General features: G+C 43.5%; 1 protein-coding gene across 1 annotated transcript; it reads left to right on the top strand.

The window, feature by feature from the left end:
* Window positions 1-24,322: 24,322 nt before the first annotated feature.
* On the top strand, window positions 24,323-70,854 carry LOC112222672 (disks large-associated protein 4). The gene is made up of 10 exons (XM_042300360.1): window positions 24,323-25,712; window positions 28,026-28,249; window positions 34,804-34,966; window positions 38,911-39,175; window positions 59,563-60,005; window positions 60,793-60,887; window positions 62,244-62,758; window positions 64,197-64,288; window positions 66,987-67,151; window positions 68,415-70,854. The coding sequence occupies exons 1-10, from the start codon at window positions 24,390-24,392 to the stop codon at window positions 68,652-68,654; spliced, it is 3,525 nt and encodes a 1,174-aa protein (XP_042156294.1). The 5' UTR covers window positions 24,323-24,389; the 3' UTR covers window positions 68,655-70,854.
* Window positions 70,855-72,089: the final 1,235 nt, after the last annotated feature.

Genomic DNA, 72,089 nt, shown 5'->3' with positions numbered 1-72,089 from the left:
CTGAAAGCGAGGGTTCCACTGCTTTCACCAATCCAGTCATTACTGATCCCTTGATTACTTTCGTTAAATGAGCAAGGATGGGTGGGTGGATGGACGGATGCATATTCGTAGTAATTGAATGCGGCCTTAATATAAAAACAGCTCTGCAAATGAGGATGGAAGTGAGGAAGGGAGGATTGGAAAGAGAATGATGTGATTGATGTATTTGACTGTCCCCACTGTCGCAACTGGGGAAGTAGGCAATTTCCCTGAATCAGAGCGCAGAACTTCTCTTTCTTCCCCTTTCAATCGCTCCAAATTCTCCTCCCTCCCTCCCTCCTCTCGCTCTCTCGCCTCTTTTTCTTCATTATGGTATCATTCTTTCCATAAAAAACAACAACAAACAAACAACACATTTGTACCTCAACTGCCCTACATACATACACTGAGTAACATTAAGATGTTTGATATACTCAGTGTCCGTGTAGACAATGCTAACTAGCTCACACTGCAGGACATTTAGTCCATCGCCAAAACCAAACGTAAACCACAGCCTAGCTTAGCATAGCATCCTGAATGTCATCCATTTATGACAAAGCTTGAAGAACCTGCTCTTTCATAGACTGACATGGTGAAAGCTACAATCCCTTATTGATGTCACTTGTTAAATCCACTTCAATCAGTGTAGATGAAGGGGAGGAGACAGGTTAAAGAAGGATTTATTTAAGCCTTGAGACAATTGAAACTTGGATTGTGTATATACAGTTGAAGTCGGAAGTTTACATACACCTGAGCCAAATACATTTAAACTCAGTTTTTCACAATTCCTGACATTTAATCCTAGTAAATATTCCCTGTTTTAGGTCAGTTAGGATCACCACTTTATTTTAAGAATGTGAAATGTCAGAATAAAAGTAGAGAGAATTATTTATTTCACATTTTATTTTTTTCATCACATTCCCAGTGGGTCAGCAATTTACATACACTCAATTAGTACTTGGTAGCATTGCCTTTAAATTGTTTAACTTGGGTCAAACTTTTCGGGTAGCCTTCCACAAGCTTCCCACAATAAGTTGGGTGAATTTTGGCCCGTTTCTCCTGACAGAGCTGGTGTAACTGAGTTAGGTTTGTTGGCCTCCTTGCTCGCACACGCTTTTTCAGTTCTGCCCACAAATGTTCTATAGGATTGAGGTCAGGGCTTTGTGATGGCCACTCCAATACCTTGACTTTGTTGTCCTTAAGCCATTTTGCCACAACTTTGGAAGTATGCTTGGGGTCATTGTCCATTTGGAAGACCAATTTTCGACTAAGATTTAACTTCCTGACTGATGTCTTGAGATGTTGCTTCAATATATCCACATAATTTTGATTCCTCATGATGCCATCTATTTTGTGAAGTGCACCAGTCCCTCCTGCAGCAAAGCACCCACACAACATGATGCTGCCACTCCAGTGCTTCACGGTTGGGATGGTGTTCTTCGGCTTGCAAGCATCCCCCTTTTTCCTGCAAATATAACGATGGTAATTTTGGCCAAACAGTTCTATTTTTGTTTCATCAGACCAGAGGACATTTTCCAAAGTCTGGATTTTTTATGCCGGTTTTGGAGCAGTAGCTTCTTCCTTGCTGAGTGGCCTTTCAGGTTATTTCGATATAGGACTCGTTTTACTGTGGATATAGAGAATTTTGTACATGTTTCCTCCAGAATCTTCACACGGTCCTTTGCGGTTGTTCTGGGATTGATTTGCACTTTTCACATCAAAGTATGTTTATCTCTAGGAGACAGAACGTGTCTCCTTCCTGAGCGGTATGACGGCTGCGTCGTCCCATGGTGTTTATACTTGCGTACTATGGTTTTTTACTCCCAAGGATGAACCAGACTTGTGGAGGTCTACAATTCTTGGATGATTTATTTTGATTTTCCCATGATGTCTAGCAAAGAGGCGTTGAGTTTAAAGGTATACCTTGAAATATATACATTGGTACGCCTCCAATTGACTCAAATTATGTCAATTAGCATATCAGAAGCTCTGACCCACTGGAATTGTGATACAGTGAATAAGTGAAATAATCTGTCTATAAACAATTTTGGGAAAAATGACTTGTGTCATGAACAAAGTAGATGTCCTAACTGACTTGCCAAAACTATAGTTTGTTAACAAGAAATTTGTGGAGTGGTTGAAAAATGAGTTTTGATGACTCCAACCTAAGTGTATGTTAACTTCCGACTTCAACTGTATGCACTCAGTGTAGACACAGGCACTCAGTGTATATATACCTTCACCCCCCACTCGCTTGCTTGGCGGCAATTGCCGTCATTGCCATGGTAATGGCTCATCCCATCTGAAGTGTTGATAGGTTGACAGAAGATCATTAGGTTACTATGCTGCCCTACCAAGCAAAAAGGCAGTAACTGCTCATAGCGTGGAAATGAGAAAAATTGCCTTTATTTACCTTGGTTTCACAGTAACTTCATGCAGTTACTGCTAACATGACCCCCATTTTCTCCAAAACACAATACAATAGAGGCAGGATATTTGTCCACGTGATTAAGCATGTATTTAATATTGCAGCAGTTACATTAACTAATTTTTGACCAAATGAGCAGTTACTGCCTTTTTGCTTGGTAGGGCAGTCTGGTGATATCACAGGGGGATTGATACACTGACTAACCAAGTTCTCTGAGAGGACAGGGGACCCTGAACTTGTGTCCTCTGTTCACACTACTGTCACTGCTGTCACACTGCCAGCCCATTGAAATAGCACAAACAAGAAACACAGAACATGACCTCTGACCCGCCTGTCAAAACAGGACGTTCCTGTGGAAGGTCAAGGTTATGTGAACAGGTCAGAATGGCCACCATGACCCCTGGATGCTGTGGATTGGCTAAGCATTTGTGACCGGCTCAATTCGATCTTATGCAGCAAAATTTAAAATGGTGTTTTTTAATTGGATAAAAGTAGACACTCAGAGCTAGAAAATAGTATATCATACACTGCAGTTGAGGAACAATGGGAAAGTAATTCTTCTTTGATAGTTGATGAACTTGTAACCTCACTTTTGAGAAAATGGCCCTTGAATGTTTGGTACAACTACTGGAGAGCTCTTCTTTGTGTACACCCATTCAGCATCATTCACACCTTCTTAAGCTTTAGCCCTACCCATCTCTTTAAGGATTCACATGTGAGGCCATGTACTAAACAACCAAAGATTTCAAGGCTGATGGCTGGTTTATATTACAGGTGTGTTCGTAGTCTCAAGTGCTCGAGTGAGTCTGGGCGTTCGGAAATTCAGAGCGCTGTCAGATTGTCCGTTCGTATATTCAGAGCATCAAACTGGACGCTCTGGCCGATGAGTAGGGTTGATCCGAGCATTCTGACCTCACAAAAGGAGTCAAGCACCCAAGCTAACTGGCTAACATTGGCTAGCTTGCTAGCTAGTTCCAGACACAAATGTGAGAACAGCTCACTCTGACAATGTTACTCGCCCTAGTAGAGATGGTTAGGCTGTTTTTATTTTATCCAGAGCGTTGGTGACTGCAACTGTGCTGCTGGCAACAATTGAATTACATTGTTTCCCCAACGTTTTCTGACACCAGCCACATTCAACGAGTGTTGAGCGTTTGTACATTTTTGCGTTTTTCTCCACTCTGGCACACTCAGACGAGAATGCTCTGAAATCGGAGTAGATAACCAGAGCAAATTTACCAGCTACGCCAATCGACAGTTGTCGCAGTGATATCATGAACATGCTTCTCCCTCTCTGTCACGGATGCCATCATTGCCCTTAGTTTGAAGATGCAATCCAGGGACAGGTGTTTTATACAACAACCTTCTGTGTGTTCTCTTTTTGACTCCGTCTGCATATTAGCAATCAAACGGCAGGATTTTCTCCATCTCCTTAGCTATCATACTCTAATTCCACTGATTTCAAGACCCGGTCCTCCAGAAAGTGGAGAGCAACAAGTATGCAGTTCTACTACGTGATATCTTTCCAAAAATCTGCGTTACAAAGGATTAACTACAGATACTGACCAGTTCATGTTATCGACAGAAGCGTGTTACATGGCAGACCAATCCAAACTGGCAGACCAAGCCAGTTGATGGACAGAGAAACTGCTCTAGTGTGAGTGCTTAGTGTTGATTATTTGGATTGTTGGACTAGGTGTAATGGAATGGTCTTAATTTAATAATGTGCACAAGATGGGGGGTTATAGCATAGAGTGATGCTGTTTTATAATACAAGGGATGTTTTAGCCATCTGCCTGGGTCTTTCTGGTGTGTGTGTGTGTGCGTGTGCGTACAAGCATGTTTGCAAGTGCATGCATGTGTGTGTGTGTGTGTGTGTGTGTGCGTGCGTGCGTGTGTGTGTGTGTGCACACGTGCATGTGTCTCGCATCTCTGTATGTCAGTTTGTATTAGGGTTTCTTATCTGCCCTGGATCTAGAGATAGCAGACCCAGCTGTAGCCTAGAACACCCAGCTCTACTGCTCTGCTTTGTGCGCATGGTACTCTGGGATAGCTGCCCATGTCCGTTTTATTCCCTGCTATATAAATACCCACTGTGCAACATACACACACACACACACACACACACACACACACACACACACACACACAATCATGCTAAAAGTAAAGTAGTGCAAGACAACCTCATAACGTTTCTCCAAATTGTTTACTGCAACATACATCAGGGTAGCCTCATTTTCTAAAGGGAAGCTCTGTTGAAACACATTTAAAGAAATGTGGCGTGAGTTCCATTCTGACCGTTATGACTTTACCCTCCTGAATCTGAGTGGAATGGTTCGTTCTGGTGGAAGTGTCCTGATGATAGGATGATCCATCCTGTTGCTCTCACCTCTCCGATCCATCTCAGATCTACAAGGGGAAGTCAACAGGGGCATATGGGAAGGAATAGTGCATGTTTTCAGAGTGGAACCTAGCCCTGACATCTGTATCTTGTCACCGATGAAAAGGTAAACAAACGTGAAATTGAATGGCTAAATCGGCCCTGGGCTAACAATCCATTTAAAGCTAAGAGTTTAGCTAGAGCCTCTGTTGTGTCTAAAATCCTGCAATATCTCTGAAATTCAGAATAGGAGCTATAGACAGTGTTAGTTAAATACCATTTCTTTATAACTATGCAAAACGTGCTTATGTATATGCCGTGCCATGAGGCAAATGACTATCCACCACCAATGTACTTATGTTATACTACTTTCAAATGATCATTAATTCCATTGCTGTAAATTTCTCTACCTTCCGTTAATAATAGACCCAAATGAAAACAGAGGAATTCCATTTCGCACGGCCACGCTAACTACTGAAATTAGATCATTACTCAGTATCCGTGTTCGCCTCTTAACTTTTAAAATAACAACTTTTGAAGGGGACGGAACATACTCCAATCCGTCCCCGCCTTTGCTGGTGAAGTGTGTGTGTGTGTGTGTGTGTGTGTGTGTGTGTGTGTGTGTGTGTGTGTGTGTGTGTGTGTGTGTGTGTGTGTGTGTGTGTGTGTGTGTGTGTGTGTGTGTCATGGTCTTCAGAGATTGGCTGAAATGAGTGGGCCACCAAAACTGGTAAATTTATAGATGTGAAACTAGGCCAGAGCCCAGAACTGACGGCATACAGCCTAATGTAATTAGGAGCTACTGGTGCTTCACACATACACACACACACACATTTGATTAAATACACAATCTCAGGAACACATACACACAATCTTGTACAGCTAACTTTGTGGGGGAACACAATTCAGTTCCATTCGAAATCAAATTTAACCCTGAACCTAACCCTAGTTCCTTACCCTAACCCTTAACGTAATTCTAACCCTAACACTAACACTAATTCTAACCTTAACCTTAAACCCCCTAGCAATAACATTTGACCTTCATATTTCTGTTTGTTTGCTATTCTTATGGGGACTTCTGGTCCCCACAAGAATAGTTCATAGTTACTCCACCTATGTTTCTCTTATTTTATTTCTCATTCCTTCATTCCTTCTTACTCGTCATTGATTTCTCCCTTGTTCTCTATTTATTCCTCTTCCCTCTCACCATATCTCTCCATCTCTTCCTCCATATTTTCCTCCCTCCTCCTTTCTCGCTCACTGTATCTCTCCATCTCATCCTCCATATCTTCCTCCCTCTCTTCCTCTTCCTGCTCACCGTATCTCTCCATCTTATCCTCCATATCTTCCTCCCTCTCTTCCTTTCTCACTCATCGCATCTCTCCATCTCTTCCTCTATATCTTCCTCCCTCTCTCTCCCTTTCTCAACCCCTCTCATTTTAGATCACATTTTTCGCATTTCGCATTTCCCTTCAGATCGTTTTCATTCAACACAGCACCTCTTGTTTACTCCTCCCTCCCTCCCTTCTCTCTCTCTCTCTCTCTCCTCCCTCCCCTCTCTCTCACTCCTCTTCTCTATCCCTCCCTCACTCCCTTCTCTCTCTCTCTCTTCCTCCTCCCTCCCTCCCTTCTCTCTCTCTCCCTCATCCTTCTCCTCTCTCTCCCTCCTCCTCTCTCTCCCTCCTCCTTCTCCTCTCACTCCCTCCTCCCTCCCCTCTTTGTCACTCCTCCTTCCCTCTCTCTCTCCCTCACTCATATCTCCCTTCTCTCTCTCCTTGAACCCTCTCTCTCCCTCCACCTTCTCCTATCTCTTTCTCACTTCCCTTCTCTCTCCTTCCTCCTTCCCTCTCTCCCTCCCTCCTCCCTCCCTTCTCTCTCTCCCTCCTCCCTCCTCTCTCTGTCCTCCTTCTCCTCTCCCTCCTCCCCCTTCTCTCTCTCTCTCCTCCACTCTCTCTCCCTCCTCCCTCCTCCTTTTCCTCCCTCCCTCTCTCTCTCCCTCCCCCCCTCCCTCCCTCTCTCTCCCTCCTCCCCTCTCTTGCCCCCTACCTCTCTCTTTCTCCTCCCTCCTCCTCTCCCTCCTCCTTCACCTCTCTTGCCCCCTACCTTCTCTCTTTCTCTCTCTCTCCCTCCTCCTTCTCCTCTCTCTCTCCCCTCCTCCTTCTCCTCCCCCTTCTCCTGTCTCTCCCCCTGCCTTCTCTCTCTCTCCCCCCTCCTCCCCTGCCCTCTCTCTCCTGCCTCCTCTCTCTCTCCCTCCCTCCTTCCCCTCCTCCTCTCCCCTGCCTACCTCTCTCTCATTCTCCCTCCCTCCCTCTCTCTTCCACACACACACACACACACACACACACACACACACACACACACACACATCCCCCTCTCACACCCCTGTCCTCTAAGTCAGTGGAGCAGATGGGGCTCAGGGCTCCATGACTGAGATATGTTCTGACAAAGTACACATCTTCCACACAGCGCTTCTCAGATGTGGCTATACCTTCCCCGCTGTGAGGTAACCCGCCCTCAGGCTCCCATGCAGTCTGGATCTGGCAACCTGGAGGTTCCAACTTTGCTATTGGCTTTAGATGGCCAGCTTGGCTCAGGGTTTGAGTTTGGGATTTACCTGTTCGAGGACATACACTGAGTGTACAAAACATTAAGAACACCTTCCTAATATTGAGTTGCATCCCCTTTTGCTCTCAGAACAGCCTCAATTCATTGGGGAATTTACTCTGCAAGGTGTTGAAAGCATTCCACGGGGATTCTGGCCCATGTTGACTCCAATGCTTCCCACAGTTGTGTCAAGTTGGCTGGATGTCCTTTGGGTGGTGGACCATTCTTGATATACACAGGACACTGTTGAGTGTGAAAAATCCAGCAGCGTTGCAGTTCTTGACACATTCAAACCGGTGCACCTGGCACATACTACCAGACCCCATTCAAAGGCACTTAAATCTTTTGTCTTGATATCTCAATGTCTCAGTGTCAAATGTTATTTGTATAGAGCTTGTACGTTTAGCCTTCTGAGTGGGGACCTTGTTGATAGTAGTTGGTATGAAAGCATGTGGCTGGCCATATTCATGTTCAAACTCTAATTGGGTAATGACAAATCAATAACACAGGTTTTCTGACAGATATATGCTTCCATAATTGGAGATGTGGGTGTTATGTCTCCTGTGGGTCGTTATTTAGTCCTGAGACTAAATGAGACACCAATGCCAACCTTGAACAAAATGAATATTTCCCCACGAGGCTTATTAGATCCAATAGCTTTCACCTGAGAGACTCTTCGAGGTTTTTAACCTTGGAGTTTATCACCTCTTAAAACCAAGCAGTAAAACAACCAAGTCCAGATGGCCATTGTGAACAAAGCAGTCCCACAAGCAATAATGACGCATTTTACGCCGGTGTTATTGTATTAAAAAACTATATTGCCAGGCAACCGTTGTAAATAAGATTTTGCTCTTAATTGACTCGTCTGGATAAAGGTTAAATAAAAAAATCTAATGAATTGTATTGTATTCCACATATTAAAACTGTGTATTATGATTGGCCACCGGGTAGAAGTTGCCGTACAGTACAGATCTAGGATCAGCTTACCTGCGCCAAATCCTAACCTTATCCAATAGGAAGAAAAAACACACAAATGCTAAACCTGACCTTTCCAGTGGCAAATTCACCTTACTCATGAATACATGGAGTCAGTGTTTTTTGTATTGGATAATGGCACCCCCTAATGGTTAGAAGGGCACATTATTTATATGGTTGTGGATGGAAATGTGGTCAGGTCAGGGATTGGACACCATGCCAAACTCGCCCTTTCCATTGGACTATGAGCAGATGGCAGCTCCCCTGTGCACGAGGCAGGGAGAATCTCTTCCAATAAGCCGGTAGCAGCGCATGTCTTTGAAGCAGCTACCGGTAACTGCATAGTGATGTTTCCTGCTCTACCCCCCTTTTACCTGTTCTGTCCTCCTCTTGAAATCGCCTCTTCCTTCTCTCTCTCGTTAAAGATATGTTATGGCTATAATGGCAATGGGGTAATATCTATACCATGGTGCTGTGAACCAGGGTACTAAAACGTTTGCAGAAGTAGACTGGTCTAATGGGGTGTTATTTCCGACCACAAGTTTCTCCACAATGAAAAGTACCTTGACACCTCACATTGACCTGCCTGCTTTATGAATCACTACAGTGCGAAGCAGCTAGACCCCAACTCAATCCTTCCACTAAATGGAGAAATAGCTGAATGAAATGGTCTCCTACATCCGCCTCTGCTTTCATCTTTTCAACCACATGGGCTCATTCAATAATAGAACGTGATTTATTACAGTAACAGAAAACACTGCATGCAAAAAAAATATGTAAAAGGAGAGCGCAAGAAACTGTCGTCTCAGGCCGGGCCCTTCTCAAAAAGAGGGAAGAGTACATCCCCCTCGACACGCAGCGTGGCGTTAATCAATCAATCCCAACTTATTTGTGCCGCTTTTAAAAAATTAAAAAAATGTTTCACCTGGACTCGATCAGCCCAGCCTCTTCTGGCTTTCTGGGTTGTTCAGAGTATATCATCATCACCATCTAGGCCAATGCAAGGCAGAGCAATAAGCAAGGCAAATCCCTTAAAAAGACCTAACCCAAGTCTATTCCAAAAAGAGGGCTACTCAGAGTAGACTAACTAGGCCAATGACGCAGTATGTGAAGTTATATTGGAAGTGACCTAAATATAATTAAAAGGAGTCTTTCTGATCACGTACTGCATATTGACTCCATTAAATCTTCAGAAATGTGTGTGTGTGTGTGTGTGTGTGTGTGTGTGTGTGTGTGTGTGTGTGTGTGTGTGTGTGTGTGTGTATGTGTGTGTGTGTATCTTCACTGGCTGTCTGCACATTGACACTATTCGGGGCTTAATCAGTGGTGTAGAGGTTCCTGGAGAAGTGGGTAAATTCAAATTTTGCTAAAAACAAAAATCCCACACGGGACCCTGTGTGATTAATGACATGACAAACAGTGACATACACTCTGAACTAACTAAAAATGATTCATCTCATAATGGTTTTTTTCACAGTCAGGCCAATCCAAGCTTTACCGTGGCAGTATGCTAATAGTAGGCCTACTATTTAAATGAGGCTGTCAACTGAGTCAAAAATTCCCAGGTTTCAGATTTGATTTCTTTCTTTCAGGTGTTTGCCCTCAAAGTCACGCTTTTTTGTTAAATAGAAAAACACACACATCGGATGTTTATAAAGTCCACGACAGCGCTTTAAAACACATCAAGAGACTGCTCTTGAGGTTTGAGAAATGTTGACTACATTTCAACGTTTCGAGTGTAGTTACCCTTTTAATTAAACTGTGCAGGCACCTAGTACTGTTGTTTGGTTAGGGGTGTTTCTGGAGTGCACATGAGATGCCGGTTTGCAAAACAAATGGCCACTGCACTGATGTAATAATCGTGATGTCATTCTGCCAGGTAGGCATAGACTGATTTGTAGCTAGTTAACATTGAATTTGAAAGGGTGTTTGGGAAAGCCTTTCCCATTGACCAGAAGACGGTTGGCCCTTTCCTTAGCATCGCTATATTTGTTCTGTTCCTTAATTGTTTGAAACCTGGACATTTTACTTAATATTATGAGGTCTTACCCTACTTGAAAGTAGCCTATATCCAAAATCCCACCATAGAATCATTGAAGAAATTATTATTTATTTCTTCATTTAAAAAAAAAAAAAATTAACCTTTATTTTCTAGGGAGTCATACCGAGACCATGCTCATTTTTACAGATTAATTACATAAATTACAGTAAATATACACATCAAAATATGAATCCAAAATGAAAGCAGAATGAATAACACGGTCATAAAAAAACACATTCATCAGTAATATGGTCCTCAATCAGCTTCCTGAATTTAAACTAGAGGCACTAAAACATCAAATGTAAGAACGTGTTGACGGCTGTTCCAGAAATAAGGTGCAACAAAACTAAAAGCTGATTTACCTAACTCATTAGAGACCAAAGGACACAGTTGGCCATCTCTGTGACCGGGTGTGGAAACTCGTATGTCTAAAGTTTAGTAATGATGTTAGGTACAGTGTGACTTTTTGTAAAAGGGCTTTATAAATCAAAACATAGCAATGTATCAAAAGCTACGTGATATCAAAGAGGGCCAACCAACTGTCTGGGACAGAATGCAGTGATGAGTACTTCAATTCTTGCCTGTAATAAAGCGCAGTGCTCCATGATAAACTGCATCTACTGGCTTTAAGGAAATGGCAGCTGCTTTCATATAGATGCTGTCGCCATAGTCTAGGACCAATTGGAACGTCAACTGAATAATCGGCTTTCTATTATGTAGCGAGAGTGTCACGCCCTGACCGTAGTTATCTTTGTTTTCAATATTATTTGGTTTGGTCAGGGTGTGATAAGGGTGGTGTGTTTGGTTTTTGTGTTGTCTAGGGGGTTTTGTATGACTAGGGTTTTTTGTATGTCTAGGTTTTTTTTTGTATGTCTGGGGTTTTTGGAGGTCTAGGGTTTTTTTGTATGTCTAGGGGTTTTGTATGTCTAGGGGTTTTGTATGTCTAGGGGTTTATATGTGGTTGCCTAGATTGGTTCTCAGAGGCCGCTGTTTATCTTTGTCTCTGATTGGGAACCATATTTAGGTAGCCATATTCCTTGGTTTATCTGTGGGTTATTGTCTATGTGTTGTTGCCTGTGTCCGCACTCAGTTTATATAGCGTCACGTTCGTTTTGTTAGTTTGTTTAAGTGTTCTTCGTTTGAATTAAAAGTAAGAATGTATTCATCTCACGCTGCGCCTTGGTCTCATCGTTACAACGAACGTGACAGAGAGGCAGGACCTATTTCTATAGAAGAAGCCCATTTTTACTCGCAGCTTCTTAACTAACTCATCAATATGCTTTTTAATAGACAGATTTTCATCTATCCAGATGCCCAGATATGTGTAAGCATGGACACGATCAATAAGAACACCATCCAAAGTACATAGAGTGCCTTCATATTCAGCCCCCTTGATTTTTTTAACGTTAGCTTTATTTTAAAATTGCGCAAATAAAATATTATAAATTGCTCATCAACCTACACACAATACCCCATAATGACAAATCAAAAAACAGGTTTTAGAAATGTTTGCTAATTTAAATTTAAACAGGTTTTAGAAACGTTTGCAGCTCCTTCAGGGTTATCTTCGGCCCCAGAGTCTGAAACACCACTAATCAAGGGGCATCACCAAGCAAGTGACACTATGAAGACCAGGGAGCTCTCCAAACAAGTCAGGGACAAAGTTGTGGAGTGTCACATGATCTCAGTATATATACACACCTGTTCTGAAAGGCCCCAGAGTCTGAAACACCACTAATCAAGGGGCATCACCAAGCAAGTGACACTATGAAGACCAGGGAGCTCTCCAAACAAGTCAGGGACAAAGTTGTGTAGAAGTACAGACCAGGGTTGGGTTATAAAAAAATATCTGAAACTTTGAACATCCCACGGAGCACCATTAAATCCATTATTAAAAAATTGAAAGAATATGGCACCACAACAAACCTGCCAAGAGAGGGCCGCCCACCAAAACTCACGGACCAGGCAAGGAGGGCATTAATCAGAGAGGCAACAAAGAGACCGAAGATAACCCTGAAGGAGCTGCAAAGCTTCACAGTGGAGATTGGAGTATTTGTCCATAGGACCACTTTAAGCCGTACACTCCACAGAGCCGGGCTTTATGGAAGAGTGGCCAGAAAAAAAAGTAATTGCTTAAAGAAAAAAATAACCAAACACATTTGATGTTCCCAAAACATATGGAAGAAGGTACTCTGGTCAGATGAGACTAAAATTGAGCTTTTTGGCCAGGAAAACGCTATGTCTGGCGCAAACCCAACACCTCTCATCACCCCGAGAACAACATCATGTTTTTCATCAGCAGGGACTGGGAAACTGGTCAGAATTGAAGGAATGATGGATGGTGCTAAATACAGGGAAATTCTTGAGGGAAACCTGTCTCAGTCTTCCAGAGATTTGAGCCTGGGATGGAGATTCACCTTCCAGCAGGACAATGACCCTAAGCATACTGCTACAGAAACATTTGAGTGGTTTAAGGGGAAACATTTAAATGTATTGGAATGGCCTATTCAAAGCCCAGACCTCAATCCAATAGAGAATCTGTGACATGACTTAAAGAATGCTGTGCACCAGCGGAACCCATCCCACTTGAAGGAGCTGGAGCAGTTTTTCCTTGAAGAATGGGCAAAAATCCCAGAGGCTAGATCTGCCAAGCTTATAGAGATATACCTCAAGAGACTTGCAGTTGTAATTGCTGCAAAAGGTGGCTCTACAAAGTATTGACTTCGGGGGGATTAATTGTTATGCACTCTCAAGTTCTGTTTTTTTGTCTTATCGCTTGTTTGTTTCACAATAAAAAATATTTTGCGTCTTCAAAGTGGTAGGCATGTTGTGTAAATCAAATGATACAACAACCCCCCAAAAAAAAAAAAAAAATATATATATTTTAATTCCAGGTCATAAAGCAACAAAATGGGAAGAATGTCAAGGTGGGTTAATACTTTCGCAAGCCACTGTATACCGCTACAAGCTTGGCACACCTGTTTTAGGGGAGTTTCTCCCATTCTTCGCTGTAGACCCTCAAGCTCTGTCAGGTTGGATGGGGTTCAATTCCTGGCTCTGGCTGGACCACTCGAGGACATTCAGAGACTTGTCCCGAAGCCACTTCTGCGTTGTCTTGTGTCCTTAGGGTTGTTGTCCTGTTGTAAGGTGAACCTTCTCCCCAGTCTGATGTCCTGAGAGCTCTGGAGTAGGTTTTCATCAAGTATATCTCTGTACTTTGCTCCGCACATCTTTCCCTCGATCCTGACTAGTCTCCCAGTCCCTGCCGCTGAAAAATATCCCCACAGCATGATGCTGCCACCACCACGCTTGGCATTCATACACTTGGCATTATAAGGGAACAAGGCGAGACCCAAATGGAGACACAGGAGGCAGCTGGTTGAGCTCCGATATTTATTATAACAAAAGGGGTAGGCAAAAGGCAGGTCGGGGATGGGTGAGAGTTCATAAACCAGGTTAGAGTCCAAACAGTACCAGGCGATAGGCAGGCATGAGGTCAGAACAGGCAGAGTGGTCAGGCAGGCAGATACAGCGTCAGGACAGGCAAGGGTCAAAACTAGGAGGGCGAGATAGGAGAGATAGGAAACACAGGGATAAATACACTGGGGACTAATGGGGAAAACAGGTGACACCTGGAGGTGGGTGGAGACAATCACAATGACAGGTGAAACAGATAAAGGTGTGACAGGCATTCAGTTTCATCAGACCAGAGCATATTGTTTCTCAAGGTCTGAGAGTCTTTTTGATGCCTTTTGGCAAACTCCAAGTGGGCTGACATGTGCCTTTTTACTGAGGAGTGGCTTCCGTCTGGCCACTCTACCATAAAGGCCTGATTGGTGGAGTGCTGCAGAGATGGTTGTCCTTCTCGAAGGTTCTCCCATCTCCACATAGGAACTAGACCTCTGTCAGAGTGACCATCTGGTTCTTGGTCACCTCCCTGACCAAGGTCCTTCTCCCCCAATTGCTCAGTTTGGCCGGGCGGCCAGCTCTAGGAAGAGTCTTGATGGTTCCAAACTTCTTCTATTTATGAAAGATGGAGGCCACTGTGTTCTTGGGGACCTACTAAACTGCAGACATTTTTGGGTACCCTTCCCCAGATCTGTGCCTCAACACAATCCTGTCTCAGACTGCTACGGACATTGCTTTCGAACTTCATTGTCACGTTCTGACCTTTATTTCCTTTGTTTTGTCTTTATTTAGTATGGTCAGGGCGTGAGTTGGGGTGGGCAGTTTGTTTGTGTTTCTATGTTTGGTTTCTGTTTCGGCCTAGTATGGTTCTCAATCAGAGGCAGGTGTCATGTGTTCTCTATGATTGAGAATCATACTTAGGTAGCCTGGGTTTCGCTGTTGGTTTGTCGGTGTTTGTTTCCTGTGTCAGTGTTTGTGCCACACGGGACTGTTTCGTTTATATTCACTTTGTTATTTTGTATTCTGTCGTGTTCAGTTTATACTATTAAAACATGGACACTTACCACGCTGCGTTTTGGTCCGATCCCTGTTTCTCCTCTTCAGATGAAGAGGAAATCTGTCGTTACAGAAACACCCAGCATCAAAGGACCAAGTAGCGTGGTGAAGGGCAGCAGCAGCAGCGACAAAGAACACAAGACTCCTGGACATGGGAGGAGATTCTGGACAGCAAAGGACCCTGGGCACAGCCAGGGGAATATTGCCGCCCCAAAGCAGAGCTGGAGGCAGCGAAGGCAGAGAGGCGCTGGTATGAGGAGTCAGCACGGCAGCGCAGCTGGAAGCCCGAGAAGCAGCCCCAAAAATGTCTTGGGGGAGGCACACGGGAGTGTGGTTAAGTCAGGTAGGAGACCTGAGCCAATTCCCCGTGCTTACTGGCGAGCGAGAGGGACCGGGCAGGCACTGTTTTATGTGGTGGAGCGCACGGTGTCCCCCGTGCGTGTGCATAGCCCAGTGCGGTACATTCCAGCTCCTGGTATTGGCCGGGCTAGAGTGGGCATCGAGCCAGGTGCCATGAAGCCGGCTCTACGCATCTGGTCTCCAGTGCGTCTCCTCAGGCAGGCGTACATGGCACCAGCCTTACGCATGGTGTCCCCGGTTCGCCAGCACAGCCCAGTGCGGGCTATTACACCTCGCCGCACTGGCCTGGCTACTGGGAGCATTCAACCAGGTAAGGCTGGGCAGGCTCGGTGCTCAAGAGCTCCAGTGCGCCTGTACGGTCCGGTCTATCCGGTGCCACCTCCACGCACCAGCCCTCTGGTGGCCAGGCTGTCTCTCCGTCTCATCCCTACAGGTGCTCCCGCCTGTTCAGTGCTGCCAGAGCCTTCCTCCTGCCCAGCGCTGCCAGAGCCTTCCTCCTGCCCAGCGCTCCAGTCTGTCCTGAGCCGCTAGAGTCTCCCGTCTGTCCTGAGCCGCTAGATTCTCCCATCTGTCCTGAGCCGCCAGAGCTGCCAATCTGTCCTGAGCCGCCAGAGCCGCCAGTCTGTCCTGGGCTGCCAGAGCCGCCAGTCTGTCCTGGGCCGCCAGAGCCGCCAGTCAGCCAGGAGCCGCCAGAGCCGCCAGCCAGCCAGGAGCCGCCAGAGCCGCCAGCCAGCCAGGAGCCGCCAGAGCCGCCAGCCAGCCAGGAGCCGCCAGAGCCGCCAGCCAGCCAGGAGCCTCCAGAGCCACCAGCCAGCCAGGAGCCGCCAGAGCCGCCAGCCAGCCAGGAGCCTCCAGAGCCACCAGCCAGCCAGGAGCTGCCAGAGCCGCCAGCCAGCCAGGAGCTTCCAGAGCCGTCAGCCAGCCAGGAACTGCCAGAGCCGTCAGCCAGCCAGGAGCTGCCAGAGCTGTCAGCCAGCCAGGAGCTGCCAGAGCAGTCAGTCAGCCAGGCGATGCCAGAATCGCCCTTCACTCCGGAGCTGCCGGAGTCTACTGCCTGTCCGGCGCTGCCGGAGTCTCCCACCTATTCGGGACCCATTTCTAGGGTCCCCAGTCCAGGGTCGGTGGCGAGGGTCGCCGCTTTAAAGAGGCCACGGAGGCGGGCAAAGAGGCGCACTTGAACTATGGTGAAGTGGGGCCCACGTCCTGCGCCAGAACCGCCACCGCGGACAGACGCCCACCCAGACCCTCCCCTATAGGTTCAGGTTTTGCGTCCGGAGTCCGCACCTTTGGGAGGAGGGGGATAGTCACGTTCTGACCTTTATTTTTTTTTTTTTGTCTTTATTTAGTATGGTCAGGGCGTGAGTTGGGGTGGGCAGTTTGTTTGTGTTTCTATGTTTGGTTTCTGTTTCGGCCTAGTATGGTTCTCAATCAGAGGCAGGTGTCATGTGTTCTCTATGATTGAGAATCATACTTAGGTAGCCTGGGTTTCGCTGTTGGTTTGTCGGTGTTTGTTTCCTGTGTCAGTGTTTGTGCCACACGGGACTGTTTCGTTTATATTCACTTTGTTATTTTGTATTCTGTCGTGTTCAGTCTTATACTATTAAAACATGGACACTTACCACACTGCGTTTTGGTATGATCCCTGTTACTCCTCTTCAGACAAAGAGGAAATCTGTCGTTACATTCATGGCTTGGTTTTTGCTCTGACATGCACTGTCAACTCGGGGACCTTATATAGATAGGTATGTGCCGTTCCAAATAATGTCCAAATAAATTGAATTTACAACAGGTGGACTCCAATGAAGTTGTAGAAACATCTCAAGGATGATCAATGGAAACAGGATGCACCTGAGCTGAATTTCGAGTCTCATAGCGAAGGGTCTGAATACTTATGTATATAAGGCATTTCTGTTTTTTTATTTGCTTTGTCATTATGGGGTATTTTGTGCAGATTGCTGAAATGTTTTTTTAATCCATTTTAGAATAAGGCTGTATCGTAACAAAATGTGGAAAAGTCAAGGGGTCTGAATACTTTCCTAAAGGCACTGTATTCTATCATCAGAGTTAGTTTTATGTGGTCTAGAGAACAACATATATTTACCTGCATTCAATACTAATTTCAGGTCAAAAAAGTTTCTCTGTTACACAATGAAGGCAGACTGTAGTTGAGATGGGAGCCTGGTTGACCGTGGGTGCAATAGCATACACAACAGTATCATTAATATACAAGTGCAGGTTCCAATGTTTTACAGGTGTGTTGATATTGTATTGTATATGCGCTCACCTGTTCTATTGGTTTTCAAATCAACTTTATTTTGTTATCTAAGCCAAAGCCATTATCCTAGTCATGTTAGCAACCCATGATAGAATAGTTGCATCTTTAGATCTCCCCTCTTTCAAAATTTTTATCAGATATTTATATCTCTGTCCAAGAAACCACTCGTATGTACAGTGCAAGTTCTAGAAAAGTGTTTATCTGCAAATTGCATTTTGGAACATTTGTACTTACCGCCGTGTGCTCATTGTTGCACTTAAAATGTGAAAAATAATAGTTTATCAAAATTTTAAGCTAAACATTCTGGTCTTTTCTATCAGCCTTATTAAGTGATACAGCGTATACCTCCCCTACACTACCTCCCCATAACTGCCATGCAGAGGAAATATCAGCCCGTGCAGAGAAGCACAAGATTGATCTTCACTCAATTTTCTAGAGTTTTCCTCCTTAGTTAGCACTATCAACATTTCCCTTTACTGGGTGAATTGTGATCGAATCAACGCAATATTAGCCACTTTCAATACAACATATCAAACTATGTAACAACACAAAACAAACTATGCAAGACTTGGTATGCAAAAATAACTATGCAAGAGATTTTGTTGTAGGCAGAACGCATTGGAGTAGGATTCTATTACATTGACAGGCACAACTTAGCCCGTATTCTACACAGATCGGAGCTGCATAACCAATCAGAGCTGCAGTAGGCCTATATGCAAATAGACCATTGCCATATGGACCTGTGCAATTGGACTGGACTGTGTTTACAGCATGAGAAGTTGTGAGTAGATGCGCTTGTTTTGTGATCAAAGCGAGAGCTGCATGTAGCCAAGTGTGCACATTTGTTTATATCCTTTACTAGTTAGTGAGTTATTAGCCCAGTTATAGATCATATGTAGTCAGCAATGGGGGAGTGATATGTTCCTACAAGAGCACAACATGTGTACATTTCTAGACATATTTGAAAAGCAAGTCAGGTAAATGACTTTTTTGGTCTTAAAGGGGCAGTGTTGTATTTTGAGACAGGGTTGAATAAACTAGGCAGCCAATAGGCAGAGGTGAACATAATTTGTCTGATTCTCTGTAATAAAGGTATGGCAATAATAATACATTTTATTTTGTAAAGTAGGTTCTTGCATCAAACACAACAACATTTTCAGTCACCTCCTTATCTGAAGGACAAGTGGATAAACATGTTAATGTCAAGCCCAAAAGTATCATGGAATGTAGGCCTACATTGAACACCACACATTGGCTGCTGCTGTAGGCGAAATTATAGAACAGCTATTTCCATGTAAAAATGTTGATGGTAGGCCACTCTGGTAGTCCTACATAATGATCAAATAGCCACAGTAGCCTACTTGACCACTGTCTGAAACTGTAAAGCGGGTACATCCTCAGTGTTCACAATAAACATGTGCTAGAATTTGCACATCCTTTTTACAAAGTTCAAGTTTGTGCTCAGCAGACCTGAAATTTGCTCAGTGACCCCAAAAAATGTATTGAACATTGATTGTGGGGATTAAGAAGTGAGTACATGCAATGGCCACAAACATTAAAGGTAAATGGTGTATTCCTGCGTATACCCTCCTACTACACCACATGTTTTATGCTCATCACAGAGGACAACGCTGATTAGCATTCAGGAGGCTACGCTAAACCAAGCCAAGCAGTGTGGCAGGATGCGATATGAGACTGTCAGCTAAATGTGCTGTGAATTGATAGTGAGGAGTTGACCCTCTGGGCTATGTATCAGCAGAGAGATTGTATTTAAACAGTTCTCTGATTATCACGTTAAATGAGCATGAGTCTGTCGCATGCTAATTGCGGTGGGATAGAAGTGGCAGTCGGTTGTGTGGGGAGAGATGCGCTAAATCAATCGTTAGCGTACACGGATGAGTTAGACTACTCTCCGGGAGCTGGGTTATCCAGCGTGTGTGTGTGTGCATTCTTTCCTGTTTGTGAATGCGTCCATCTGCGCCTGTGTGTATGTGTGCGTGTATTCCAGCTGCACCTTCAGAATCATTCATCTCATTTGCCTGCTAGAAAATCACACTCCATTTACATGGGGCTGTAAATTAATTGAGATATAATGTGTGATTTATTTGTCCATTGCTATTATTTTCAGTCAGCGTGGTAGTACAATTATCATATTTTCGGCTTCGGAAGAAAATGTATACCTTATATTATTTCCACCCTAGTTACATTTAATAAATTACGCAATTTTGTCAGCCAAATTAGCTCTTTCTGCATGGGCATTTTGCTCTTGTCCTGTCCTCAGTCAGAAATCAATGCACTTTTATTAGTTGTTCAGAGCTATCAACTTGATACTTAATAACATTTTGATATAATAATATATACCATTTAACCTCTTGATGCTACCCATCCCGGATCCGGGATCGTGACTACGTCTCAAGCTCATTAGCATAACACAAAATGTGAAAAAATATTCTTAGACATATTTAACCTCCACACCTACACAAGTCCAATAGCTCAAATGAAAGATAAACACCTTGTTCATCTACCCAGCAAGTCAGATTTCTAAAATGTTTTTTGGCGAAAACATAGCACACATTTATATTAGACCACCACCGAAACAAAAGGCAAACGGCGGCCATTTTGTCCCAGAAAATATAAAATTTAAAAGTAGGATTAAAAAATAAATAATTCACTAACCTTTTGAAAATCTTCATCAGATGACAGTAATATTACATGTTACACAGTACATTTTTTTTTTTTTCAATAATATGCCATTAATATCCATAAATCTCTGTTTACAATGACGACATTTCAAAAATGCTACTCAAAATGTCCGGAGAAATTATGATAGCTCGGACAGATAACGTCAGATAACAAGCAATAAACATGACTAAATATACATGTTCTACATATAGTTACAAAGATACACTTCTTCTTAATACAACCGCTGTGTTACATTTATTTTTAACGTTACAGAATTCGTTCACTAGTCTATGCTATGAGTCGGCGCTCAGATATTAGCAGTGTCTCCTCTACGTTTGGAGTCCACAGAAACCCAAAATAACCACATAAATATTCCCTTACCTTTGATGTTCTTCGATCAGAAGACGTAGAAGGAGTCATACTTACCCAATACATCGTTTGGTTTCAAGTTGTGCGTCTTTGTATTAGCATATGCTAACAGCTTCAGCTGAAATGCACCCAAAATAACTTCTGCTCCTTCTGGTCCCGCACTCTTGCGCAATCAAACTTCAAAATTACATATTATATGTCGACTAAACTGGTCAAACTAAGTGCAGAATCGAGCAAAATGATGTTTTTATCATGTAAAACAATGATAATCGCAAACAAACGAACCGGCTTCAACTGGTGTCTATTGGAAAAGAACGTTCTCCAAATCGGCCGCGTATGTGAGAGTGAACCGGGCATTTTCGCCCGCCAAAGGATGAGGGAGCGCGAAATTCAAACAATGAACGTGCCAATTGAAAGCAGACATCGCGCTGAACAAATACATACTGTTCCCAGATCGGTAGCTGCCTGGGAAGGGTGGGGGCGATGACGTCAAAGTTGACCCAACTTTTCTCTTGACAAGAGAGAGTTTGGGAGAAAGGCTGCCCTGAGAGTTCTGCTTTACATACAGACATAATTTAAACGGTTTTAGAAACTTTAGAGTGTTTTCTATTCAATAATTATTATTATATGCAATATTAGCAATTTTGGAAAAAAATATTTTCAGTTTACTATGGGCACGCACTTCCTCCAACGGGGGCAGTATTGAGCCATAAGCTCAAGAGGTTAACAGACACTTTTATCCAAAGCAACTTAGTCATGCGTGTACACAATTTAAGGATGGGTGGTCCCGGGAATCAAGCCCATTGTCCTGGCATTGCAAGCACCATGCTCGCCCAACTGAGCTACAGAGGACAATACTATCAGACAATAAAAACAACATCCTGACAGTTTTTCAGAGTGTGTAGAGAGCCACAAGAGACAACAGACTAGAGTCAGTTCCACTTTTTATTTATTGATTTAACCATTCACCAAATAGATTAATCTGACCCTTTTTGCATCCAAGAAATCATTGAGAAATCAGATACTCATTATTGACCACATACATATGTAAAACACAAAACACACCAAACTTAACATACAGCTACAGGCTTAAACTTAACTTGTTTAATTCCCTTGACTTTGCTGTTCAAGTCTATTTTCAATTGTAAAATAGCAGAAATCCGTGTAGAGCCACACCCATTCCCTATAAACACACACTCACTAAATGCACACACCTTCGATACATACCCCTATAAACACACACTCACTAAATGCACACACCTTCGATACATACCCCTATAAACACACACTCACTAAATGCACACACCTTCGATACATACCCCTATAAACACACACTCACTAAATGCACACACCTTCGATACATACCCCTATAAAAACCTACTCCCCCATTCAATACTTTTAATACCACTAAATATACAGTGTACACATACTATATATCCCGACTAAAATACCTTTGGCCTACTACACCTGCTGCGTTCCGAAAGAGAGAAATGTAGCAAATGTTGATGTGAACAGAACATTGAGGAGTATTGCAACTCTTTGCTGTTGATTGGGTGACTGTGTGTAGTGCGCTCCGCTTCAGCAGGATTTTTTTAGCAAGCCAAGATTTTTAAGCAAGCCTTCCGGTCAACACCCCTTCATGCCCATCGAGCAAACGTATCTCAGTTGTAAGAAAACAATGTCGTTCAGCACACTGTCGCAAAACATAGCAAGACGTTTTACCAACTGAACACACCCTTGGCGTTTTAAAGGCCAAGCAGCTCCTTGGGGCAGTGTTTCTTAACCCTGGTCCTGGGGACCTAAAAGGGATGCACATTTTTGGTGATCATTCTTTTTTTTGCTTGACACAAACGATTGTTGACTTTTCCAAGAAGCAGGACTCGATTATCACAGAACTCTTGTTGTTTGACATAGCATTGTGTAGTAAATAGTGACGCAAGTGATCGTTTGTGTATAAAGACCTGGCTTTATACCGTTAATAAAACCGTCGCTACGGTTATTCAAATAGTGTAGAGTAGATTGTTGTAGAAAATTGAACACATTTTATGACTAGCGTATTTAAACTGAATGCTCACTTTTACTGCTGTTAAGCAATCTGTGAATCGCTGCCTCCTCTTGTGACTGTTGGTGCTGAAGCAATGTGCTGCACCCTGCAACCAGAGTTTTGTTTCCCTCTAACTATACAAGTTTATTTTCTCCTGTAACTAGTCCGTTATAGCCCATCAGAAAGTGTTTGTAGTCAAAAACCCACTCCAGGGTAAAGATCAATTCTGATTCGTGTCCTTTCGTATCCAGTACTGTCCTGGGCTTGGCCTTGTGCCCACAACCATAAACTACAGTAGGTGAGTGAGTGTGTGCAATCTGTACACAGTCTGTCAACGCCATACTGTAGCAGCAACATGTTGAAAGCATTTTAGGTTTACACCAAATGATTGTATTCCACAAGAGGTTGTAAAGGAGCTTATTGTGTCTGTACGTACCTGCAGTTTTTGAGAGTGCATATGGAGACACAGGAGACAACAGAGACAGTTACTCTGTATTTCTTTAGTTAACCATTCCCCCAATAGATCAACCAGACCCATGTTACATAAAGAAAACACAGATAAATCAGACACAACTTGCAGTGTATTAGATACTCGTTGTTGACCCCGTAAACCATCCTTCCGTAAAGCTCCATCCCTTTGCAATGGCAAGCGTTAACCACCTTGCCAGACAGGGCACTGGCACAGACCGTCTTGGGCTGGGCAGGCGGGCGGCGGGGCACCAACCAGCCAATCCCCATCTGCCACCCCCTGCCACCAATCCTCTTAACCCTCATCATAATACCACTGGGCGTGCCAGTCTTAGTGCCCCGTGCCAGGGATGCCCGCTGGAAAAGCTCTCATGTATTGGAGACTGGCGAGGAAGAGACAGATGGGAAGCTGGGAAAAGGGAGGGGTCTACCCGGAGGTAAGGGCTCTCCTGGTGATAAGGCACTGGGTACCTCCCGGCTGTGGAGGATAGTTGGTAGCAGGAGGTGTTGCTATCAGAGTGGAACAGAAGCAAGGTTTGATGTTGGACGTGTGAGAGGATAAAAAGGGATGTCTTGATGGGTTTAGCTTGCTACTCATGCTATGCCGAGAGCAATGACAACGACATCCCATCCCCATGCATGCACCACAAAAACGCACACTACTCTCTCTCTCTCTCTCTCTCTCTCTCTCTCTCTCTCTCTCTCTCTCTCTCTCTCTCTCTCTCTCTCTCTCTCTCTCTCTCTCTCTCTCTCTCTCTCTCTCTCTCTCTGATTACAATGTCAGGTTATGATTATCTCGTCAAGAAATGTTGATAAGGAGAGATGAATTGCCAATAGTCACAATTTTCCTTGTGTTGTTTTCTGTGCTCTCTTCAGTTGAAAGTATAACTCTACAATGCCATGGATGTAGCTGTTTGTGGCTGCCAGCAATTGTCGACAAAACAAACCTTCTGACCCACAGGTTGCAACATTGCATTGTTTCTAGTCTTGTTGTTCCTATCTATTTCCAACATTTTAACATTTGAAGACTGATGTTCTCCGTGGGAGGCTGTGGGGTGTTGGCTCATTGAGATGAAAATATTTCACAGTGCTCGTCTCTCTGTGAGCATAAATGTTTTTTTTAGTTTGCCTGTGCATATGTATTGCATGTAAGAAATGGTGTGTGTCTGTCTGGGTAGAAGCTGACTCTCTCTCTCTCTCTCTTTTCCAGGAGTCATCCTCCAGGCCTCTCGTCTCTCCCTGGCTGGGGAGTCTTCTAGAAGGGGGCCCCTCCTGACCACCATGAAAGGGTTAGGAGCCAACCGCAATCGCTCCGACTCCTGCGACCCCACCCAGGGCCCCCCGGAGCCCCTGTACCCCCACCAGGCCTCCACACTGCCTCGGAGCCCCTACCTTCTCAGCCCCACCAGCATGGACCACTACGGCACCATGGACCCGCACCACTACAACCCCTCTGTGGACCACCACTACAATCAGGGCTCCCTGCCCCCGGACTATTCTCTCCCTCTCAACAACCAGCTGTCCAACAGCAGCACCTTCCCCCGCATCCATTACAACGCCCACTATGACCCGTCCGACTTCTCCCCGCCACAGGGGGACAGCATCGGGGGCATTAGCACGGGAACCCTGGGCACCTCCATGTCCATGGGCATGGGAATGGGCATAGGGATGCATGGCTCGAGTGGCATGGGGGGCCTGCAGAGCAGTCGGGGGCCCATGATCACCAGTGGCTCTGCCACCATCTCCGGCGGGGCCAAGATGAACCGGCAGCTGGCGCCTAACTTGCTGGACCAGTTGGACAAGCAGCTGCCTGGGGGGCCCAGAGATGGCTTCAGCACACTGCAGTTCCACCGGAGCACATCGGCCGCCCTCTCCGCCGCCTCCAAGCAGCGCACCGACAGCCCCGGGCGCATCCGTAACCTGGTGTGCTCTGTCCAGAAGCTCTTCGCCAAGTCACAGTCCATGGATGGCCACAACCTCAAGGGTGTCAACGGGCGTTCGGGGGCAGGAAGTGGCAGCGGTGGGACCTCATCCGGGACCGAGGACGGTGGGAAGCGGGACCAGCGAGCAAAGAGCAAAGACCGCGGCGGGTCCAAGTCAGATGGGGGCGGGACAGGCAAGCGGCGGCCGCGCTCCAACATGTCGGGCTACTGGAGCTCGGACGACCTGGACAGTGCTGACCTCAACAACTACCGCAACCCCATAGCCATGACACTGGGACGACCCACAGCGCATGCCACCCAGCACGCCACCCACGGTACTGCCTACGATTCCCAGCAGGGGGCACTACAGCAGCAGCAGGGGCACCAGAGCCGCTACGTGGTCCACAGCGGATACAACACCATCAGCTCATCCAAGAGCCACAACGAGGTCATAAAGTATCAACAGGCACTGCCAGGACCTGGGGGCGGAGGAGGAGGTGGGATCAGCATGGGGGTGAACAGTAATGACTTTATGAAGGGGGGTTCGTGGTCGACACTGACCCTGGGTCAGCCCAGACAGGTGCTGCAGAAGGGCCACTCGGCCACCCTGGACCGGTCCATGCTCAAGTCCAAGTCATGCCAGCAGGAGCTGGCCTGCAACTACCTGCAAGTGGGCCGACAGGTGAGTAGTATCTAAAAAATGTCTGTTGTCAAATGGATATGTGCTGGACATAAAGAAATTGTGGAGAGATAGAATAAGGCACAACCCTAAAAGCGGCAACATATTAAAGATTTTAAAGGGGATATTTTTTTAACCAAAATAGGAAAATATGACAAAAATACACTTTCTGTCAAACAATAACACTTTTTATATATAAGCATATATAAGCATATATTTTGAAAATAATTACACATTTATAGTCAAATTTGATGTTTCAAAATAAACGTTTTCGTATGGTTTCATGTTTTGAACAGATATTTTGATCAATTTCATCCATAGCCACTTGTTATGAACATGTTATTCATTCAAAGTGTTTTGTTTCTGTGATACTCAGAGGCTGAGACATTGGCGAAACAGCTAATCTGACCTACTGGTATGACCTAAAATGGCCGGCAATATAGGCGATATGGGCGCCGGTGCCATCAGACTCTTAGCTCTAACTTTGGAATGCTATGGGCTCTCAATTCAGTTCCTATTGCATCTAAAAGATGAGACTCTCTATTTGGTATTTTTTAGTTACAGTGGTTGCCATGCCCCCCCAGCGGCCACATCTGGGGTAGCTCCATAGAGCCAGTGGTGGAAAAAGTACTCAATTGTCATACTTGAGTAAAAGTAAAGGTACCTTGATAGAAAATGACTCAAGTAAAAATGAAAGTCACCTAGTAAAATACTACTTGAGTAAAAGTCTTTATTTGGTTTTAAATATACATAAGTTTCAAATGTAAATGGAATTGCTAAAATGTACTTGAGTATCAAAAGTAAAAGTAAAATAAAAATCATCTCAAATTTCTTATATTAAACAATCAAGAAGGCATTTGTTTATTTTTTTATTTTTATTGACAGATATCCAGGAGCACACTCCAACACTCAGACATCATTTAGTTTAGTGAAGTAAAAGTTGCCCAAAATATAACTAGTAAAGTGCAGATACCCCAAAAAACTACTTAAGTATCACTTTAAAGTATTTTTACTTACGTACTTTACACCACTGCATAGAGCCCCACATAATACCCATAAAACCTAGAGGTCAAACAGTGAAATGGTTCCAATCGTTTTACCACCATTCATTTTTTCCACAGGGGATTTTAGAAACACCATGCTGTAGGTCATGTAAGTGTCTGCTACTGTACATGCAATATGCTTTGTGGACTTCACTGGACAGAGGTTGCTGTCCGGTTTTGTGCTAAAACACACGTGTGGTTGACTTTATTCTGCCAATGCGTCTTCTTATTGTCTCGGCCTTTAGGCCCATATATCACGGTCACAAGGCATATAAATTAACAGGTTATAGAGCAAACAACGCAATTATCACAACACAGACTATTGGAACCATTTCGCTGTTTGACCGCTAGGTTTTATGGGTATTATAACTTTGTTATGATACTATGGTATTCCATATCTATATCTTTTCAGGGTACAAATGTGGTGCTTTTATCACTAAGTTTACTAAGTTTACATTTTCAGTTTAGCCACGCAAAACAAGTACACAAAATAGAGATTACTATGTTAACACTGAAATCATGGTAAATTGTGTGGGGGTTGTCTGAAATGGCCATTTTTGACCACTCAAAATTGACCCCTGTTGGCACTTATAGGGTTAAATATTCCAACAAATATCCAGACAGTTTTTCAGGTTTGACAAAGATCTGTTTGGATCGAAACATAAAACTTGTAGCCTTGTGACTACAATAAACCTACTATACTGTATGTGTTGGACCATTTGAGTGTTAGGTTGACTATTCCTCCACTGTATGTCCGCTTGTCTTGTTTTTCAATTACCTCAGTTTATTTCACTAAGATATGGCCCTGTCTACCAGTTTGGTATGATTACTGTGCATCATCCATTTTATCAGCCTGACTTTATGTCGTGACATTTATCCATGTGACATTAACATGCTTTTTTTTACCCATAGAATTGTTTTGATACAAATTGTTTTTTCTTGGTTTTCAAAGTAAAGATATTGAGGAAGGAGTTTGTCAAATGTAACAGCCCTATAGCATTCTTAATGATTTAATTCTTTTTTTTTGTTCAAAACGTTTATTTACATGTGCAATCAATAACACCATAGCTATGGTCAAGAAAAGTAGGATGGTGTCCCTCAGGGATCTGTTGTGGGTCTTTAGAACATACTGTAGATACTTTAGATTACTGAATGAATTCAGCAAAACAAATTATATTATGTGAATATCACAATACACACACAATCATCTCAATATAAATTACATAGTGGTATATTGTCATATATACGAATATATATGGGCTGCTGCTTGTAGGGGGACTGGAGTAACACGCTGGGTCGCAGCAGTGGAGTAGCCGGAGCCAACGAGATCCCATGCAGGCGCATGCGGAGTGGCAGCTACGTGAAGGCCATGGGTGACCTGGAGGACAGCGACGACTCAGACGTCAGCATCAAGCCCTCGCCCAAAATGGCCGCCCGCCGCCAGAGCTACCTCAGGGCCACCCAGCAGTCTCTGAGCGACCAGCAACCGTCACGCAAGTAAGCTCAGCACCAAAGTATCCCACATGGACATTAATTTAGGCAAACATGCATTCATGTCAGCATACTAACATGTAGACTTTTTTGATGTAGCGATTTGATCAATACTGCCTTGCTGACATAGAGTTTGTAGACTTTATAACACTTTCAAGTTGACGCAAACCCGAACTACACTGAACAAAAATATAAATGCAAAATGTAAAGTGTTGGTCCCATGTTTCATGAGCTAAAATAAAAGATCCCAGAAATGTTCCATACGCACAAAAAGCTTCTTTCTCTAAAATGTTGTGCACAAATTTGTTTACTTCCCTGTTAGTGAGCATTTCTCCTTTGCCAAGATAATCCATCCACCTGAGAGTGGCATATCAAGAAGCTGATTAAACAGAATGATGATTACACAGGTGCACCTTGTGCTGGGGACAATAAAAGGCCACTCTAAAATGTGCAACACAATGCCACAAATGTCAACATTTTTGAGGGAGCACGCAACTGACATGATGACTGGAGGAATGTCCATTTATTTCTTTACCATAATCCACCTCCAATGTCATTTTAGAGAATTTGGCAACCGGGCCTCACAACCGCAGACCACATGTAACCACGCCAACCCAGGACCTCCACATCTGGCTTCTTCACTTACGGGATGGTCTGAGACCAGCCACCCGGACAGCTGATAAAACTGTGGGTTTGCACAACCGAAGAATTTCTGCACAAACTGTCAGAAACCTTCTCAGGGAAACTCATCTGCATGTTCATTGTCCTCACCCGGGTCTTGACCTGACTGCAGTTCGGCGTCATAACCGACTTCAGTGGGCATATGCTCACTTTTGATGGCCATTGGCACGCTGTAGAAGTGTGCTCTTCATGGATGAATCCCGGGTTTCAATTGTACCGGGCAGATGGCAGACAGTGTGTATGGCGTCTTGTGGGTGAGCGGTTTGCTGATGTCAACGTTATGAACAGAGTGCCCCATGGTGGTGGTCGGGTTATGGTATGGCCAGGCATAAACTACAGACAACGAACACAATTGCATTTTATCGCTGGCAATTTGAATGCACTGAGATATCGTGACAAGATCCTGAGGCCCATTGTCGTGCCATTCATCCACCACCATCACCTCATGGCCTGCATACTGACCAGACACGTCACCCATTGAGCATGTTTGGGATGCTCTGGGTCGTGTACGACAGTGTGTTCCAGTTCCCACCAGTATCCAGCATCTTCACACAGCCATTTAAGAGGAGTGGGACAACATTCCACAGGCCACAACCAACAGCCTGTTCAACAATGTGAAGGAGATGTGTCGCGCTGCATGAGGCAAATGGTGGTCACACCAGATACTGACTGTTTTTTTTTCAAGGTATCTGTGACCAACAGATGAAATCCATAGATTATGGGCCTAATGAATTTATTTCAATTGACAGATTTCCTTATAGGAACTGTAACTCAGTAAAATCCTTTACATTGTTGTGTTTATATTTTTGTTCAGTGTAGTATCAACTCAATTACATTGTATAGGATAAGCATTAATAAGGCTACGTCACATAGCATACACACATCCTTTCACTCTCTCTTAGACGCCCACACACAAGCATACAGACGTACACACAGTTACATGATGTATATTTTATCTTTATTTAACTAGGCAAGTCAGTTAAGAACAAATTCTTATTTACAATGACGGCCTACACCGGCCAAACCCAGGCGATGAAGGGCCAATTGTGCACCGCCCTGTGGGACTCCCAATCATGGCCGGTTGTGATACAGCCTGGATTTCGAACCAGGGTGTCTGTAGTGACGCCTCTAGCACTGAGATGCAGTGCCTGAGACCGCTGCGCCACTCGAGAAGAATGAATAAGGCTATGTCACATAGTATACACACACATCCACATCCTTTCACTCTCTCTTAGATGCACGCACACACACACACACACACACACACACACACACACAAACACAGACATACACACAAACACACATAAACAAACACACACACTGAGCCCATGGCACCATTTCAAAACAGAGCTGTGACATGCAGGAAGGAGACAGCCATGCTGCCAGCTTTTGGCATGCCAGTAAACAGGCCTTGCATACTATAGAGACTAACACACACAGTCAGACAAGCTGTGCTCACTCACGCGTGGGATTAAGCACCGTCAGACTCATGCCTCCTACACATGCCAGAGCTCTGATTATGGTTTCCTCACCGTTGGTTTACTAACATTTCCGCAACGTAGCGGCTTGGCCGTAACATTTTCGGAACATCACACACACGATGCCGCCTTCAGCTACTGCACAGACTGATAGTGAGTCACCACAAACTAGGCTATAGTCTCCTCCTCTCCCCCTGACAGACTGACTAGGGTTTCTAGTTCATTGTCTCTAGATTACAAGCAGAAGCACACACTGGGCTAGACACAGGGGGGACAGTGCATTGGGGGTCCTGTTCATTTTCACATAATGACAAACGAATCGAAACCCATTTTGATTAATAGTCGCAGAGAATGGGATGAACAATGAGCAAGCTGCTGGGTTTACGGTTTCCTCTAATGTCTCCTTTGATTTGAAGGAACTTAAAGGAGTTTGTACGGTTTGTGTTCCTCATGTTCTCTGAGGTCAGGGTTATATGGCATGACATGTGTGCCAATAATATCCTAAACCTTTGCGTGATAGAATTTGACACGGATGTATTTCCATAGGGACGTGTTGTTGCAGACTGGCCATTATTTGGAAACATACAGACAAGAAAAGAGTAACAAGAACAGGAATACAGTAAACGTTTAGTCCACAAGGCAGCAGCAAATCAACAAGCTATACGCATACTGGCCAGGCAATCATGAAGCAAAAGTGAATATATTCTGTTACGTCATGATAGACTGATAGACGCAGCTTTTTGTTGATATTGACAACACACACAACATGATAAAGTAGCAGGAGTGTTGCTTAAAAAAAATGACATGTCATTAAAATACGTAAATGATTTCAAACCTGCATGCTAAATGACTCTAACCCTGCTCCCACCCCACCCTGCCAAATCCCAAACGCCAAACCCCTGTTCTCCCGCCGTGGTCTGCTCCACCCTGGTTGGCAGGAGCAGCAGAGCCCTGGATTACGCCATGCTGCAGGGGGAGCTGGAGGCACTGTGGTCTCCTCTGCACAGTGTGTCCTCTCTGCACCAACTGGGCAGGTCAGTGCTAGGCAGCCAGCTAATCACCATTAGGTGGCAGGCTTACGCTTGCACTGGATTGGATGCTGCCCCAATCAATCAATCAATCAAGTCACCCCTCCCCCTGCCCCCCAGGTCTTGCCCACCTCTTCGGTTACCCATGCCACGTGAGTGCCAACGCCATGCCAAAGTCATGCCACCCACCACACCCGCCTTTTCCTCCAAACTAATTTGCTTCCCCCACTGCCCCCTCTGCCCTCACACAAAGTACCCCCCCTCCCAAATAAAGGATTGCCAATGCCCAGCTGGCCTTCCATGCCAGGGATCTCCATCTGTACAGTCATGACAAGAATATATATTGCTCAGAGAAATATGATTAAAAATGATTGGATCTCCTGTTATCAATACTCCGGCACCATTCTCTTGCTAGGATAATGACACTGAGCCTTTTTCTCAAATGTTTTCTGAGATTGGAGAACACATTGGGAGGGATCTTCAACCACTCATCCATACAGAATCTTACCAGATCCTTAATCATCTGTGCTTATGGACTGTCCGCTTCAATTCAAACCACAGGTTTTCAATAGGGTTCAGGTCCGGGTACTGAGATGGCCATTGCAAATTGTTTATTTTGTGGTCAAATCATTTATGAATTTCTTTCTTTGTTGTTATCCTCGCAAAGGGAGGGTGCCGGAGTATTGAAAGCCAGGGTGCCAAAAATATTGACCCCTATCCATTTTCGTTCCACGGAATGAGTATTTTAACAATTCAAATGTCCTTGTGAAGCTCGTATTCAATTGCCACTCCCTGTTGGACACAATGTGCTTCCATTCCCCCTGTCACAAGGGGATTTATGGCTGATTTAAGATTAAATCGTCAACCCTGTTACTGTCAACCCTGTTACTTTATTTGGCAGTTAACAGGCACTTGTTTTTTAAATTAGACCTCCTGAGATGGGAAAACTAGTTTTTTAATTAAATTAAACATGTGCTCTTTATGACAGAATATATAGAATAGAATTAGGTGAAATCCCCCCAAAAATGTGATCAACTTGAATTGGTGGAACGACCCACTTCTTAAACAAATATCTTTCTCTGAGCAATTTTATTAGTATAAAATAATAGAATTATCCAATTTATTTAGCATACAATTTCGGTCATGACTGTACAGTTGAAGTAGGAAGTTTACATACACTTTAGCCAAATACACTTAATCTCAGTTTTTCACAATTCCTGACATTTAATTCTAGTAGAAATTCCCTATCTTAGGTCAGTTAGGATCACCACTATATTTTAAGAATGTGAAATGTCAGAATAATAATAGAGATAATGATTTATTTAAGCTTTTAGTTCTTTCATCACATTCCCAGTGGGTCAGAAGTTTACATACACTCAATTAGTATTTGGTAGCATTGCATTTAAATTGTTTAACATGGTCAAACGTTTCAGGTAGCCCTCCACAAGCTTCCCACAATAAGTTGGGTGAATTTTGGCCCATTCCTCCTGACAGAGCTGGTGTAAATGAGTCAGGTTTGTAGGCATCCTTGCTCACATGCGCTTTTTCAGTTCTGCCCACAAATGTTCTATAGGATTGAGGTCAGAGCTTTGTGATGGCCACTCCAATACCTATTATTTGTTCTCCTTAAGCCATTTTGCCACAACTTTGTAATTATGCTTGGGGTCATTGTCCATTTGGAAGACCCATTAGCGACCAATCTTTAACTTTCTGACTGATGTCTCAAGATGTTGCTTCAATATATCCACATAATTTTCCTTCCTCATGATCTATTTTGTGAAGCGCACCAGTCCCCCCTGCAGCAAAGCACCCCCACAACATGACGCTGCCACCCCCGTGCTTCACAGTTGGAATGTTGTTCTTCGGCTTGCAAGCCTCCCCCTTTTTCCTCTAAACATAATGATAGTCATTATGCCCAAGCAGTTCTATTTTTGTTTCATCAGACCAGAGGACATTTCTCCAAAATGTACGATCTTTGTCCCCATGTGCAGTTGCAAATCGTAGTCTGGATTTTATATGGCGGGTTTGGAGCAGTAGCTTCTTCCTTGCTGAGCGGCCTTTCAGGTTATGTCAATATAGGACTGGTTTTACTGTGGATATATATACTTTTGTTCCCGTTTCCTCCAGCATCTTCACAAGGTCCTTTGCTGTTGTTCTGGGATTGATTTGCACTTCTCGCACCAAAGTATGTTTATCTCTAGGAGACAGAACGCGTCTCCTTCCTGAGCGGTATGACAGTTGCGTGGTCCCATGTGTGTTTATACTTGCGTACTATTGTTTGTACAGATGAACGTGGTACCTTCATGTAAATTGGAAATTGCACCAGACTTGTGGAGGTCTACCATTTTTTTCTGAGGCTTTGGATGATTTCTTTAGATTTTCCCATGATGTCAAGCAAAGAGCCACTGAGTTTGAAGGTAGGCCTTGAAATACATCCAAAAGTACACCTCCAATTGACTTAAATTATGTCAATTAGCCTATCAGAAGCTTCAAAAGCCATTACATAATTTTATGGAATTTTCCAAGCTGTTTAAAGGCACAGTCAACTTAGTGTATGTAAACTTCTGACCCACTGGAATTGTGATACAGTGAATTATAAGTGAAATAATCTGTCTGTAAATTGTTGGAAAAATGACTTATGTCATGCACAAAGTAGATGTCCTAACTGACTTGCCAAAACTATAGTTTGTTAGCAAGAAATTTGTGGAATGGTGGAAAAATGAGTTAACTGTATGTAACCTAACTGTATGTAAACCAACCTAACTGTATGTAAACTTCCAATTTCAACTGTATGTACGGAAGGATCATCACAATCACATGAAAAGTGAAATGTCATGTCGCTATCACTGTGGGCCAGCAAAGACAAATAAATACTAGGTTCTCTTTTGGTAATCACATTCATTATTGCTGATATGAAGTGAATTTGGATTGTTTTCCCTACTAGTCTTTGATATTGGCACCCTGATGCGTGGAATAAGACTTTACATATGCTTGACCTGTGTATCATTGGCTTTGCAGTGTTTGAGGGCTACAGTATATGGGTTATATTATTGTAATGAGATGAGATGGGAGAAACATTATTCACAGGTGTCATGATAGGGGCAATGATGCTGACAGGTAATGAAAATGATAATGAATGGAACCAGGGATGAGAAGCGACCTAAACTGAATTTCTCTTCCTTTCATCTCCTGTCTGCCCCTCCCCTCTACTTCTCTCTTTTCTTTCCTTCATAATCCCTTTTCCCACTCCTCTCGGCTCTTCCATTCTTTGCTCATTCTCTCCTTCCCTTCTCTCTGATATCATCCCTGTCTTCTCACGTCAACTCTCCTCCCATCCTCTCCTCTCTTCCCCTCCTCCTCCTGTCCCCTTCAGCTGTCTTCCCTCTCTGAGAGAGCTGTCCACCAACCGTAGCCTGGACAACCTGGACTGTCTGGGGGGTCCGGTGGGGGGCTCCCTGTTCCCCCGCTGGGATGATGAGGACTTCAGCCAGGGTGGAGGATGCAGCACCCTGGGGAGGAGCAGCTGCATTAGCCAGGTCAGAGGTCACCTGTGATGGGGGTTGGAGCGGGGGGGGCGTCTTTGGGGTCATACAACTAGCATGGGACTTGAGCTTATCGCAGCATTAGACTCTATTTTGTTCTTCTTCTTTCCAATCGTACTTAATTATTTTTGTGACAGAATAGTGGGGATGTACAGAGAAAGGGAATTAGATGCAGGAAGGAGCAGATGGGGGGGGAGAATTACCTCTACACCAGACTCCGGCACATATAATTGGACATATTTTGATTTTGGAGTGAAGTATAACATTAGCTCTCCAATTCTCCACCTCAGTTGATTCTGTTCTTAATGAGGTAGAAGAGAGTATTTATACACCTCTCAAAAATCACCTAGCTCATTCCACTCATTCCACCTGCAAATCACTCAAGTCATTTTCAAGAGGCCCCTCTTTTGCCTCGAAATGAGAGTTTGCCTTGTCAAATGGGCAATTACTCTGATAACAGCCTTCAGCGACATGACTGCAATCGAATAATTCTCCTATTGAAAAAAAAAGAGTCCATTTTCATTATGTCTCTCATATTAATGTTCTGAGGCAAAAAAGCTAATTCCTCCATTTACACAGAAAGATCCATTACCTTTCTAGGTCATCATGGTTATGAAGAACGACTCTTGATCCTCTTTGATCTTTTACAAAAGGCCTGTCAAACTAGGCTTTAAAATCCATTAGTATTAAGCATTCTGACCCCATCTTGGGAAATGTACAACGTCTTATGAATTCAGGAAAATGCATGCGGATTCAGGCCTACATGTAAATTACTCATCTTCAGAGCTGCAAGGTACAGAACGCCTTTCTGTGAGTTGACTGTATGTCAACCAAAAACAGCAGAATAACATTCAATTAATATGACACATTATGCTGTTATTAATAAAGGGGACTGCAAAGTACAGACATGACGATGACCCTAAGAGTTGGCGAGACAGCGCTAAACAGATCTGGGATCAGGCTATAGATCTCATGCGCTCACTCATCTCAGGCCCTCACTCTTTCTCTCACTTTCTCCCTTTTTATCTGTCACTCTTTCTCTCCCGCTCTCTCTGAGCTGTCGTTACTCCCCACTCTTTGATTTACTGAAGTGTGCGACAGAGCCAACTGCATAAGTGACAACTCAAACACCATACTCATCACGTCCCCGTCACTCCAACACGGCGTTAGGCTCGCCTCTTAGAAAGATTGTTCATGTCCCTCAGTCAAACCTCAAGAGAATTTAATTTGCACTGCTGCGCCTTTAATCTGGCTTCGAAACCAATTTAATGTAAGTCAATCAAATGGCTACGTTTTTATGAGAAGTTAGACATCTTTGATTAATACTTACAAAGTGATACTGAAACTAATTGGCAGTCAAAAATTGCATGGTTGTTAGCTTTACTTAGCTTCTCAACTGCCTTAGACTTTGACAAGTTGCTATGAGGAGTTGATTTGGGAGAAAGTGTTACTGCTGCACTTTCCTGACCCCTCACCCAGCCTTAATACTGTAATTTGTCCTCTTGGGTGCATTTTTCTGCATCCCATCCAAATGTGTCACACCACCGATAAATCTACGATAATCGAGAATTTGAATAAGTATTTTTCTACCGCTGGCCATGTATTCCACCTGGCTACCTGCGGCCAACAACTCTGCACCCCTGCAGCAACTTGCCAAAGCCCCCCCGCCGCTTCTCCTTCACCCAAATCCAGACAGCTGATGTTCTGATGAAAGAGCTGCAAAATCTGGATCCCTACAAATCAGATGGGCTTGACAATCTGGACCCTCTCTTTCTAAAATTATCCGCCAAGATTGATGCAATTACTATTACTAGCCTGTTCAACCTCTCTTTCGTATCGTCTGAGATCCCCAAAGATTGGAAAGCTGACCTATATTCATCCTGCCCTGCCTTTCTAAAGTCTTCAATCACCGACCATTTCGAATCTCACCGTACCTTCTCCACTATGCAATCTGGTTTCCGAGCTGGTCATGGGTGCACCTCAGCCTCGCTCAAGGTCCTAAACGATATCATAACCGCCATCGATAAAAGACAGTACTGTGCAGCCATCTTCATCGACCTGGCTAAGGCTTTCAACTCTGTCAATCACCACATTCTTATCGGCAGACTCAATAGCCTTGGTTTCTCAAATGACTGCCTCGCCTGGTTCACCAACTACTTCTCAGAGTTCAGTGTGTCAAATCGGAGGCCCTGTTGTCTGGACCTCTGGCAGTCACTATGTGGGTGCCACAGGGTTCAATTCTCGGGCCGACTCTTTTCTCTGTATATATCAATGATGTCGCTCTTGCGGCTGGTGATTCTCTGATCCATCTCTACGCAGACAACAATATTCTGTATACATCTGGCCCTTCTTTGTACACTGTGTTAACAAACCTCCAAACAAGCTTCAATGCCATACAACATTCCTTCCGTGGCCTCCAACTGCTTTAATTGCTAGTAAAACCAAATGCATGCTCTTCAACCGATTGCTGCCTGCACCCGACCGACCAGCATCACTACTCTGGACGGTTCTGACTTAGAATATGTGGACAACTACATATACCTAGGTGTCTGGTAAGACTGTAAACTCTCCTTCCAGGCTTGCATAAAGCATCTCCAATCCAAAATTAAATCTAGAATTGGCTTCCTATTTCGCAAAACAAAGCCTCCTTCACTCACGCTGCCAAACATACCCTCGTAAAACTATCTTACCGATCCTTGACTTCGGCGATGTCATTTACAAAATAGCCTCCAACACTCCACTCAGCAAACTGGATGTAGTCTATCACAATGCCATACATTTTGTCACCAAAGCCCCATATACTACCCACCACTGTGACCTATATGCTCTCGTTGGCTGCCCCTCGGTACATATTCGTCGCCAAACCCACTGGCTCCAGGTCATCTATAAGTCTTTGCTAGGTAAAGCCCCGCCTTATCTCAGCTCACTGTTCACCATAGCAACACCCACTATAGCACACGCTCCAGCAGGTATATTTCACTGGTCATCCCCAAAGCCAACACTTCCTTTGGCTGCCTTTAATTCCAGTTCTCTGCTGCCAATGACTGGAGCGAATTGCAAAAATCACTGAAGTTGGAGACTTATATCTCCCTCTCTAAATTTAAGCATTAGCTGTCAGAGCAGCTTACCGATCACTGTACCTATTCACAGCCAATCTGTAAATAGCACACCCAACTACCGCATCCCCATATTGTTATTTATCTTCTTGCTCTTTTGCACCCCAGTATCTCTACTTGCACATCATCATCTGCACATCTATCCCTCCAGTGTTAATGCTAAATTGTAATTATTTCGCCTCTATGGCCTATGTATTGCCTTACCTCCCTACTCTTCTACATTTGCACACACTGTACATAGATTTTTTAAAATTGATTTTACGTTTGTTTATGTGTAACTCTGTGTTGTTGTTTTTGTCACACTGCTTTGCTTTATCTTGGCCTTTATCTTGGCCAGTTGTAAATGAAAACTTGTTCTCAACTGGCCTACCTGGTTAAATAAAGGTGAAATAAAATACATTTAAAAAACTGGAATTAGCTCACTCCTCTAACAGACGCAGTCAGCTGTGCTCTCAATGGCAGACCTGGTTCATATAGTATTTGATTAAATTCAAAACACTTACGTGTTTCCGTGAGCCTGCTTGAAGTATTACATGGGTATTACATGCACTTTTGGGACTATTCCATTGGTTCCAATTTGCTAGGTAACCTGAAAAAAGTACAGGAAATGTATTTGAAAAATGCAAATACTATTAGAACCCAGGTTTAAACCATGGATCTCTAACAACCATGCCTCTCTGGTCCCGGAACAAACCATGCCTTTCTTTCACTCTCCTGCTAGCAGCAGGAGCCGTGTAACGCTGTCCCTCTCTCTCTACCTCTGCCACCCATGCCAAGATGCCAACCTATGCCACCCATGCCAACCTGTCTTTCTCCTTCCAGCTACGAGACTTGGAGATGTTGAGCCAACGCTACGAGGATAGCTGCGCCGAGTCGTCGTTCCGAGATTCCCACACACTCTCGCGCTCCCATTCCCAGGCAGTGGAGCCTCCCGATCTACCCATGCCCACGTGCTTCCGATCTCGTAGCCATAGCTACCTGCGGGCCATCCAGGCCGGATGCTCGCAGGATGACGACACTGCTTCTGTGGACTCGGATTCGCCGCCGCCAACCGCCACTACTGTTCGTACCTACAGCACCAGCACTGGTGAGTAGGCCTACCTTAGAGGCTGATCTTAGGTCATTTTTTCACTTTTACCTGCTAATGGTTGAGGTTATCATTATAGAGAGGGTAAGCTTCCTACTTGTCAGACTACTCACCACCCTTCTGTACATAAATCCGGGACACTCATTTAGTATGATATGTTATGTTTCGTTTGGTATGTATTCATTTGTGGACGTCCATCACCCATTTTGTATTATTACAGTAGGTTACGAATTACTATTCGTATCATATGTTACGAATTTGCTAAATGTATGACATGCTATGAATTCTAGCTAGGTGGATAGGTGGTTAATAGTTATCTGGCTAACGTTAGCTAGGCTAGGGGTTAGGGTTTGTGAAATTGTTAGCTAAAAGGGGAAGGGTTAGCTAATATCCTAAGTAGTTGCAAAGTACTGTCGCTAAAAAAGTAGTAAGTATTTGAAAAGTTGCTCAAATGCTAAAGTTGTCCATGATGAGATTCAAACTCACAACCTTTGGGTTGCTAAACGTTTGGTTATACAGCCACCCAAGTAACCATCTGCTTTATGTAACCATACCAAATGTAACATATCATACTAATTTGAGCATGCAGGATTTACATGTACTATGTTATGTCTAGTCTCTGATACCAGGCTGTGAACACATCCTGTTGTTATCCCATATCTGACAAGGTCAGTCACCCTTGGCTATGGTCCAGGCTTGGCCACCTGTGAAGTTGGCGTCGGTGGAGGCTGAAGCGTGTCTCTCTCTCCCTCTCTACTAGACTATGAACCACTCGTAATACAGCGGCTGAACGATACACTCAGTTCGTTTGAATTGCCATCATGAGTTTCCTTGCTATTTTGTATCCATGAAATGATAGCCTACTTCCACGTCCAAAGCGTCCACATCGCAGCGCTCTTGACCGTACTCACCACGCCTCTTTTCCCACCGTTTCCTGGGAACTGGGCAATACAAAAGAAGGCTTTACCAGAAGCTTGTGTTGAAACGGGTTGTTTCGAAGTAACAGCTCCTGCAATCCCGAAGCCATTTCTAGGCTTCGTTTTCATCTTCTGATACAAGGGTAAGTGTTTTTTTTGCCAATAATGTTTACCTTCGGCTGTGACTTTGATGGAAATAACCATTTATCCAAATCGGTTCTCATTTTAATTCCTGAACAGCTTTGCAAACTATAATGTTAGCGATTATAATGCAAGGGATACTGTTTGGATGGATATATTACTGTAGCTGTATTTGATTTTGACAGTAAACCTGGACGATGACAGTTGACTTTCGTAATATTTAGCCACAGTTTAGCCTATAGATGCGCAATACTCGCGAATCGAGATCAGAGCGCGCGCGGTGTAACTTTAAGTCAACGGAGGTCAAATTTGTTTTATATTGGAAATTCGGTGGACATCCATTCATCAGTAGCTAACTATTGAACCAAGAATGCCATGACTACGAAGATGGTATATTCTGAATCAGGGGCGGATGGAGAACAATCCACACATATATATATATATATATATATGTGTGTGTGTATATATGTGTGTGTGTGTGTGTGTGTGTGTGTGTGTGTGTGGATTGTCTCAATCTTATATATATATGTGTATATATATGTGGATTGGTCTCAATCTTATTTTATATATATATATATATATCTATATCTTTTTATTTAACTAGGCAAGTCAGTTAAGAACAAATTCTTATTTTCAATGACGGCCTAGGATCAGTGGGTTAACTGCCTGTGTGTGTGTGTGTGTGTGTGTGTGTGTGTGTGGATTGTTCTACAATGTATTATATATGTATCAATACAACAAAAAAATATATATATATATATATACGGAACAAAAATATGGATTCAACGATTTTACTAATCTATGGATTTCACATGACTGGGCAGGGGCGCAGCCATAGGTGAGCCAATCAGAATGAGCTTTTCCCCACAAAAGGGCTTTATTACAGACAGAAATACTCCTTAGTTTCATCAGCTGTCCGGGTGGTTGGTCTCCAGATGATCCCGCAGTTGAAGATGCTGGATGTGGAGGTCCTGGGCTGGCGTGATTACACATGGTCTGCGGTTGTGAGGCCGGTTGGATGTACTTCCAAATTCTCTAAAACGATGTTGGAGGTGGCTTATGGTAGAGAAATTAACATTCAATTCTCTGGCAACAGCTGTGGTTGAGATTCCTGCACTCAGCATGCCAATTGCACACTCCGCTCAACTTGAGACAACTGTGGCATTGTGTTGTGATAAAATGACACATTTTAGAGTGGCTTTTTAATTGTCCCCAGCACAAGGCACACCTGTGTAATGATCATGTTTAACCAGCTTCTAGTCAGGTGGACGGGTTATTATTATTTGTGCACAATTTTAGAGAAGTTTATTGCTAATTGAACATTTCTGGGATCTTTTATTTCAGCTCATGAAGCAACACTTTAGATGTTGTGTTCATATTTTGGTTCAGTATACATCACAGAAGACTGAAATATAACAAAACAATTTGACAAACCCTGGATGAGGCGTTATTTAAAAAAGTTGAATTATCATATCAGAACAAATATTAACATTCCACCCATGAGGCCGCTAGGTAATTTGACTGCAGGAAATGGCTACGGCCCTTTAAGGAATACTCCATTAGGGTTAAGGTTAGGGGTTAGCTAACATACTAAGTAGCCTACCCATCCAATCTCCTTTCATTTGTGGCTTAAGTAACCATACCAAATGTAAGATAACATACTAATTTCAGTGTCACATATTTAGTTTTACTATGTTCCATCTAGAATTTGAGGCCAGGCAAAAAAAATACATTTCTATACTGTATGTCACCCAACCAATGGAACATTATGTGTTAAAACCTCATCAGGCTCAAGGACCCATGCATTTTTTTAACAACTTTCATTTATCTGCATGTCCAGCCCTATATTTAGCCTCCCAATTAAGTGTTTTACCATTTTCTTTTGACAAACAGTTGATTTGTTATTGGCAAATGTCAATAAATAAAAAGTTCCCCAAGAAAAACCCTGAGCGAAAATGCATATGAATGTTGTAAGTGCATAAATGGTTTTGCCCAGTGGGAAATATATCCAACTAGTCAGTGACAACTGTTGTGGAGTTTGACTGCAGCTATGCGAGTTTATTACAGACACCATGTCCTGGGATTCCCTATGATATTCTGTGTAGAACAAGTCATTTAGCAGACACAATTTGCAGTTAATCTTAAAATAGCTAGGTGGGACATCACTGGCATGGGAGGGATTATTTGAGATACTCTTCAAAGAGAGTAGTGGATGCTGCGGAGGGAATAACTGCTCATAATAATGGCCGGAAAGGAGCAAATGGAACGGCATTAAACACCTATAAACCGTGTGTTTGATACCATTCCTCGCCGGTCATTACCATATGCCCGTTCTTCCCAATTAAGGTGCCATCAACCTCCTGTGTTGAGGTTGGGTTTCTGCTGTACTAGCTTCAGGGGGAAGCTGGTCCCACCATTGGGGTGCCAGGACAAAGCAGAGCTTGGACTGGGTTGAGTGGGACCTGCCCTCCCGTAGGTGTGGGAGGGCCAAGAGACCAGAGGTGGCAGAACGCAGTGCTTGGGGTGATGCGTTTGATCATGGGGCAGTTCTTGCTCCGTAGGCAAGTGCTATGGTCTTGTAGTGTATGCGAGCTTCAGCTGGAAGTCCGTTGGAATGTGTGGAGGAGCAGTGTGACTTGGGAGAAGTTGGGAATGTTAAAAACCAGGCGTCAGCGTTCTGGATAAGTTGCAGGGGTTTGATGGCACAATCAGGGAGCCCAGACAGGAGGTAAGTGCCTGGATTAGTACATGCGCTGCTTCTTTTGTGAGGTAGGGTCGTACTCTACGGATATTGTAGAGCATGAACGAGTCACTAATGTCATGTCAGCGGGGAAGATGTTGTCCAGGGTCACACAAAGAATATTTGCTGGGTGAAACTGGAGTTGTCAACTGTGATGGAGAGGTTTGAGCGGGCAGGCCTTCCCCGGAGGAAAAGCAGCTCCGTCTTGTCGAGGTGGGGGGTGGGGGTGGGGGGGGGTAGTTGTGTGTCATCCACATAGCAATGATGGGAGTGACCATTTGAGGATATGAAAGAACAGAGTGACTATAGAGAGAAGAGGGTGAGAAGGTGGAAAATTGTTTCCTAGGTTTAGAGGCCGAAGCGTGAACTTTCGAGTGATAGAAAGTGGCTTTAGCAGCTGATACAGGGGAAGAGAAGATGGAGAGAGTAAAGTATGATAGGTCCTCCAGAAGTTTAGTTCTCCATTTTTGCTCAGCTGCCCACAGCCCTGTAAGCTCGTAATGAGTCACGCAGCCACAGAGCAAGAGGGGATGGATGAGCCGACCAGCAGGAAATGGGAATGTGAGAGTCATAGGATGCGGAAAGGGAGGAGAGTAGGGTCGAAGAGGCAGGAGGGAGAAGGATTTAGCAGAAGGGAGTGATGATAGGATAGAAGAGGAGAGAGCGAGAGAAAGATTGACAGATCATGACCATCTGGGTAGGGGCTGGAGGAAAGGGAGACAGAAAAGGTTAACAAAGTAGTGATCAGAGACCTGGATGGGGTTTGCAGTGAGATTAGTAGGAAAATAGTCTCTAGTAAAGATGAGGTCACGCAAATTGCCTGTCTTGTGATTTGGAAAGGGTGAGGTATAGAAAGTTGCCAAAGCTACAAAAGAGCTAAATGAGATCATCTGAAAATAACTAGGTAAGATACTCAAGTGAGAGTGGCACCTTCTTTCCTTCCTTGAACAACTCGACAGAACCGTCTTTGTTTTCGGTGATGATCTTAGTTTTGCCGATGAGACCACCGCTAAGAAACCAGTGGAGACTGAAGTACTAACACTAATTGCTAATTGCCTAGCAGAGGTGAAGAGCACCCCCCCTCGTACTAATTGCTGATAGCTTAGGAGAGGAGAAACAACTCCCCTCCAATACAGCCACTGATTACCAAGCATGTCACAAATTGCCCTGCCCCTTGATCCTGGCTGATGTATCAGCAATCATCTGCAAGTTATTAGCAGTTGGCAGATCACACACCAAGTAGGCTACTGGGAAAACAGGCAGCACTTAAAGTAAATGGCCCTAGCTAGCAAAAAGACAGTACTAGACAACCGATAAAGACACAAATTTTACTTATCACTCCTGGATGTCGCTCTTGCTGCGGGCAATTCCCTGATCCACCTCTACGCAGACGACACCATTCTGTATACTTCTGGCCCTTCCTTGGACACTGCGCTAACTAACCTCCAAACGAGCTTCAATGCCATACAACACTCCTTCCGTGGCCTCCAACTGCTCTTAAACGCTAGTAAAACCAAATGCATGCTTTTCAACCATTCGCTGCCCGCACCTGCCCGACTAGCATCACCACCCTGGACGGTTCCATCCTAGAATATGTGGACAACTATAAATACCTAGGTGTCTGGCTAGACTGTAAACTCTCCTTCCAGACTCATATTAAACATCTCCAATCCAAAATCAAATCTATAATCGGCTTTCTATTTTGCAACAAAGCCTCCTAAACTCACGTCGCCAACCTTACCCTAGTAAAACTGACAATCCTACCGATCCTCGACTTCGGTGATGTCATCTACAAAATAGCTTCCAACGCTTTACTCAGCAAACTGGATGCAGTCTATAACAGTGCCATCTGTTTTGTTACCAAATCACCTTATACCACCAACCACTGCGACTTGTATGCTCTAGTCGGCTGGCCCTCGCTACATATTCGTCGTCAGACCCACTGGCTCCAGGTCATCTATAAGTCTATGCTAGGTAAAGCTCTGCCTTATCTCAGTTCGATAACGATAACAACACCCACCCGTAGCACACGTTCCAGCAGGTATATCTCACTGATCATCCCAAAAGCCAACACCTAATTTGGCCGCCTTTCCTCCCAGTTCTCTGCTGCAAGTGACTGGAACGAATTGCAAAAATCGCTGAAGTTGGAGACTTTTATTTCCCTCACCAACTTTAAACATCAACTATCTGAGCAGCAAACCGATCACTGCAGCTGTGCATAGTCCATCTGTAAATAGCCCACCCAATCTTCCTACCTCATCCCCATAATTGTTTTTATTTTATTTACTTTTCTTCTCTTTTGCACACCAGTATCTCTACTTGCACATCATCTGCTCATTTATCACTCCAATGTTAAATTCAAAATAAATTATTAGAAATATTTAACTTTCATACAATTGTAATACACAAAAATAAAGCTTAACTTCTTGTTAATCCAGCCACCGTATCCAATTTCAAAAAGGCTTTACTGCAAAAGCAAACCATGCTATTATCTGAGGACAGCACCCCATCAAACAAACGCATGACAATCATATTTCAACCTGCCAGGCGCGACACAAAACTCAGAAATAACGATATAATTCATGCCTTACCTTTGAAGATCTTTTTCTGTTGGCACTCCAATATGTCCCATAAACATCACAAATGGTCCTTTTGTTTGATTAATTCCGTCGTTATATCCCCAAAATGTAAATTGATTTGGTGCGTTTGATTCAGAACAATTCAAGTGGAGGGAGCGCCAGGTCACGCGCCCCAAACACAGTCTGAACAGCCATACTTCTTCATTACTCAAAAGATAAACATCAACCAATTGATAACGACTGTTGACATCTAGTGGAAGCCCTAGGAACTGCAACCAGATGCCTCAGAAATCTAGATTCCCATAGAAAACCTATTGAAAACAGTCACCTCAAATAACATTTCCTGGGTGGTTTGTCCTCGGGGTTTCGCCTGCCAAATAAGTTTTGTTATACTCCCAGACATAATTTTAACAGTTTTGGAAACGTTAGTGTTTCCTGTCCAAATGTACCAATTATATGCGCACATCCTAGCTTCTTGGCCTGAGTAGCAGGCAGTTTACTTTGGGCACGCTTTTCATCCGGATGTAAAAATATTGCCCCTATCCCAAACAGGTTTTAAGAATTAAACTGCACATATGACCAAATTGACAAAGGTCCGGATGGCCGCACTTAAAATTGGTTCTATTTCCTTGCCGTCATATTTCCTTTTCCCTGACTTTCTAGCTTTCATTTCGATGACTGTTCGCAAGCTGGACAGAGTAAAGAGACTATACATTTAAGTTCATTATCGTTAGGATTTAGTTTTAGTCATTTCAATGTCAATTCTCCTGAAAAAAATCTAATAATAATACTTTTACTCAAACCACCTCGTGGGACAGATTGAATGGGCTTAGATACAGTGTATTGATTATCGTATAAAAAAAAGTTTACATTTCTATGTGGACTTTTCAACAAAAGTTCAACATATAAACAGTTCTAATGATTATGTTGAAATTATATTGATGTTACAACCTGTTAGTCAGGTTAAGTCGTATTTTCCACATCACAATACACTGACAATTTACATAGAAGTTTTATATTATTAAATTTTTATTTTATTGAGCTAAGCAAGTCAGTTAAGCACAAATTCTTATTTACAATGATGGCCTACACCGGCCAAACCCAAATGAAGCTGGGTCAATTGTGCACTGTCTTATTTTTTTATTAGTTATTTTACCAGGTAAGTTGACTGAAAACACATTCTCATTTGCAGCAACGACCTGGGGAATAGTTACAGGGGAGAGGAGGGGGATTAATGAGCCAATTGTAAACTGGGGGTTATTAAGTGACCGTGATGGTTTTAGGGCCAGATTGGGAATTTAGCCAGGATACCGGGGTTAACACCCCTACTCTTACAATAAGTGCCATGGGTTCTTTAATGACCTCAGAGAGTCAGGACACCTGTTTAACATCCCAGCCGAAAGACAGCACCCTACACAGGGCAGTGGGATATTTTCTTTAGACCAGAGGAAAGAGTGCCTCCTACTGGCCCTCCAACACCACTTCCAGCAACATCTGGTCTCCCATCCAGGAACTGACCAGGACCAACCCTGCTTAGCTTCAGAAGCAAGCCAGCAGTGGTATGCAGGGTGGTATGCTATGGGACTCACAATCACAGCTGGTTGTGATACAGCCTGGATTCGAACCAGGGTGTCTGTAGTGACACCTCAAACACTGAGATACAGTGCCTTAGACCGCTGTGACACTCGGGAGTTGAAACAGGGTTGATTCAACCAGTATGTGCCCAGTGGGATGGAATGACTTGTCATGACAACTATCCTGCTTAGTTTGCATCTGTCCATGATGTATTCTTTTTTACACTTCCAATAACTTATGGTGAACTAGAGTCCCGCCAGTTGATAGCTTGACTGTTAATACAGATGGCAGAAGACCGCACCGTTGTCCACACGCCTTCCAGTCAGGGTAAACATTTTGAACAAATCTCTGGGTTTCCAGTGTTGTTTTTGATTTAGTCCTTCTGTTTAAGTCAGAACAGCTACTCCTATTTAATAGGATTTCAGTTTGGTGGTGGTGGCAGCCAACAACCCGTACCGCCTGAGCTGTATTCAATTAGTGCCATTAAGCAGGAACAGTATTTAGCTGGACTGTTTGCAAAGCTTTAAACTGCTTTGCAGATGGCTTCTGAAAGCAAGCTTTGTCAGCATCAACATTATGTACGTAACTGGCGGAAAGATTAGTTGCGTCATCGCAGTCATCGCACATTGGGGCTGTCTTATGTTGTGTGTGTGTGTGTGTGTGAGTGACTTATGCATAATAGCCAGAAATTGGGAGGGAAATGTACTCTGGAGACAGCTGCACTCTCTTCCCGTGTTGGTAGGAGATCACACATTTCACATTTAATTGGGTGCATCTCAAGTCTCAAGTGGCTTCCTCTCGCCTGTCATTTTCTTTAATGTCCCGTGCAAATGACCTAAAGAAGACAACTAAAGGAAGCTACTTTAAACTATTGAGATGCACCCTTTTTTTCCCCCCTTCTCGAGATGTGTCCTCTCTTCTGTATCCATCTCTTTGTCACAGAGCTAGCCTGATGTAGGTTATAGGCAAACTCAAAACCCACAGCCTCAATAACCATGTAAACCAGCATGAATAATCTCTGTGTGATTTGAAAAGAGGTCATTTATGATTTTCCATCTGTTAGGGTTTTTTGTAAGAGAATCAGATTTTTTTTTTTTTTTTTTGGGGGGGTTCACACAAGGATACATTCTGGGCAGACTGTTTGTAATTATGCAATAATAATATGCCACTTGGTGCCCCATAAGGCAGGGCAAGTACCCAAAAAATGCGTCTTGAACATGCACACAAACATACAGACTGGAATCTGGAGTGGAGCCAGCATATCACATAGCTGCCATTGCGACGACAAGCCCCTTCAGCCCTGTCGACGTCTCTGTTATTAGAGTTGGTAGACAGGCAGTGGTCACTAGTCCCCCTTCAGCACTATCTTCCCCTGGCATGGATGTCTGTCAAAAGCTCGGGGATACAGGTATAGCATTAAACAGCAGGGAAACACATTGACTAATTCACAAAAGTCTTATTCCTGTGTACCTATGAGGGAATATGTTCTCATATAGGCCTAGTCTTAGATAATTTATGTCATATAATCTTACTTACAAGCAGTTACTGTACACAGTGCTAACCTGTTTTATAATACGTTTTCTAAAACGTCTGCAAAAAATGGTAAGCAAGCCATAAGAGCGTTTACTTCTATCCTATTACAGGGTAATTACATATATTATAATGTATTACCCAGATATTTACTCTGGTATAGGGTTTTTGCAATATTAAGTGTGGCCCGCAGACCCATACATAACACAGGAATCAACGACTCACAACGGTCGATATATGGCAGTACATCTTTGACAGCATGTGTTGATTTCCTGTCTCTCTTTAGAAAACTCTTTCCCTGGGGCCCAGCCACAGTAGTTACTGATTATGTTATCGGTGGTATGTCAATGAAGAGATGGATGACAACATTGGAAATGTGTACTTGTACTCGTCCTTTACACAAGCTATTTGCCATTGTTGGACAGTTCTAAAAGCTCTACTGTTGTGGGAAAGAATGTGACGGCACCATTTGAACTAGATATGCGAGGTGAGGCAACTTCTAGTGTATGAGGAGAGAGAGAAGCAACTGGGTACAGTGTTATTGTTGCTAGTAGTGACGGAATGGTGAAAGCCAGAGCATCCCGAAGAGCATCCATTATTCAGGGCTCAACCTGTCATGCTGTTACGTTCTTTGTCAATGTGAAACCTATGTATTTGAAACATTCTGTGTATTGTTGTTGCATTCCAAGTGAAGGCCCCCCTCTTGCTCTTGACCTTGCTGTAGGGATTTATGTACCATTTTGTACAAGACAATTATTTTTTTGTTGCTCTGGATACTCTTCGCGATGTTCCTTACATTTACAGTGAGAAGACGTTGAACGTTTGCAGTTGTTTTACACTGAGACTATTCATGAGTTGTCTGTGGTTTTGGAGTGACACAAGGGCGTACAGTTTCTCAGTGGTGCAGCCTGTCCTTTCACCTAGAGACAAGCCTTAGTAGTTCCAGACCAGCCATTCTACGGTAACCGAGAGCTAGCCTGTACTTTGACGCAGCAACGAGGCAGCGCAAAAACTAGCCTGGCGGTTTACAGCAAGACGCGAGTGAGTTCATCTGTGCGTATCATTAGGTGTAGTGTCGCGATACCCGAATTTGGACTTTGATACCAGGTTTACTATCAAGATACTCAATACCATCGCGGTACTTGATACCACAACGAGACAATGGCAACAACAACAAAAAAGGCGTATTAGCCCAGGTCCAGAATTGCATCCATATAGATCTTTTGAGTTCAATATCATTACATTTGACATGTTTGATTTTTGAATGTATGCTTTAATGAATCAATTATACAATCAAATAATACATTTGTAAAAAAAAAATAAAAAAAATAATATTTTAACTACATAACCACAATTGTAATTATTTATTTGAATGGTAAATCTCTAGTCTATCGATAAACTGGGTAAATCAAGATGTAGCCTAGGCGTAATCACACAATACAGGTGAATGCATATTCAATAGGAGTGTGCATGCATTTGGGACTTATTTTATTGTACTGATCAACAACATTTGCATCGATGAAGCGATCTCTTCTTTTATAAAAGTGTGTGCTGTTTCTTTAAGACCCATGACATCATTTACACACAATCAGTTCAAGGATCTAGTGAACATGATCTTGATTGGGAGAGACATGAGACGGAGGACACAAAGTGAATTAATAACGTTTTTTTTGTGACGATCAGCTTTCAAATCAGCAATATTTTACGTTGTGGTTTGCATATTATCACAAACAAGTTACTAGGGTAGTGAATTGATGTTAGCTTTAGCAGTAAGCTAAGAAAGTTAGCCTACTAAGATGGAAGCTACATACATCTTCTTGCATTGTAAATTCTTCTAGCCTGTAATGGACATTTTGTTTTGCGAACAGTAATTAACAGTTTTAGCTTTTCTGCGCGCTGTGTTGCATTATTCAAGTTTGTTAACTTCTTTGCAGCAAGAGTGGGGACTGCAGTGGAGGCTGCTGAGGGGAGGACGGCTCATAATAATGGCTGGAACGGGGCGAATGGAATGGCATCAAACTCATGGAAGCCATGTGTTTGTTGATACCTTTCCACATATTCTTCTCCAGTCATTACCAATGAAGGTGCCACCAACCTCCTGTGGTGGGGAGCTAACATGATGCAGCCCAGACTCAACAGTGCAGGCTAAAAGTGGAGCAGGCACGGTGCTCACACGTAATAAGGGGACATCAGCTGTGCTGCTAGAGAGACTCGATCCACAATCAGTAGACGATGTGAGACACATTTGACAGAAGTACCGAAAGTTTTTTAAATTTATTTTTAAATCTAGTACCGAACTGTTTTTCATGTACTAGTATCGAAAAAGCTTTGGTATACCGTGCAACATGAATTAGGTGAGGTCGGGACACATAGTGAGGCTAAGGCTGTCTGTGGATCAAGCCACACAACAGATCTTTTGTTTGGAGTGTTTGTTTCTGAGTTCCCACGCATGTTTATGTTGCTGCTAGGGTTTTTAAAAGCTGCTGTGAGGGTTTTGAAAAAGTTGGTGCCCATAGAGTAGCTGAGATGGACAGTCATAGGGAGAACTTACTGACATAACAATATTAGGGTTTGAAATACTGTACATCTCGATGGAAAGACCAGCCTCAAATCAAATGTTATTTGTCACATACACATGGTTAGCAGATGTTAATGTGAGTGTAGCGAAATGCTTGTGCTTCTAGTTCCGACCATGCAGTAATATCTAACAAGTAATCTAACTTAACAATTTCACAACAACTACCTTATACACACACAAGTGTAAAGGAATGAATAAGAATATGTACATAAAAATATATGAATGAGTGATGGCTGAAAGGCATAGGCAAGATGCAGTAGATGGTATACAGTACAGTATATACATATGAGATGAGTAATGTAGGGTATGTAAACATTAGTGGCATAGTTTAAAGTGGCTAGTGATACATTTTTCCATTATTAAAGTGGCTGGAGTTGAGTCAGTAGCCACTCAATGTCAGTGATGGCTGTTTAACAGTTTGATGGCCTTGAGATAGAAGCTGTTTTTCAGTCTCTCGGTCCCCGCTTTGATGCACCTGTACTGACCTCACCTTCTGGATGATAGCGTGGTGAACAGGCAGTGGCTTGGGTGGTTGTTATCCTTGATGATCTTTATGGCCTTCCTGTGACATTGGGTGGTGTAGGTGTCCTGGAGGGCAGGTAGTTTGCCCCCGGTGATGCGTTGTGCAGACCTCACTACCCTCTGGAGAGCCTTATGGTTATGTGTGGAGCAGTTGCCGTACCAGGCGGTGATACAGCCATACAGGATGGTCTCGATTGTGTATCTGTAAAAGTTTGTGAGTGTTTTTGGTGACAAGCCAAATGTATTCAGCCTCCTGAGGCTGCACCTTCTTCAACACACTGTCTGTGTGGGTGGACCATTTCAGTTTGTCTACGCCGAGGAACTTAAAACTTTCCACCCTCTCCACTACTGTCCCTTCAATGTGAATAGGGGGCTGCTCCCTCTGCTGTTTCCTGAAGTCCATGATCATCTCCTTTGTTTTGTTGACATTGAGTGTGAGGTTATTTTCCTGACACCACACTCCGAGGGCCCTCACCTCGTCCCTGTAGGCCGTCTCATCGTTGTTGGTAATCAAGCCTACCACTGTAGTGTCGTCTGCAAACTTGATTGAGTTGGAGGTGTGCATGGCCACGCAGTCGTGGGTGAACAGAGAGTACAGGAGAGGGCTGAGAACACACCCTTTTGGGGCCCCAGTGTTGAGGGTCAGCGGGGTGGAGATGTTGTTACCTACCCTCACCCTTGGCGGCGGCCCATCAGGAAGTCCAGGACCCAGTTGCACAGGGCGGGGTCGAGACCCAGGGTCTCGAGCTTAATAACGAGTTTGGATTGAGTCCGATTGGTCGGACCAGCGTTGAACAGACCTGAGTGCGGGTGCTTCCTGCTTTAGTTTGTCTATAGGCTGGTAGCAACAAAATGGAGTCGTGGTCAGCTTTTCTGAAAGGAGGGCTTTATATGCGTCGTGGAATGATCTAGGTTTTTGCTAGCCCGGGTTGCGCAATCGATGTCCTGATAGAATTTAGGAAGCCTTGTTTTTAGATTAGCCTTGTTAAAATCCCCAGCTACAATAAATGCAGCCTCAGGATATGTGGTTTCTAGTTTACATAGATTTGAATGAAGTTCTTTCAGGGCCGTTGATGTGTCTGCTTGGGGGGAATATACACGACTGTGATTATGATCGAAGAGAATTCTCTTGGTAGATAATGCGGTCTGCATTTGATTGTGAGGAATTCTAAGTCGGGTGAACAAAAGGACTTGAGTTCCTGTATGTTTTATGTTCACACCACGCCTCGTACCAAGTTTGAGCTGTTTTGAAAGAGCTGTCATAGTCGTACACATTTCCTTTAGGCCAAGGGTAAAACATTTTGGGGGATTGCCTCAGGAAATGTGCTAGAAAATGGTCATGGCATTTTTGATTTAGGACGGCTCCAGTTTTGCCTAGATGTCCAAAATGTGATGTGCCATGGCATTGGCCTATATTGTATGTGTCATGCTTAGTGCTTGTTGTTAGCCTTTAACTATAACTGCTTGTCATTTAGGAAATTCAGCTCACGTAGGTGAATAATAAACATATCTGGGTAGTTAGAATTACACCAGGCTAGGGCCTCCCGAGTGGCGTCACTACAAATCCAGGTTCGAGCCCGGGCTGTGTCGCAGGCGGCAGCGACCGATAGACCCATGAGGCGACGCACAATTGGCCCAGCGTTATCTGGGATACGGCCAGGATGTCCTTGTCCCATTGCGGTCTAGCGACTCCTGTGGCTGGCCGGGCACATGCACGCTGACACGGTCACCAGTTGGACGGTGTTTCTTCTGACACATTGGTGCAGCTGACTTCCGGGTTAAGTGAGCAGTGTGTCAAGAAGCAGTGCGGCTTGGCAGGGTCGTGTTTTGGAGGAGACATGGCTCTCTACCTTCGTCTCTCCCGAGTCCGTACTGGAGTTGCAGTGATATGACAAGACTGTAACTACCTATTGGGGAGAAAAGGGGGTAAAAAAAAAATATATACAGTGGGGAGAACAAGTATTTGATACACTGCCGATTTTGTAGGTTTTCCTACTTACAAAGCATGTAGAGGTCTGTAATTTTTATCATAGGTACACTTCAAATGTGAGAGACGGAATCTAAAACAAAAATCCAGAAAATCACATTGTATGATTTTTAAGTAATTAATTTGCATTTTATTGCATGACATAAGTATTTGATCACCTACCAACCAGTTAGAATTCCGGCTCTCACAGACCTGTTAGTTTTTCTTTAAGAAGCCCTCCTGTTCTCCACTCATTACCTGTATTAACTGCACCTGTTTGAACTCGTTACCTGTATAAAAGACACCTGTCCACACACTCAATCAAACAGACTCCAACCTCTCCACAGTGGCCAAGACCAGGGAGCTGTGTAAGGACATCAAGGATAAAATTGAAGACCTGCACAAGGCTGGGATGGGCTACAGGACAATAGGCAAGCAGCTTTGTGAGAAGGCAACAACTGTTGGCGCAATTATTAGAAAATGGAAGAAGTTCAAGATAACGGTCAATCACCCTCGGTCTGGGGCTCCATGCAAGATCTCACCTCGTGAGGCATCAATGATCATGAGGAAGGTGAGGGATCAGCCCAGAACTACATGGCAGGACCTGGTCAATGACCTGAAGAGAGCTGGGACCACAGTCTCAAAGAAAACCATTAGTAATGCAATACGCCGTCATGGATTAAAATCCAGCAGGGCACGCAAGGTCCCCCTGCTCAAGCCAGCGCATGTCCAGGCCCGTCTGAAGTTTGCCAATGACCATCTGGATGATTCAGAGGAGGAATGGGAGAAGGTTGTGTGGTCGGATGAGACAAAAATAGAGCTTTTTAGTCTAAACTCCACTCGCCGTGTTTGGAGGAAGAAGAAGGATGAGTACAACCCTAAGAACACCATCCCAACCGTGAAGCATGGAGGTGGAAACATCATTCTTTGGGGATGCTTTTCTGCAAATGGGACAGTATGACTGCACCGTATTGAGGGGAGGATGGATGGGGCCATGTATTGCGAGATCTTGGCCAACAATCTCCTTCCCTCAGTAAGAGCATTGAAGATGGGTTGTGGCTGGGTCTTCCAGCATGACAATGACCCGAATCACACAGCCAGGGCAACTAAGGAGTGGCTCTGTAAGAAGCATATCAAGGTCCTGGAGTGGCCTAGCCAGTCTCCAGACCTGAACCCAATAGAAAATCTTTGGAGGGAGCTGAAAGTCAGTATTGCCCAGTGACAGCCTCGAAACCTGAAGGATCTGGAGAAGGTCTGTATGGAGGAGTGGGCCAAAATCCCTGCTGCAGTGTGTGCAAACCTGGTCAAGAACTACAGGAAACGTATGATCTCTGTAATTGCAAACAAAGGTTTCTGTACCAAATATTAAGTTCTGCTTTTCTGATGTATCAAATACTTATGTCATACAATAAAATGCTATTTAATTACTTAAAAATCATACAATGTGATTTTTCTGGATTTTTTTTTAGATTCCATCTCTCACAGTTGAAGTGTACCTATGATAAAAAATTACAGACCTCTTCATGCTTTGTAAGTGGGAAAAATCGGCAGTGTATCTAATACTTGTTCTCCCCACTGTATGTATATATCCAGAATTATACCAGGCTAAATTCATCTCCACTTTCAAATATTATTCAAATATGATCATTCTCCACAAGTCATATAAAAAGGACACATGACCATATCCATCTTAGGACACACTTAAGGAATTCTTATTGGAAAGAAGTGTCGTCACACAAAATCCACAGTCTTGTGGGGTGGTGACGTAAGCACACGCAGTGGTTAAATTCCTGTGGATTTTTTTTGTTCTGTTACACTTGGACCTTTTCCCACCCCAAGTCCCAAAAATGCTATCTAGCTCCCCCTGGCTATTACTAAGCCAATGTCCCTGCTAATTCTACTACATAGACCTGCTGCATAGCCCCTCCCACCCACACTAAGCTCCATAAGGAGTGGAAAACAAGGAAGCAAAGTTGTGTGAAAGCCATTTTTTGGGCTACAGTAAACATTGGCATTTTTGTGAAAGAAATGTCCTCTATCAAAGGCAGCTACGCTAATTTTCAAACACTCAAAATGGACCCACCACAGAGTTATCTGTAGCATGATGCTAGCCTGAAATTAGCATCCTATGGAACAGGATCCTGCTTGCCCCTTTTATTACAAAGGTGTATTCAAGGTTTAAAAAGGTTTCTGAAAAATATTTTCCTGTTGTAGCATATTGGCTCAAAATAAGATCATTTGTAAGTATAAATGGTGTCAAAGTTTCACATAGCAACCACTGCCTCTTTGTGAAATACTCATCACACTCACATTTCACTACATTTTATAGGACCATAAGGAAGACTTCTTGTGGTGTGATCAAAAGGCAACAGCAGTGACAACTCTTTTGGTTACAGTCGACACAGAATAGGGCTCAGTGACAATGTCATTATCACTATAAGTTCCTGTATAGTTTTGACTGTGCCATTTTGGATTAGTTTCACCCCTGACCCCTGTCTATCAAGGACTGAACATTTCTACTGAACACACCCACAAGAAAAAATAATACAGTTTACTATAGAATACTACAATACTTACTATAGAATTTTGTAGTAAACTGTAGTATACTGTAGAATACTATACCCCACACTGCAGTATTCCTCGATCATGTGTAGTACTTAGTATAAAATTGTCTTGTATACTGTAGAATACCATAATTAATATTACAGTAATGTCCCCAAAAACACTACAGTTTTTTAACTATAGTAATACTACAGAATTTAGTTTGCATATTCCCCTCCCCCAAATCCCAATTTGTGCCACCCATAAGTGAGAAACTTACATGCCAGGTATAGGGTCATACAGTGGGGCAAAAAAGTTTAGTCAGACACCAATTGTGCAAGTTCTCCCACTTAAAAAGATGAGAGGCCTGTAATTTTCATCATAGGTACACTTCAACTATGAAAGACAAAATGAGAAGAAATCAAATCCAGAAAATCACATTGTAGGATTTTTAATTAATTAATTTGCAAATTATGGTGGAAAATAAGTATTTGGTCAATAATATGTAGCTAGTCCATCCGTTAAATAGACACTTATTGCTCATTGGAAATGTTTTCATGTGCAGTACATGATTTTGTATACAGTACATTTCAATCACAGATGAAGACAGTAGGTTACTTAAAACAGAAATGATAGGAGGGAGTTGGTCAGGGAGGATTTGTAGGTGTATAACGCAAACGTCGAACAACCCAAAGGTTGTGTATTCGAATCTCATCACGGATAACTTTCGTTTTTTCGCTACTTTACTACTTTTTATCTACTTTGCAACTACTTAGCATGTTAGCTAACTTTTCCCTTAACCCTTTAACCTTTAACCTAACTTCTAAACCTAACCCTTTAACTACTTAGCTAAGCATGTTGACTAACCCTAACCCCTAGCCTAGCTAACTTTAGCAACCTAGCTAATGTTAGCCACATCAAATTGGAATTGTACACAAATGCGTTATGAAGAAAGAAAATTGTATAATACACGCAAAATGCGTTGTGATGAAAATCGTTTAATGCACATGGAAAAGTGGACTTTATCGTCTGCCTGTCACAAATTTCGGATAAGTCATTTTTGTCTATAAGCTGTGATTTTTCACAATAAGCTATGATAGTGTGTTGAACTAGTGTTGAACTAGTCTGCATCAGTAAGTGGTTTAATGTAGCCTACTTATACTCCAACACGTGGGCTACAGTGATGACTGAAAGCATTTCTTTCGTCTCGCAAGCCATGAATGTGTGCTTTATGTACTGAACCAGACTATGGTTGTGTCCCAATCCAAAGGCAGTATCCTTGTCGATTTGGACACACACAGCCTAATGGCTCCAATTGTGGGTCACGAGCTTAGTTATCATGACTCGGCAAAAAAAAAAACATAAGTCACTATTAAATGTTGTTAGAAAAGCATTAGTGTGAGGTGGGGTATAAGCCGTGGGTGGGAATGGAGTTCCTATAATGAAAATACACAATAGGAACTCCGTCAGGTAGCCTAGCGGTTAAGAGTGTTGGGTCAGTAACCAAAAAGTCACTGGTTTGAATCCCCAAGCTGACTAGGTGAAAATCTATCAATGTACCCTTGAGCAAGGCACTTTACGCTAATTGCTCTGGGTAAGAGTGTCTGCTAAATGCTAACCATTTAAAAATATATATATATATTTGGTGATCCAACAGTGGTGAGTTCCTTTTAGTTATTCTATTATTGCTGAGTATCGTCCTTAATATGTCCCTCATGTCACCTGCTGTAATGTATGTCACCATTCTGTTGACAAAGAGGGGAATGAGTAGAATTGGCCTTCGCAGTTAAATGCTGATGTAGCAGAACAGATTGCACACAACACCCTCCTTCTATTCAGTTGGGAGTGCTTCTTGTCTCTCTCCCTCTCTCTTTCTCAACTTCATCCCCACAGCCCTTCGCTTACACTTCAGCAACGCTACACGTGTCGCGTTGCATCGCCATCAGCATCGTGTCAATTCGACACTCTACCTGCTACACCAGAAACCAACCAAAATCATCTTTATTTCTCGTTATTTCAATTCCCAAGATAGAATGAACGCGCGTCAGCCATCGAATTGAACCTCGACGATTCCATTGGACTCAACGCAACGCAGGCAGTATAGCAGCCTTCATTGATATAAAAGGAATCACTCCCTCAATGGCTGATGGCTGTAGTGTAGCAGGGTGGTTACTCTGCCATGGATTGATAGATTTATTTGATCATTTAAAACACAATACAACCAGACAAGTGGATAATGCATTTAAATTAATCGAGGATGACAAACAAAAAAAACATTTTCATTGAGGTCCTCTTAAATAAATGCCAAAAAACAATTACAAACGTAACAGACTTGAGCCTTCTAGGCATACTCGAGTTACATATATAATAATAGTTAAGAATTTTCCCCCAAAATACTTCAGATAATCTCAAAAGCGCATTGAAGGTAAAACAACAAACAAAACATGTAAATGACGAAGATTGAAAGCCTCAGTTGACTTGGGATGAAGTTGAGGCAGTTTGAATTGAAAAGGCATTGTAGGTTCAGTGGAGGAGGCATCGATGGGACAGGAGGAGAAACAAAGACGGTCTGAAAAAACAGGATCTGCGCTATTCAGCAGCACACCTGCTCCCCGAATGGTCAGTCACTCCATTGGAGCTGCTTCTCGGGTACTGGTCCTCCCATTACCAGGAATTGCTCTGTCTCTCGATGCATCCGTCCTCAGTCAGTCACATCACCTGAAGCGTGGGATTGGCATCGTGTTCTTCGGGCTAGGTGTTCTGGGCTGGAATTACTTGAATCAATTGTCTTATTCATCGAGCTATGTGAAAGCTCCATAGGCTCCACTCAGCAATCAGCCGGTGGTGATCTGTACTTCCTGTTCACATGCAATTGCATTCATTATTTGATTGACAGAATCGGAATTTGGACTTTGACGCATGCGACTCATGCTAACCACATGTAGAACATTATGTGCACGGTATGTACTGTATGTTCAGTGTGCCAGTAAATGTAATTCTCCGCTTTAAAATGTTCCTGTTGGTGCGGGTGTTCCTCCTTCGCGCTAATCTAGCGTGCATTTGGTTCGTTTATTTCTGCTTGGAGATAAAGGTGTCTTATATTAAAGGTGGTGACACTTTCCCTGACATCAGTTTTGTTGGTATGCAAATGAACAGACAAAGTACAGTGGCCTTCAAAATTCACGCTGACGCCACTTCATAGGAATTGATCTCTCTGAACCCTCAAAGCTTTACAGTATATCATTGTTGAACAATAAAGACTTGTTAAAACTCAAAACTCTCTCTCCCTCCCCTCCAGTCTCCACATGCATCACCACCTGTAAGAAGCCAGCGCCCCCGCCCGTGCCTCCCCGCACCACCTCCAAGCCCTACATCTCGGTGACGGTGCAGAGCAGCACAGAGTCGGCCCAGGACACCTACCTGGACCACCAGTCTGAGCGCGACCGTCGCAGCGAGACCATCACCAGCCAGTCTAGCCAGGCACACAGCAATTCCTCCGACAGCCTCGACAGCACGCGCGCCAACAGCCTGGCTCGGGGTGTCCCTCGGCCTATCCCCATGCCCGTTGCCATCCACCGGGAACCCCTCGCCACCACCGTCCACCACGCCACCACCGGGACTGACACCAATGACTCCCACCGTGAACCCCTGAGGACAGGCGGCAGCAGAGGGAGCCTGGCAGCAGAGGAGCCACGAGCGGACATCGTGCCCCGGAGAAAGCTATCCTCCATAGGGATACAGGTTGGAGCGCGTCGTTACAGTTTAGTCAATGACGATATGGTATAGTCAGTGACATTACGGTAATATAAGTGACATTACGGTAATATAAGTGACATTACGGTACTATCTGTGACGTTAAAGTACTATCAGTGACATTATGGTATTGTCAGTGGTGTTACAGTGGAGTCATTAATGTTTCATTAGATTCAGTAATATCACAGTATGTTTCTTAGTGTTTGAGGTAAAGTGCTAGAGTAAGTGTGTCTGTGGTACAAGTTTGGCAGTGTGGCTTAGGTCCAGCAATGGACTGGCGTGCAACCATTGGGCTGCTGGAGGCTATTTAACCTAACCATTGATCATTTTAAAGAATAAACAAACAGTGAACTGTGCTAATTAAACATGTATTTTTCTTATGCTTACAGCTCATATGGGGCATGCTGAATTAGAATTTTGAAAAAGTGCCATCTGGAAAATGAAAAACTCAAAAGAGTTCTCCCCATCCTTGCCTGGGGAAAACATTATGCTTTCACTTCATTATTTAATGTAGATTCTTTTTTCAGACTGTCTCTAGAATGAGGCAGCTGGTTCTTTTTTTGCGCGATGCAAATGGTCAGATCTCACAATGCCTGCAGAAGTGTTTACTGTCTCTGGAACCACATAAACATTATATATAGTAGCAATCTTCTGAGGCGCGCAGATCGACTGCAAAAAAATATGACCTGGAGCACCACAGATTTTCTACCGGAAACAACCTTTTCCAGGTGACAAATGTTTTGTATTGAATACTGTTTTTTTGATCGGTTGTTAGGTTGACTGCATTCAGGAGGAAGTCCAGCGAGAGGAGACACCGCCACCACCATTGGCCAGATTCCAGTCAATCGGAATCCAGGCGGACGACGGCTGGTAAGTGCACTTCCTGTCCCGTTTGTGACTCCCGTTCATTTCTCCTCCACACAATAAAAGGTTGCCTAAATATATTCATTTCTGAGGGGCCATTTTGATGTAGACACTGAGAAAATATACATAATGTGAGAAAACAGTAACACACCTGCTATGTTGCCAAGAGCATACAATATTTACATAAGCTATTTTACAATGACGCATGCGACATTTGAAAGTCATTCTGTAGTTCTGTAGCGTAGTACTTGTCATGTAGTTTTACATAGTTTCGCAATATTTTGAATGCCAGGAAGTCTTTGCATGCCACACTTGGCTTCACTCCCCTTTGTTCCCTCTCTTTGACCTCCCTCCTAGCTTTCATGCTGTTTTGCAAATACCAGTTGGTTGTCAGAATTATCTCACTATTTGAATACATCTGAATGTGGCCTTTATCATTTGACATCATAGACAGAGCCTAAACAAAGAGCTTCTATACCGGAATGTCCACCGATAACATACTCATTTTCAAAACACCACCTCCTAGTCCTATTTCTAATTAAAATATAAATGCTATTTATTGGCACCCCATACCAACAATTAAAGTATGTATTTTACCTCCCTCCCCATCTATTATTATTATTATCCTGTTCTTAACCATGGATATTCAGACTGCCAAGTATCCATAATATTTCCACAGATGAACGTCCATTCCCCTGTTTGGCGTTTCCTGTTCTATCACTTCAATCAGAAGGTAGCATTGTAGCCAAGGTCCAGACAAAGGTCAGGGTTTGCACTAACATACCATTCCCCAGCCAAGCCCTTTACCTGTACACGTGATGAGTCATAGAGATCGATAGAGATCGAACTTGCCACAAAAGACTGCGATGGCATGTGCAATGCAATGGAGGGCTTTCACCATTTTAACGTTGTCAACTGTGTGGTATGCTCTCTATCCATCTCTATGGTTTAGGCTATGTTCTGTGTCTCCTGTCTACTGCCTCCAAGCTGAGTGCACCACCGCATCATGTCGACAAGGCAACGCTACACTGTGATCGATATCCGTCTTCTGTTTTTATACCTGTATTGATCAGTAGAGGATGTAGTGGCTGGCGTTGAGAACATTCCTTGGTTTGTTTTGCAGCAGGAAAAGGCTAGGTCGTATTTCTGTCCTCTAGTCTTTGTTATGGATGGTTGGCTCAGTTACAGAAGCAGTTGGGGTTGGTTTGGTTGGCTTTTGATTGCAGGTTGGTGTTACTTATCCATTGTTTTGACAGAATAACATTATTAGAGATGCATTGTCTGTTTTGCCATCGATATTGATGGAACATTGACCGCTTTCTATTTTCTCACTGTTTTGGGTGTTTTTTTTTTTTTTTTCAGGCACAGTCGCTCCAGTAGCATGGCCTCCAAGCAGGAGACAGACTCTGACACACAGGACCTTCCCATCAACTCGCACGCCAACTCCCACGCCAAGCCCGCCACCGAGAAGAAGAGCATGGTCAACAGCGCCTGCCAATCCATGGCCTCGCCCCCGTGCAGCAGCCAGGTCAGCAAGGGCAACGGATCAAATCCCACCGTTGACACCAGTACGTCGCCACCTCCGCTTCGGCAGATCCTCAACCGCTCCACCACACGGTCCGACTCCTCCGACTCCTTCTCCGAGAGCATGGACCCGGCCCTGGACCCCTCATCCCTGCCCCCTCCGGACCCCTGGCTGGAGAGCGGGAACGGAAATAGCGGTAGCGGGAACCCTAACGCGGTGCCCCCTCCAGGCCCTGCCTGCCGGCGGGACGGCCACTGGTTCCTCAAGCTGCTGCAGGCGGAGACGGGCCGCATGGAGGGCTGGTGCCAGCAGATGGAGCAAGAGACCAAAGACAACCAGCTCTCAGAGGAGGGTAAGACAACTAATCGTTCTATTCTTGCAGGACATATACAAACAATTGCCTACCCTAGTTACAACTATCATTGACCGCTTTCATTTGAAAATGTTTGCTCCTGTGCAGACATAATGATCATGAACCTATCAGAAAGTAGGTCATACCCTGACAACAGACTATGCTCCGGGACAAACCTCTCCCTAACTCAACTCTATGCAAAGTTTTTCTGAGATGACATAATGTAGCCTATTCTTTTGGAAAGAGCCCCCACTAACATCCACACCATGCGGATGGACTGATCTAGATAGTGGTTAGACCTGAACTGAATCGATCCAAAGGTTCAAAGCCTTGGAAGTAGGGTTCAACCACAGGATTCACACACAAACACACACACACTGCAGTGGATGAGGCGGTAATACCTGGGGTTAACACACAGACAGACCTGTTATACTAGAATTACACTAATCTACTCTGGACCGAATTACAGACCCAGATAATATTAACGCCTCAACATCAGGCTGACACAGCACACAAGAGAGAGTAGGCATGAGACACACACACACACACACTGCACAGTCCTGACGCATCATCTCAGTCAAGCACGCACGCTATATCAGAAGATCAAACCAAGAACCAGCCAAGGTCACGCATGTGTGTATCTGCGCGTGCACAGTGTATGCGTGCTCACATGTGCATTTCTCTCACTGTTGGCAAGATCGAGTCGACATCAAATCGGATTACTGCAGGACCATAGAAAAATACCTGGTTCCGCTGGTCCCTATTCTCAATTCCACAACCTCATCATCCAGTGGTCAGATTTCACCAATGCAGATGTTCGTTCTACTTCTGACGCAGCAGTAAAACCATGTCATAAAGACATTGTGATCCTCTCGTGTTGCCCTCTTATGGAGTCATTCTGACATGGTCATTTTGACATGGCCTTAACATCCACCTCTAGTCTAGACGCCCAACATTAACTTGGGGTTCATTTTGGTAACGTTGTTGGCATGTTTTGCTGTTACAATGTAATGTTCCTGTTAAAACAGGTTGCTCTCCCTCGCAAATCATCTCGTTTCTCCCTGTGTGACAAATCCTTTTCACAGATTCCCTTGTGTGCTAGCTTTCAATGTAGTTGTACAGACAGGGGGAAGTGTGTAGACAACCACATCTCTCTCAAGATGGTAGTGTTCTAAGTATTTACTCAGTACATGGCAAGAACACTGTCTTGTTGTTTTTGAGACAGTACGGAAATGGATGTACAGTAAGACCTGATACACATCAGTAGCTATGGGAAGAGTTTATTACCATTAGCCTAGTTTAGGGTTTCATTCCTGAGTGAAACAATAGACATTCAATTCACTCTGTTGATTAGCGTTGTATTCCAAATGCACAGCAAAATGTGTCTGGTCTGTCTTGTCTGTTTGAGTCAATCTGTGTGTGTGTTTGTTATCTGCAGTGTTGGGGAAGGTCCGCAGTGCAGTGGGCAGTGCTCAGCTCCTCATGACCAAGAAATTTGAGCAGTTCAGAGGGCTGTGTGAACAAAACTTGGTAAGTATCACCTCTGCATATTCCAACTCACCCATACACACATCACATAAACAGACAAAACAATACTACCCGGTGACAACAACATCAAATGACTAGACCAAACAATGTTTGTTATGCCACCACAACAACATCACATAACAAAACAACACTACCCTACAAAAACATCACCAGACAAAACAATACATCCACATTACCAGACAAAACAATACTACCATACAAAAACATCACCAGACAAAACAATACATCCACATTACCAGACAAAACACATTACCTACAAAACATACCATAAAAACATCACCAGACAAAACAATACATCCACATTACCAGACAAAACAAATACTACCATACAAAAACATCACAAAAACAGACAAAACAATATCATCCACATTACCAGACAAAACAATACTACCATACAAAAACATCACCAGACAAAACAATACATCCACATTACCAAACAAAACAATACTACTACAAAAACATCACCAAAAACAATCATCCACATTACCAGACAAAACAATACTACCATACAAAAACATCACCAGACAAAACAATACATCCACATTACCAAACAAAACAATACTACCATACAAAAACATCACCAGACAAAACAATACATCCACATTACCAGACAAAACAATACTACCATACAAAAACATCACCAGACAAAACAATACATCCACATTACCAGACAAAACAATACTACCATACAAAAACATCACCAGACAAAACAATATCACCACATTACCAGACAAAACAATACTATTCCATACTCTACACACACGTCAAATAACCAAACATTACAAAAAAGCACACAAAAAAAGAAATTCCACATCTGATCGTACACACATCACATCATTAGGCAAGCTAAGTGACAAGCTGAATGCTAACAGGCAGTAAGGTCAATGGAAAATTAATTGACCGGGCTTTTCCCGACCTGACGGGTTAAGCACCCTTAAAAAGTCGGACACGTCTCTCTGTATCCCATCATTCCACTGATCTCATGATCACAGTACAGCGGACTCAGACTATGACAGCCCCAATCAGTAGGATAAGACTGACGTTCAGGCAAAGGACTGCATTTTGTTGGTTGCATCCTCTTGTAGCCTATTCTCAGGGGAATTCAGTGTCATCATTGACTGAATGTTTTACGTTCTCTCAAATGAGAACTAGACGTGCAGTTATTCAGACAGAGGACCAAGAATCCATGGGTGTTAACGCCGTTTTTATGAATAGTGATCATGTGGCCATAAAGTTCAGTGTGCGTATCGTTGAAGAAAGGGGTACTGATTTGTGTTCAATGAGTCGGTTGTAATGTGAGTCAGTTTTAATGCCACCATATTGTTGAACTCATGTTTTGCATGAATGGTTGTGTATTGAGCCTTTTGGGCTGTGCTGTTCTTTGCTGATATAATTCTATCAAAAGGCATCTATATTCAGAAGAAATGGTCTGACATCCAATACAACTTCTATCCTACAAATAAAACTACATTTTTTTTGTATTTATTGGACAATTACCTATTGGGATTTCCCCCTATCATTACACAACATGTCCCTTTTGAAGGAGAAATGTTATTCAGAATCCAGATAATTTCTCTCAATACATACAATTTTCAGCTGGAAACAGTTAGTTCTACCGTACTTTGTTGTGTTTAAATCCCACAGAATGAGAACGGTCCCTCGAACTAAGTCTAGTTGAACAGATGGCAGGAAACGCAAGCATTTAAAAAAATATATATATTAAAATTTTTAGCAGATGCTTTTATCCAGAGTGACTTACAGTAAGTGAGTGCATACATTTTTCATACTGCTCCCCTGTGGGAATTGAACCCACAACCGCCAGGCTCTACCAACTGAGCCACACAAGACCCGACCATAACCAGGGAGACCCAACCATAACAAAGAATAGTCTGGTAGCGCATTATTCACAGAACGAGTGGGTCAGGTGGAGAAAACAAGTGGAAGTGTGACCGTCTAGCCGTCCGTCAGACTCTGACAGACTTAGCTTGCACGGCAAAACAAAGTGCCACCCAAGTCCCTATACAGTCAGTATACTGCTTATGTAAAGTGGTCATTCTACCTTGCGTTAAGGGAATTTTTTTGTGCTTTTTATTTCATTTGACTTCTTATACTTTATCAAGCAGGGGAAAAAATATATTTTCAAGGAAGACCTGCCCCAGGACAGCAGCGTAGGTTTTTACAGAGGCAAATGTCAAATGACAATACAGTAGCACACTTGAGTGCAAGGACAAACAACATCTACACATCCCGACAGAATGATTTACACAAACTCATTCCTGGGGAACCCAAGGATGCACGTTTTTTGTTTTCTGCCCTAACACTACACAGCTGATTCAAATAATCAAAGCTTGGCGACGAGTTGATCATTTGAATCACCCGTGTAGCGCTAGGGCAAAAAACTAAACTTGCACCCCTTGGGGTCCCCAGGACCGAGTTTGGGAAACGTGGATCTATTCAGTGGGACAGAGGTCTTCACTGACATCGTGTTGTAGGACAGCTCCCTCTAGTATGCAAAGTGGACAGAGCAAGACTCGATGAATTTCAATTTCTTCTTTAACCCTCTCTTGTTTTCTCCCTCTCCCCCTCTAACATTCACTCTCTTTTTCACTATTTCTCCCTCTCCCCCCTCTTCCACCTACGCCCCATTTTTTTTATATTTTTTTTTTCTCCCTCCCTCCAGAATGTGAACGCCAACCCGCGGCCCACAGCCCAGGACCTGGCGGGCTTCTGGGACCTGCTGCAGCTCTCCATCGAGGACATCAGCCTCAAATTTGACGAGCTCTACCAACTCAAGTCCAGCGACTGGCAGTCCCCTGCCGTGGCCCACTCGCCCCCCGAGCGGAAGGTACTTCCCACCCCTGCTGCCCAGTGCCCAGACTGGGGTAGGAAAGCCGCCGAAACTGGCCTCTCTCCTCCCTCCCCATCTCCCCTCTCTCTTCTCCCCCTCCCTGTGTGAGGGGAACACTTAAAGGGGCTTCCCAGCGCAATGTAAAGGGGGCTAGAGAGAAGCCATCTCCCTTTACACATGCATGGTGTTCAATCTCAAAGAGGGCAGTTTGTTTTGGACTGTTTCTGCTTTTAAGCCCCTCCTTTGAGCATGCATGTCAGCGGTAAAAGAAATGCTCCGCTCTGAAGTCGAACTTGCATGGCAATGGCAAAGGTTGCATCACGTCATGGAATGCAGCCCTGGCTTTCGCTCTATCTCGGATGTGTGTGTGTGTGTGTGTGCACGCGCGCGTGTGTGTAGGGAACGGTTAGTTTGATGGCTGCTGGATTGACTGTAGTGGAAGGAGTATGTTTTGGTGAGAGCAGTTGGGTGGATGTGTGCTTCAACTGCTTTGAGTCCATGCAGCGCCGTTTCACTTCTTCTGCAGTGACATTGCATTAGATTCAGTGTGATTCATCGAATGGGATACACTTCATTTGAACTGTACGTCATAACAGCATTGATGTGTGTTATGTCTTGTTTAAGTTATATGAATATAGTGACACTTTTATGGCGTACGGCCAAATCGAGTGTGACCATTTTAATGTCCTCGTCATGTTATTCACACAGGTATTGTTCAGCGTCTACTCTGACAAAGTGTCACCTTAAATCTCCTATATTCAACGTATTTTATCTGTGTTGTCCATATAATTTGCCCTGTGTCAAGTTAGCCACCTTGTACATTTTATTGTAGAAAGCTTCACCATAATCAAATGTCCCTGTCAAAGATCTACGTTTATCAAATGACACAATGCTCTTTTTTTGCAACCTCTGCATTACCCTCCGTTGTTTCGTTGCTTTCAGAATAAAACCTTGTATCTCCAAAACTGAAACAAACTGAAACCATGTATGAACATACATTTCACGAAAGCTATTAATAATCAGATGCTATTTTGAATACTTTTTTCTTGGTCCTAAAGTCATAAAATATTAAGTTACAGCTTTTAATGGAGTTACAAGGCTTTCTTCCTACAGCAACAACGCCTTGCATCCTCTCACTCTCATCTCTCCCCCCTCCACCCCCCCCTCCACCCAACCCCTTCTCTCTCCCGTGTCTCTCTTTCCCATGTCTTTTCTGCCCCCTTGTGGTTGACTCCATCCATTGTGGCCCACCACCACCAGGAGGACAAGAAAGAGGCCCCTCCTCCAGTGCCAAAGAAGCCCGGTAAGGGGAGGCCGGTGCTGGGCCGCGAGAAGAGCGCCGACTCCGCCTCGTCCACCTCTTCGGCGGAGAAGCAGCGGACGGAGGCCCGCAAGCGCCTACTGGCTGCCAAGAGGGCCGCCTCGGTCCGGCAGAACTCTGCCACGGAGAGCGCCGACAGCATCGAGATCTATGTCCCTGAGGCCCAGACTCGCCTCTAAGAGAGAGAGCGAGAGAGAGAGAGAGAGAGAGAGAAACTGGGATGGAGGAAGGGATGATGGCGGAGGGAGGGAGAGAGGGAGGGTTGGGGTCTTTTCACCACATGCAGGGTCGTCTGGTCTTGGTGGCCGCCAGTCTACAGTAGATGGAGTGAGAAACAAAGAGAGAGAGAGAACATTTGGGCTGTAGACTATATGGGGAATGCTTGTCTCCTCTCACGAGGCTGCAATGGAAAAACCTAAACCACAGCCTTTGTTACTATTTTTAGAACTTTTTGGGGGGTTATTTTATTAGGATCCCCATTAGCTCTTGCGAAAGCAGCAGCTACTCTTCCTGGGGTCCACACAAAACACGAAACATGACATAATGCAGCACACATTTAAAACGCCGCAGATAGCCTACATACCAGTACATACACACAAAAGTATTTTGCAAATTATGACATTTTTTTGTTGATGGTATTATTATTATTATTATCTCATTAAGAAACTATATCAAGACTATTTTAGATGTACCTGTATCTTGGCTATAAGAGATCTAATATGCGGACAAGCGTTTGTGCTTTCCAATGCCCCTCCCTCTCCCTTGCCTTGGCCCACCCATAGTTTGCACAACACCACCATGCGGTCAAATGTACACACACTTATTCGGAGGAGCGCACACACACACGCATCAGACCCACAGCTATCTTATGTCTTCCTGGTGCTTTTTTGTTTTCATTGTGTTTATCTGTTTTGTATGAGCCCTTGCCTGCAGCTCTAGATTCATGAGCAGTTTCGGAGAGCAAGGCACTGAAAACTGAATTAGGAAATAGAGGATTGGGGTATTTCATGTCAAATACCACAACTTTATATAAGTGAGATCTATTGAAAACATAATGTATGTTTTTGTCCAACCTTTTTAAATATATATCTGAAAAAAAAGAATCGGTACTTTATAACCGACTCGAACTACACTCACACGTCGATATTTACTGGAATAACGTTTGAAGATCCTACTTTTCCATTGAGATATAGTTTTCTGCCATTTTTGGTCTGAGGATGTATTCATCAGCCAATGGCCACAGTCCCATGACAATGTCCACAGTCCCATGACAATGGCCACACTTTGCACTCGCATGTGTCTCCATTGGTCTGTGAATTTACTAAACGTTTTATAAGGCACCACACAGGGGGAAAAAAACAGACTGAAACCTGGTGGAAACTCTCATTTATTTTTCCATTGCAAAATGTTTCGCTACGTTGTTCCCTAATGAATACAACCATGGTGTAGGTATATCAGATCAATTGAATATAATTCAGGTTTTGTGGTAAACGTAGACAGGACCACCATTTGAGAACTGTCCCACTGGGCAAAAAGTGATTGAGTTTTTATTGTTTCCTTGTTATTTCAGGATGCTTTTAACAACGTTATCATGCTGCATCATTGTGGCTATTTCATTGAACATTTCAAAAGTCTGTGGGTTTTATAAAGTAGGTACTTCTAGCAACTCAAGCTTGTTGCGGCAGCAATATAATTCAAAATGGTTTCTCTCCCAAACTTCTGCCTCAACTTCCCTCTCTACAATTCACCTTTTGGTGTTTTGGCATCACAGTTATTTAATATTGTAAATGAGTTTGCACAGATGCTGGTGTGTTTCACATATGGGACCACTACTCGGTATGCATGGGAAAGTTGTGGTTAGTTCCACCTCAAATTCCAGTCACGTCAACCATTAATTCCATTTCAAATCTCTATAGGATAGCAAATGAAACTAAGGCCAATTTGGACTTGAGGTTAAGCATCAAATAACTTTGACTAATGCCTGCTAAATGACAGTGGTTGTATTCGCCTATTCTCCACACTGCACATACCCATGTAAATGGTCTGTGATTCACTGCACTGCATATTCAGTGCTACTGTATGGCTTTTCCCACGTCACAGTTCCTGACCAGGCGGCCTATTCAAAAGAGATGGAGAAAGGAAAGGACAACTCGAGGAGACTCGAGGGAGGATTAGGAGACTAGGAGAGGAAACTGCTTTAGACTATTTCAGTAGCACTATGTGAAACCATGTTGGAAGCTCTTCTCCCCCCACACACACACACACTATTACAGGTAATAGTTTGCACTTCATCTCAATTGTCCATGACAGTTTTGGAGGGAAGGATTTCATTCTTGAATGTAGCAGAACACATTGTTTGCATTAAAGATGTTTAACTAAGCACCCTGTCACACCACTGCCTACCATTGTTGCAGTTTTCGTTTACTTTTTTTGTTAAATATCATCCCCAGCTACCTAAAAAAAAAAAAAATGATTACATCTCTTATAGTACATCTATTTGTAATTTCTTTGATTAATTTCTTTTTTGTTGGTCCTTTAACAAAAAAGAAATGCATTACCTTTCTGCCTGTGTGGTATGTATATCCATTTTTTTTAACTAGGCAAGTCAGTTAAGAACAAATTCTTATTTTCAATGACAGCCTAGGAACAGTGGGTTAACTGCCTTGTTCAGGGGCAGAATGACAGATTTGTACCTTGTCAGCTCAGGGGTTTGAACTTGCAACCTTCCGGTTACTAGTCCAACTCTCTAACCACTTCGGCTACCCTGCCGCCCCGTACAGCCATCAGGTGATTCACTCTCTCAAGGGGCCTGTAAATGTGGAAAATGGAATGATTCCAGTCAAGTGATTTAAAAAGTAGCCTAATCGCTCATCTAATAAAACATATTAACCTTGTCAAATGAAAATATTGGTAATACATTCTTTATCTGGGTGTGAGAGATCAATACGTTTTGAAATACAATGGTATTTAATTCACCACTTGGGGACATTTTGTTAGAGGGTACCTGTCAAAAGTTGGTGACTTTCAAATGATGAAACTCTGATGAAGACCGCTTGCTGTCGAAAACATTAGTAACTAAATCATAGCATCGGAGCTACTAGAGTGTAGCTAGTGTAGCATTTCCTTTTCTCTAAACATATTTTGCTTTCTCTAAAAGACTCCAATGGTTGCGGGGAGACGCCATGGGCGTGACCCATAGGCACCCTATTCCCTACAAAGTGAACCCGCTTTGAAAGTACTTTTCAAAAGTAATGCACTGTTTTTAGGGAGTAGGGTGCAATTTGAGACAACTTCTATAAAAAAAGGCAGAGTGAACTGTATACTACCAGTGAACAGCATTTTCACAGTTGGTCATTACAAAAAAAAAAAACATTTCCAACAAGTACTGTTTAAAAAGAATGTTTTTTTTTATAGCTAATTAAGACTTTTAGTGGTAGCCAGATACTGGTTCATTGTGTTTGTTTCTTGTTGTTTGACAAAACACTGAAGAATGCAGTCTCCTCCCCCTTCTCACTATCTCTCACACACTATGACCAACTACTAATGAATGTTCTCTGTCCAAATCCACGTGGTTTGCTACACATGGCTAGGGCGTGCAGTAGTGACAGGGAACT

Source organism: Oncorhynchus tshawytscha, linkage group LG02 (assembly GCF_018296145.1).
Source record: "Oncorhynchus tshawytscha isolate Ot180627B linkage group LG02, Otsh_v2.0, whole genome shotgun sequence".
NCBI classification, from domain to species: domain Eukaryota; kingdom Metazoa; phylum Chordata; class Actinopteri; order Salmoniformes; family Salmonidae; genus Oncorhynchus; species Oncorhynchus tshawytscha.
Note: the sequence above shows the minus strand (reverse complement) of the source record. Positions and strands in the feature narration are given on the sequence as shown.

Coding starts and splice junctions, on each gene's coding strand:
- LOC112222672 (XM_042300360.1), top strand. CDS start 24,390: ATGAAAGGGTTAGGAGCCAACCGCAATCGCTCCGACTCCTGCGACCCC. Junction 34,967..38,910: donor GGAGCAGCTGCATTAGCCAG/GTCAGAGGTCAC, acceptor TTCTCCTTCCAG/CTACGAGACTTGGAGATGTT. Junction 67,152..68,414: donor ACTCGCCCCCCGAGCGGAAG/GTACTTCCCACC, acceptor CACCACCACCAG/GAGGACAAGAAAGAGGCCCC.